Source organism: Triturus cristatus, chromosome 5_1 (genome assembly GCF_964204655.1).
Source record: "Triturus cristatus chromosome 5_1, aTriCri1.1, whole genome shotgun sequence".
Lineage (NCBI taxonomy): Eukaryota > Metazoa > Chordata > Amphibia > Caudata > Salamandridae > Triturus > Triturus cristatus.
The window spans coordinates 548,897,953-548,970,041 of NC_140587.1; the positions used below are offsets into that span (position 1 = coordinate 548,897,953).

At 43.8% G+C, this 72,089-nt stretch overlaps 1 protein-coding gene across 1 annotated transcript; it reads left to right on the forward strand.

The window, feature by feature from the left end:
- The first annotated feature begins 30,570 nt into the window (after positions 1-30,570).
- RPL7 (ribosomal protein L7) lies at positions 30,571-58,924 on the forward strand. The gene is made up of 7 exons (XM_085605428.1): positions 30,571-30,603; positions 32,874-32,976; positions 35,810-35,976; positions 37,020-37,157; positions 39,821-39,930; positions 40,175-40,385; positions 58,853-58,924. Exons 1-6 carry the CDS (start codon positions 30,590-30,592, stop codon positions 40,381-40,383), a joined length of 741 nt encoding a protein of 246 aa, XP_085461554.1. The 5' UTR covers positions 30,571-30,589; the 3' UTR covers positions 40,384-40,385; positions 58,853-58,924.
- The last annotated feature ends 13,165 nt before the right edge of the window (positions 58,925-72,089 follow it).

Sequence of the window (72,089 nt, forward strand, 5' to 3'; positions counted from 1 at the left end):
TAAGACTGGGGCATGTACATTCTTTGCTGGTTCCCATGTTCTATCTTCGGGAGAATACCCCACCCAATCTATTAGGTATTGTATCCTTCCTCGATGTCTTCGAGAATCAACAATGCGCCTGACTTCAAACTCTAGCTCACCATTTACAGTGATGGGAGGAGGTGGAGGTTCTGGACTAGAAGGAGGGATGAAGGGTTTAAGGAGAGAAATATGAAAAACAGGATGTATATGCATGTCTGTTGGGAGATCGAGTTTCATGGCTACCGGATTAATTATCTGGATTATAGGGAAAGGTCCTATATATCTGGGCCAGAATTTACGCGGTCTTGTTAATCTGAGATTTTTCGTGGATAACCATACTTGATCCCCCTCAGAGTACACAGGAGCTGGGCGCCTAGGTTTGGCCGCCTGTTCTTTCATGCGTTGTTTGGTTTCATGTAATTCTCTTGTGGCTTGTTCCCATATGGATTTACGGTTCTTGTGGTGTTCATGTACTGCAGGTATGTTTAGCATTTCAGGAGGAAGATGTAAAGGGAGAAACTTTGGGTGTTGCCCTGTCACAAAGAAAAAAGGGGAAATTTTGGAAGCGGTGTGTGTGGAATTATTGTAGGCGAATTCTGCTAAGGGAAGGGCTTTACTCCATTCACTGGTTATAGTACTCAATAAACATCTTAAAAACTGTTCAAGGGTATGGTTTGTCCTCTCTGTTTGTCCATCCGTTTGCGGATGGTAAGCGGAAGAGAGCCTGTGATCTATATGAAGTGTCTTACAGAGTCCTTGCCAGAATTTAGAGATAAATTGGGGTCCTCTGTCTGACACGATGACCGAGGGTAACCCATGTAACTTCACTACATTGTCTATGAAGATGTCAATCAGTTCAGTGGCTCGGGGAAGTCTTTTGAGAGGAATAAAATGGGCCATTTTGGATAGCATATCAACTACCACTAGGATAGTTGTACAACCTCTACTTGTAGGTAGATCAGTGATAAAATCCATACTGATAGTGGACCAGGGACACTCAGGGACAGGTAAAGGACGTAACAGGCCGGCTGGAGCACAATGCATGGATTTCTGTCGTGCACAGGTGGAACAGGCTTTGCAAAATTCAGAGATGTCATGGTACATTTCTTTCCACCAGAACCACCTTTGACAAGTTTGGCGAGTCTTGTCACTTCCAGGATGTGCAGCCAGGGGTAATGTATGACACCATTTCAATACTAGTGAACGGGTTTCAGGGGAGGGGATAAACAACCGTCCTTCATGGTAAAACAAGCCGTTTACTACAGTATTTAACGGATCTGCTAACCATTCTTCTTGTCCTAGCTTTTTATACTCCAGTTCTAATCGGGCAAGAAAAGAGTCAGAAGTCACATCCTCTTGTGTTTCCAAAGCAATGATCTTGTTTTCAGGAATGATGGGTACGGGTGTTTCTTCCGTGATACTGTGATCTTTTCCTAACCTGGACAAAGCATCTGCTTTTCCATGCCTTGCACCTGGCCGAAAGGTGATAATAAAGTCGTATTCACAGAAGAAAGACACCCATCTCATCTGTCTGGGGGTGAGGGCTCTGGCGGATCGAAAGAATTGTAGATTTCTGTGGTCAGAATAGATTGTAATAGTATAAGGTGACCCCAACAGATAATGCCTCCACTCCTGAACAGCCATCTTGATGGCTAACAGTTCTCGTTCCCCTGTCGTGTAATTCTGTTCTGCTTGTGAGAGAGTCTTTGAAAAATATGCTACAGGATGGAGAGTACGCGAATTCCTGTCGCGCTGCGACAATACTCCCCCCACTGCATATTGGGAAGCATCTGCTTCCACAAAATAAGGTAGGGTCTCATCTGCGTGTCTGATTATGGGGGCAGAGGTAAATCTGTCTTTTAAGGCCCTGAAAGCCTCTTCAGCGGTGTTATCCCAGTCAAACGGCACTCCTTTCTTTAGCAATCTAGTGATGGGCGACACTAATTCAGAGAAGTGATGAATGAATCTTCTATAGAAATTAGCAAATCCTAGAAAGGATTGTATTTCTTTCACGGTCTAAGGACTGTTCCAATTGGTGATAGCAGATACCTTAGCAGGATCCATATGAATCCCCTCAGGCGAGATAACGAAACCCAAGAAGTCAACCTTTCGTGTGTGAAACAAACATTTGTCCAATTTGGCAAACAGATGGTGTTCTTGCAAACGTTGCAGTATTAGTCTCCCATGATTTACATGGTCTTGCTCGTTTTGTGAATAGATTAGGATATCGTCAATATAGACGATAACAAAGAGATCTAAATAATCTCGTAGTATTTCATTCACAAAAAACTGGAATGCTGCTGGAGCATTACAGAGGTCAAACGGCATAACGCAATATTCATATAAACCGAATTTTGTACGCAATGCCGTTTTCCACTCATCTCCTTCTCTTACTCGGATCAAGTGGTACGCTCCTCTGAGATCAAGTTTGGTGAAAACTTTCGCCTTCCGTACTTGATCCAAGAGTGTGGCGATGAGTGGAAGAGGGTATTTGTTTTTTACCGTAGCTTTATTCAATGCGCGGTAATCCAGGCACGCTCTCAATCCTCCCTCTCGTTTGGGAATGAAGAAAAGAGGCGAGGAGACAGGGGAGGTAGAATGTCGAATAAAACCTTTCTTCAACATTTCCTGCAAGTAGTCATAAAGATATTTAGTCTAAGGTTCGGTTAATGCATACACTCGACTGATGGGCAACTCAGCTCCAGGGATTAAATCAATCCTGCAATCATATTATCGATGCGGTGGTAGAGCTGTCGCCTTCACTTCATCGAATACATTAGCAAAGTCTTGGTACTCAGCAGGCAGACTCGTGGAGTAGGAGGAAGAAGTTGCGCAACATAAAGGCGTTTGCCATAGCGCAGTTTCTTTATAACAATGTAGTGTACAAAAGGAGGACCTTAAGGTTACTGTTCTAGAGACCCAATCTATATGGGGATTATGTTGTTGTAACCACGGTACTACTAATATGGCCCCAAACGTGGGAGTATCGATGAGATCGAAAGAGATTACTTCTGAGTGTCCGTTGTCACACACCATGATAATGTCTGGAGTATGATGTTCGATCAACCCTGATGACAACTCTGACCCGTCCACCGCTCGAACCTTTTCGGGATGTTGTTTTCGGATAAATTGCAAACCAAGGACTTTAGCTACCGTGATATCTAAAAAACTTCCCGGTACCCCAGAATCTATTAATATAGCCATGGATTTTCTATGTTGAGAAGGCAAAATAAATACCACGGATATAATAAAATATTTGGGCACAGGAGACAAATGGTTAGGAACAGACTGAGAGATCTGAGACACTGAAGGACTTGGGAAATCGATCCCTAAACTTACCAAGTCTCCTAGTTTTCCGAAACCGAAACGGCCCCAGATTTATTTAGGATACTACTACCTGCCTTTTTAGGCTTCACGGGGCATTCTCGAGCAAAATGCCCTCCCTTACCACAGTAAAGGCACAAATTCAAACGTCTTCGTTTTTCTCTTTCTTCAGCAGTTAAAGGGCCTCTGACCCCCCGATCTGCATCGGCTCACTAGAATCCTTGGGATCTTTTTTGTCAGACCTTGAAAGAAGAAGACGAGGGTATTCCCCTTTTGTCTTCTCTCCCTTCCTTTCTGTCAGCCTATGGTCCAATTTGACTACTAAATCAATAAAGGACGCACAATCCTCTGGAGGATCTACAATCTGAGACAGAATGTCTTTTAATTCATCTCTTAACCCCCACTGTGTCTCTGTGACTAACCTGTTGAACGTGGTTATGTACGTAAGGAGGTCCTTCGAACCATGTTTTAGGTTCAGTAACTCATTGTCGCTTGCCTGCATATAGGAATGACGAGCAAATAAACTCCTCATTCTATCCTTGAAATGTGCTAAATTATACAGAACAGGATCGTCGTTGTCCACTAACTGCACTGCCCACAGTGCTGCATTCCCACTTAGATACGATATGATGAACGCTACTTTAGCGGCATCATCAGGGAACGCGGCAGCTCGACAAAGGAACTGGAGATGGCATTGGTTCATGAAGACTGCGTATTTAGTGCTATCCCCATTAAAACGTTCAGGCATGGCCAAGGGAGTATGGGGTGGAGTGACAACAGTTACATTAACTGGGGCAGACGTAGGAGCAGGGGGCACGGATGTGTCTGGGGATGTGAGGTGAAAATGACCTGGCTGAATATAACTACGCTTCTGTTTGGGCTGTGTTCCTGTTCCTACAGTCTCTAACGATGTGTGTGTCTTTAATATCCCTAATTCTGTTACCAAGCACTGATTTTCTCCCCTTAAGGCTCTGAGTTCTGACTGTAAGGTGACTACGGTATTTGCTAATTCAGACATGGTAATGTCAGGGTTATCTAGGCGCAAAGGGTCTACCAGAGACGCATCATATGAAGCGCCTTTTTCCATCTTCGCTCAGGGGATGTTAAATATACGAGGGCTTGGCCTTTCTGTCCGGTCCTTGTTCCAATGACAGAGAGTCCAATATCCACGGGAGCGAAGATATTATCTTTTCGCTCTCACAGGGTCCAATCCTCTATAGGTATAGAAACACACTACAGGAAGACGTAGACCCCTCAGAGAGCGAAGAGACCAGAAAGGACCACCAGGTCTTCTACCAAGGTGTCAGGCAAAGGGCGTCAGGGTTCTTACAGGGAGACAGAAAACAAAAAGGAAGTCATAAGTCCTATCCCCTTGTTAATAACCCCACTGCTTTCCTTACATTCTATGCCTTCTCATACTTACATAACCAAGACCTGTAGAAAGCGGACTGAAGGTCTCTTCACATGAAAGGAAATGAGGGATTAATCACAAATAAGGAATCTGCGCCTCTCTGTGAATCCAGTGCGAGGAGGACAGGCCAAAAACAAGATGAGAGTCTATGGAAGTATCCCTCCCACTTAATGAAGTAGGAATACAGCGTCTTACAATGCGCTGTCTTTAGTGTTCCCCAACAAGATATTTAGTTTCATTAGTCCTTTCTTCTTTTAGATGCTATGCTGTACACTGATAGTCTCTGATTTAAAAAAGAAATAGGACTGTCTGTAAGGACGATGCTTCGAGTCCTCAACTCCTGATATAAACGCTTATATGAAGATACGGGGGCAAAATAGTTGGTGCAATATCGTGTTACAGCACGAGTCTCTATACAATGAATTAATGCTTTCCAGCTTTTGCAGCAATACTGAGTTCAACAGCGCTTACCTGCGCTGGCAGCCAGAGGCAGATCGCTTAGCGCATTTCCAGCGCTGACGGGAATAGGCAGGTTACAATGTAGCAAGAGTCATTTTAAAAGCGCTTCCTCGCGCTGTCGGCAAGAGTAATACAGGAGCGTGTTTCCAGCGCGTGAGGCAAAGTACAGTTCCAGAGAAACTCCGGTCACACCAGACGATCAAACACACGTCGAAGTCTTCAAGTTCAATTGAATTGGTTCCGTGAAAACAGGTCAAGTAGGAGAATGACGAGTAGCCATTACGAGAAGCGTCCAAACACAAAAAAGGGGGCGTGGTCCTCATGCAGGAAGCAAGGCCAAGCACTCGTGATTGTGAGCAGGCAGCCTATATGCTGATAGCAGTCACCTGACCTATCGTAATGCAGCATGGGAAGGCATACAATGTACTCCCTCTTGCAAGGCATTCTGGGATCTGAAGTTTACTGTTGTTTGCAGACAAAAAGGGTACAGGAAGCGCGACTTCTGACACTGCATCCTTCACTAACTGCGACTTAAGCTGGAGGACATTTAGATCCTCGCGTGTTCCCACGAGATGTCCAACAGTCGGATGGAGGCAATGGAGCATGCACTGGCCCAGCAGCACTAAAAATAAAAGAGGAGAGAGTAGATGCGATGTGCAGTTGACAGCCACGACCCCAGGTGTAGAAGCCAGTGTCTGAGTCCTCGGCCAAATGTCACAATTGCGGCTACACCCAGCATGCTACCGACACGTGCCCGGCACACGGATGTTCATGTCTAAATGTGATAAGCCCAACCACTTTGCCAGGGTCTGACACTGCTGGAAAAGAGGAAAAAGGACGACAGCCTGCTCCTAGACTGCATCCGCCTTGAGACAAATGTCACTGGAGGACTAACCTACAGCACCCCATCTGCTCGAAGAGGAAGGAGCCAGCGAAGATGAAGAGGTGTTCATGATATCATATGCCGGATTTGCCCATAAATACACACACACCCCGCCTGTGTGTACAGTCCTCATAGCTGGGTACAAGGTCAATGCCCACTTAGCCACAGAGGCATCTGTGAATGTCATGAATTGCCACCAATATATGTCACTGACCCCGCTGCCTAGTTCGGTGAAAATGTAAACCATTGGGGGCAGAAACAGCAAGCACTGGCCGGCACAATCCAAGTGGAAATGGCCAACAGAGAGGTCCGGAAACTAATCAGGTTTTATGTGACGAAAGAAGACAGCAGTACCCTGCTCAGCTGCCAGACCACCAAAGACCTGCAGCTGGTACTCTTTACCAGAGCTATCCATGAGGCACAAGCACACGAGCTCCTGAAAGAGTTCCAGCAGTGCTTCCATGGACTGGGTGCCTCAAGGACACCCCAGTAAAGCTCCACATAGACCCAAAGGTGCAGCCAACTGCCCTGTGTCATCAAAGGTTGCTGTTTCACCTCTGCCATTTGGTGGAAGAGGAACTAAACAAGCTAGAAAAACAACGAGCCATCAAGAAAGTATTGGGCCTGACGCCATTAGTCTCTCCACTGGTGGTTGCATCGCCAAATCATCCAGGTGCCAACAGGCTGTGTGTGGACATGAGGCTGCCTAACAAGGCGATCCAGTCAGAGCACCACATAACGCCCACCATGGACAACATCACTGCTGATCTCAATGGCGCCCACTGGTTTTCCAAGTGTGAATTGAATGCAGGGTACCGCCAGCTGGAGCGGGACCCTGATAGCAGGTGCATAACGACTTTCCCCAAACACACTGGGCAGGGAGGTTTAGTCAACTCAACCTTGGTATCTCCTCAGCTGCGGATGTTTTCCAAAAAGCAAACCATAAGGCACTCTCTGGAATGAATGATTTACTCAACATAGGTGAAGACATTCTCATCTACTCCGTGAGCTTCATGAAACACTGCATTAGGCTCCAAGCAACACTCCAGTAACAGACAGAACAAGGACTGACCCTACACAAGAGCTCCTTACTTGAGTCCACCATCGATTTCTTTAGATACATCTTCTCATGAGAAAGACTGCAGGTGGATTTATGGAAGGCAGACACCATCCAGGGAGCACCCAGACCACAGATACCAACAGATGTAAGGACCTTTCTAGAGATGGTGATCTCCTTCACTCCAAGGGAAATTACTTTGGTTGTCCTTGATGCTCACAGGCCTTGGAAGGTTCCTGTATGATGCACAGGCACAGACGATGCAGCGGACCTGAAGGGAGACGAAGTTAGGCCCAAGCGAAGTCCAGAGTGCCCAGACGGTATACTTGCAGTGGTTTCAGTTCTGAATCTTATCCCACAACGAATCAAGGGACCTACACCCAGGTAAGCCCTTACATACTCTAAGGAAAGGGTTGGGAAGATTAAGGGGACCCTTCCTGGGGAGGGTCTGGACAGGGGGGAGGTTACTCTCATGTCGTTTGTCCAGTTTCGCACCAGAGCAGGAGCCAATGGCTCCCAGGACAGGTTTGAACTGGACTATGCAAAGGGACACCAAATATGCTCCTCGTGCAGACTTTAAGGCACTGGCAAGCGCACCCACCCAGCCCTAATAAACTAAATCCTGTCTGGGAGGTGATCACACCGCCCTGTGACAGGGGGCCTATTGTTCTGCCTTCCCCTGCTCTAGCCTGGCTTAGCAGCAGGAGAACAGAAAAGTTTCTCTGGTCGGCAGCAACCATTTTGTGCGGTCCGGGACTAGAAGGCTGGTACCGGGAACACTGAGAGCCTCACGAGGGCTCTTCCAGTGCTTAGAATCAGACCTCCCATACCATTTATGGTGTGGGGGTATAATTCCAACATGTTTGATACCAAACATGATAAGATTCATTGCAGCCGTTTTCGAAATGGTCATTGCATGATTACGCAATGCCCCTCTACATAGTATGTATCTGCTTCACTGACAACCGGGGAGAATGGACTCTGTAGGATGCAGGGGTGTCCTGCTCATGCAGGGGCACTCTCTCACTTAGAACCAAGCACCCTGCCCTCAGGATTGTAAAGGCCTGCTATAGGGGTGACTTATAGGTTTTAAGTGCAGTGACCCTTAAATATTCTAAACCTAAATCTTCAGTAAGTGATGCATGCACCAACAAACACAGGCTGGCTGCAATGGCAGGCCTCTAGTTCCATCCTGAATGGTCTATCTCGGGTGGCATAATACCTGCTGCAGCCCATGGGAGCTCTCTGGGGTATCTATGTCCTGGGTACATGAGTACCACATACTAGGGACTGACAAGGGTACGCCAGTATCCAATCTGGAATGTACCTAAGTACTGAACACAACAGTTTAGGGAGAAAACAGATAGACTGGGGTTCTGATTAGCGGGATCCCAGTTAGACTAATCAAAAACAGCATCACATCAAGCAAAAAGTGGGAGTAACCATAAGAAGCTGATCCTACATTCCAACACCCCCCCAACATAAAGAGATGAGACTGACCTTGCCCAGTTGAGTCTTCATTTTCTAAGTGGAAATATCTGGAGAGTCTATCTGCATTGGTATGGTTACTCCCAGGTCTATGTTCCACTGTATAGTCCACCCCCTGTAGGTAAATGGACGACCTCAAAAAATTGGGGTTTTCATCCTTCATCTGTTTTATCCATCCAAGGGGCTTATGGTCAGTCTGAACAATGAAGTGAGTCCCAAAAAGTATGGCCTCAATTTCTTCAGGGCCCAGACCACAGCAAAGGCTTCCCTCTCTATAGCTGACCAATGTTTCTCTCTGGGGATCAACCTTCTGCTAATAAAAGTTAATGGTTGATCCTGGTCCTCTACATTAAGTTGTGACAACACAGCCCCTACCCCCAACTCAGATGCATCTATTTAGACTATAAATTGCTTGGAGTAGTCAGGACTCTGCAGAACGGGGGCAGTGAACATGGCCTGCTTGAGATCATCAAATGCCTTCTGACAGCTAACTGTCCACTGAACTTTCTTGGGCATTTTCTTAGAGGTGAGATCATTCAAGGGAGTCACTATGGGTTCATATCCTTTTACAAATCTCCTTCAATACCCAGTCAGGCCCAAGAAAGTTCTGGCCTGAGTCTGGATAGTTGGAGCAAACCAGTCCATTATGGTCTGGAGTTTGCTCTGAAGTGGTAGAACCTGTCATCCACCCACAAGGTGCCCCAGGTATACAACCTTGTTCTGCCCTATCTGGCACTCAGTAGCCTTGATAGTGAGGCCTGCCTTCTGCAGAGCCTCCAAAACATTCTTCAGGTGGACCAGGTGATCATCCCAGGTGGAGCTAAAGACAGCTAAATCACCAAGATATGTTGCACTATAGGCTTCCAGACCTGTGAGAACTTTGTTCACCAGCCTTTGGAATGTGGCAGGTGCATTCTTCAAACCAAAGGTCAACACAATAAATTGATAATGCCCACTAGGGGTTGAGAATGCTGTTTTTGGTTTGGCAACCTCAGCTAGTCTGATCTGCCAATCACCAGCAGTTAGGTCAAATGTGCTAAAGAGCTTGGCTGAGGTCAAAGTGTCAATAAGCTCATCTGCCCTAGGAATTGGATGAGCATCAGTCCTAGTGACTGCATTGAGTCCCCTGTAGTCAACACAAAACCACCATCTCTCTTACCACCGTGGGTGTGAGGTTTTGGACCAAGACCACTGGGCAAGCCCAAGTGCTATCTGAGTGCTCAATTACTCCAGACTCTAACATCTTTTGGACCTCTGCCCTGATGCAATCTCTGACATGGTCAGGCTGCCTGTAGATTTTAATCTTCACAGGTAGGCTCTCATGGGTACACCAGGTGGTTTGAATGAGTGTCAAAGAAAACATGTGCCTGTATTGATTGAGGACCTTCCTACAGCCAATCTGTGTTGATCAGTGAGGCTGCCTGCCAAGGCTACACCATCAACTGACCCATCATCAGGGTTTTGTGAGAGGAGATTAAGGAGAGGGTCACTCTCTGCCACCTGTCCCTCATCAGTTGCTAAGAGCAAGCGCATGTCAGCCCTGTCTATAAACGGTTTGAGCCTGTTCACATGGAGCACCCTGTGGGGGCTACTGGGAGTGCCAATGTCCACCAGGTAGGTGACCTCACCTTTTTGCTCAATGATAGTGTGGGGTCCACTCCACTTATCTTGGAGAGCTGCTGGGGCCACAGGCACCAACACCCACACCTTCTGGCCGGGCTGGTAAATAGTCAGGACAACCTTTTGGCCAAGCCAAGCTTTTTTCAATTCTTGACTGGTCTCCAGGTTTTTGCTTGCCTTCTTCATGTACTCAGCCATCCTAGAGCGGAGACCAGGAACATAGTCCACTATTTTTTGTTTGTGAGGTTTGAGAGGTAACTCTCATCCCTCCTTTACCAAACATAAGGGACCCCTAACTGATGCCAAAACAGAAGTTCAAAAGGGCTGTAGAAAACCCCCTTCTGAGGGACCTCTCTGTAGGCAAAGAGAAGGCAGGGCAGAAGGACATCCCATTTTTTCCTAAGCTTTTCTGAGAGGCCCATGATCATGCCCTTTAGGGTTTTGTTGAATCTCTCAACTAACCCAGTGTATTTAGGATGATAGGGTGTGGTGAATTTGTAATTTACTCCACACTCCTTCCACATTGCAGTGATGTAACTTGACATGAAGTTGGTACCTCTGTCACTTAAAACCTCTTTAGGGAAGCCCACTCTGAAAAAAATCCTAAGAGGGCCCTGGCCACCACAAGAGCTGTGGTGGTTCTAAGGGGACTGGCATCTGGCAGCTTCGCGATATTATCAAGGAAGGGTAGCAATTTTTTAAATCGCGTTAAGTATGCCTTAACGCAGGAATTTAACGTCTGTTAAATTCCTGACTAAGGCATACTTAACATGAGGGGTGGATTGTGTGGCTAGGACCACAGGCCCCTATCATCAAGGGTATCGCCGTTTTCCATGGAACATCGCTGGAAAACCAGCGATGTTCCATGGAAAACATCGCTTTTGCTAGGATAATTTTTGCCATTGCGCTGAGCGTTGTTAATACAGCGCTAGCATGGCGATAATTATCTGCGATAGCCGGCGTTAAACATTTTAACGCTAAGAGCGGCCAGCGATAATTATCGCTGGCCGTTGATAATATGTCCCCTAGTTCCTTTGAGGGCTACAACCCCCTCTCTGAGAGGGAGGAGCACAGGGATATTTTTTAGGTATCTCTTTTTCTTTGCACCCTCGCTCACATTATTTTGCTCATCACATGTGGATTTAGAATATCCTATAATTAGATACCTAAAAAACATCCCTGACCTCCTCCCTCTCAGAGAGGGGGTTGTAGCCCTCGAAGGAACTAGGTCTTTCCTTTGAGAGGAGAATACCATACGATGAAGCATGTCACCTCTGGTGAGTGAGGGATTTCGTCCTAAAAAGGGAATTTCCCACAGTTAAGTCTGTGTGGGATAGTCTATGGCTTAACTATTACTTTCAATTTTCAAATATCTTGCACTTCATAGACCCACGAATTTCGCATTTGTCTTTGTCTGATATCAGTTGGGGATTGAATCCTTTGCAGGTCTTTAAACTTCCCTAAGACCCTCCTTTTTAAATTTGTTGTTGTATTCACCACATGTTTATTACAGATGCAGGGTGGACATTCACAATGCTAGACATTATAAACCACCAGTTAGAACACCAGAGCCTAAAGCCTCGGCACTACAGCGCTGTCTAACTGTCTGTGCCATCAGCAGAGTAGCCCTACAGTTCTAACAATCGTGAAGAACGGTTGCAGGAGATGTGCGAAGGGGTTGGTGAGCAATTGACCTGTTTTGTCTGGATATTTGGCTTGCAACAGAGAGAATGTGTTGTGTTGCGGTTCAAGACCCTTTCCCTTCGTGACAAGTTACGTGCCAAATGCACCACCAGTAAAAGTGTGGAGCACTTCAAAACAGTGGTGTATCAATAGCACCCACAGCCCCCTCGGTGCAGGGGGGCTCTGGGATCCTGGATGCCCCCTCTGACACTGTGCATCTGTTGACTGGGTGTGAGTGTTTGATTGGTTCTGATGCTCCGTCCATCACCACCCCTTTTGTACCGCTTTGTTCGCCACAAGTTGGCAGGGTATGCTCAGACGTGAGTCCCTTGCTCACTTTGCCACTGGATTCAAGCAAGCCTGGCTGAAGATGGCTGAAATGCCAGAAACCGGTCCTAGGAAGCTTGTTTCCGGTCCAGGGAAGGCATGGCTTGGCAGTTCGGGCTGGACTGTTCCCATGAGGCACAGGGTCAGACTGATATGCATATGGCCATGTCTGAACTGGGGTGGCAGAGTGGGCTAAAGAACGGTGATGGATCAAACCCAGATCTGTTGACTGGGTGTGAGTGTTTGATTGGTTCTGATGCTCCGTCCATCACCACCCCCTTTTCTACCACTTTGTTCGCCACAAGTTGGCAGGGTATGCTCAGGCGTGAGTCCCTTGCTCACTTTGCCACTGGATTCAAGCAAGCCTGGCTGAAGACGGCTGAAATGCCAGAAACCGCTCCTAGGAAGCTTGTTTCCGGTCCAGGGAAGGCATGGCTTGGCAGTTCGGGCTGGACTGTTCCCATGAGGCACAGGGTCAGACTGATTTGCATATGGCCATGTCTGAACTGGGGTGGCAGAGTGGGCTAAAGAACGGTGATGGATCAAACCCAGATCTGTTGACTGGGTGTGAGTGTTTGATTGGTTCTAATGCTCCGTCCATCACCACCCCCTTTTGTACCGCTTTGTTCGCCACAAGTTGGCAGGGTATGCTCAGACGTGAGTCCCTTGATCACTTTGCCACCGGATTCAAGCAAGCCTGGCTGAAGACGGCTGAAATGCCAGAAACCGGTCCTAGGAAGCTTGTTTCCGGTCCAGGGAAGGCATGGCTTGGCAGTTCGGGCTGGACTGTTCCCATGAGGCACAGGGTCAGACTGATTTGCATATGGCCATTTCTGAACTGGGGTGGCAGAGTGGGCTAAAGAACGGTGATGGATCAAACCCAGATCTGTTGACTGGGTGTGAGTGTTTGATTGGTTCTGATGCTCCGTCCATCACCACCCCCTTTTTTACCACTGTGCACTGGTCACCCAGAGAGTTCCTGACTGGGCCCGGTGAGTGAGGGCCCCTTCCATGCACTTTGCAGAGGGGCCCCCTCAAGTTTTGTTACGCCACTGCCTTCTCACCATGTGTGACATTTTACACAGTGTGATTGAGAGGTCAAACCGACTTCCAAATGAGTGAATCTCACTCACAATGACTTGATGCACTGACCAGGGGTATTTATCCTGCAGGTAGACCACAATTGGTAATATTGTAAAAGAAATATATATCGCAATTTAGCAACTGCAAACTATAATCTAACTATTTGGGAGGTTAACTTTCATATGAGTAGTAGTGCTGCTACTTTAGGAGACATCTTGGTTGTACACGGGGAGCGTATGTCTCGACTAATCATTATTCCTCATTCATGTGTACAGTCCTCTGAAAAAGTTCAAAAAGTGTGATGAGGTTTCCACCAGTGATCCCTTAGTGCAAGAAAAATGTTATTAGTAAGTGAAACAGTTTGAAGAACTAAAAGTGCAACCACTGAAAAAAACAAACTGTAAATAATTTATTCTACTTTCGGGAAAATGCAGGTGTTTGAAATGTTCTGAAAAACAAGAAAATAGAACTGGTCTGTTTCAGAGTTTAGGGTTTTTGAAATCAAGTTTCACACTGATCCTCGTGGGAACAGTTCAGCCCGAACTGTCTGGCCAGGTCCTCCCTGAACCGGAACACAAGCAACCTAGGAGGAGTCTCGGCCTAGTTAGGGCTCTTCAGCCAGGTATTGCGTGGTTGCAGTGGCACAGTGAGCCTAGGATGAGCATCACACCTTTTAGTTAGCAAATTTTGGAAGTCTTGTGATGTACTGTTAATTTATTGTTCCATACACATAAGTGGCAGGTTTATGTATGCCTATGTCTGGCACTGCTGTGCTTACAGTATGCCAAGGTGTGGTATTTTAATTTTTCATGTTTTTACGGTTTCTGTCCACTTGCAAGGGGCAATATGGTGGTAGACGATCTATTTGTTGTTTGCTCTTAGGCATAAAGTGTTTGTAATGTAATTTCAAGATCAAAATGGCAACTTAAAAATGCAGTACTAATAGAATATGCTCCCTGAATCACTCACACCAGCAGTTGGACAAACTGAACATATTAAGCTCTTTGATATTGTTCAATGTCAGTTAGCCCCCAGATTTTGGTGGAGATGCATAATTTTTTCTGGAACAGTGTCAAAATATGTTTTAAATGATTATCAGTTTCTTATTACATATCCAGAGTATGTATATGTATATGTTTTGGTAAACATACACTAGTGTCTCTAGGGGCAAATAAACTTCATAAATAATATTGTAAAGTGTAATAAATTGGGTTATTAGTTCAGAGCAGTAAAAGCCCCACTCAAATAATAAACACAATCCTTGTCAGGGTGAGCCACAAAAGGCAATAAATACATTTGTGAATATACCACTGGTAGATTTGCACAAAAGCCATCAGGCTTAACTTGGAAGCAATGTGTAAAATAATTATGCAGCACTCCAGCAGTAATAAAGTGAAACACAATTCCAATTCCAAATCAATTTAGAAAATGGAGCTAATTTGAATTAATAAAATGACAATCCAATTAGTAGAACCTAAAATGGGTCTTAGGTTCACATGACAAAGTCACAGTGAGGACTGGTCTTAAAAATGAGTAGCATTACGGCAGTTGCCCAGTTAACTCCCTCCCAGTATCAGGTATATTGAATAGAATGTATATTTTTCCTTAAAATTGCTTCTGAAGACTATTTCTGCATAAGTTGAGACTTGCTACTTTGGGCTGAAACTGGCCTGCTTTGGGCTTGATTTGAGCGTATAACTTGAGTGGCTTTGGGCTTGGGATGGGTCTCAAAATCTGGCAACACTGTCTGCCACACAGTCCGTGGTGCCCCAGTGCGGAGAAGGCAGACATGTGGAAAGCGCATATGGTGGAGCAATGCCCCTAGCAGGCCTGCCCCTGGGGGTGGAGTGGGGGGTACAGTGAGAGGGGCTTGAGTGGTCTGGTCCCCAGCGAACTAAAGTTACCATCTGGGGCCAAACCCCTGACCGTACTTTGGTCTTCGTGTTCAGTAAGAGCACACTTTCGCGAAGAGTACCCCTCCCCTACATAGGTTAGTTTCTGTTGTGATTGGTTACCTGTGACTAGCCTGGGGAGGGATGTTAATATACCACCCGGCCGCTATGGGCAGGGTGATGATATAGACACGCACCTCTCAGTCGGGCGCGGTGGACAGTATTGTTGGGTTCTGCCATCTGCTTGTGCGTGAGCTTGAGCAGAGTTGTGGGGTTCCACTGTTTGGTTCCACCTTGGAATGTGTAGTCCTTGGCTGGCAGTTGCTTCCGGGACCTGGAGGACGTCGGACCGAATAAACACAACTCTTACCACAAAGGATGTGTCTTCTTTCAAGTGGCGACGAGCTGGTCTAACGCCTTCAGTTCCCTCCTGCTGTGCCTCCCTAGTGAGCCTCATCGTTTCCTGGTATCCTGGATCTGCTGTTCTCTCCAAGCCAGCCTGCTTCTGTAATCCGCCTGCCTCCTGCTGTCCCCTGGTGATTAATTTGTATAATTTCGATTCTTAATTAAAGGTAGGGCAGTTATATACCTACAAATTTATTAATTATCACTTTTTCAATACTTAAATCAGCTTAGTTTTTCAGAATCAGGATTGAATAAGGTGTGAGTGAATCATCACATATTAACCTGAATACAATAAATTCAATAAACCAAAAGGAGGAGAAACAAGCGGGTGTATATATAAAAATTGAATTTATATTTCTAGTTCAAAAAAGGGTACTTCAAATTACAACAATTAAATACAGTGAAAGGAAATATTTCAATATTTGATGCCTTCAATTTCAAATTGATCCAACACTTTTTCACAACAATATATAGCCATTTCTCTGGAAAACAGTGTGATTGTCGACGTTTCTGTCTTTAGGTTTTCTTTACCAAGACCATCCTCAGGACAATTTTATTTACAAGGTTGACCCCTCAAATCACTGCGGGTTATTTTATCCACTGAAAATCAAGCGGGACGTCCTAAATTCGTAACTAATCAGTATATTGTAGTCAAAGAAATTCAGTTGATTGTCAAAAAGCTCCCGTCTTAATCTTAACCGAGTTGGTTCGACGTCCATTTCCTTTCACTGTATTTAATTGTTGTAATTTGAAGTACCCTTTTTTGAACTAGAAATATAAATTCAATTTTTATATATACACCCGCTTGTTTCTCCTCCTTTTGGTTTATTGAATTTATTGTATTCAGGTTAATATGTGATGATTCACTCACACCTTATTCAATCCTGATTCTGACAAACTAAGCTGATTTAAGTATTGAAAAAGTGATAATTAATAAATTTGTAGGTATATAACTGCCCTACCTTTAATTAAGAATCGAAATTATACAAATTATTTACCAAACAAATCCCTTGAAGGCACCTTTCTACCTGTTTATTCATATTTGCCCGAGCCCTCAAGGGTATATTGGGTTGTCCACTGCACTTACCGTCCCCTGGTGATAGCACCACTCTCTGGCACACCGTTCCTGGAATCCGACTTCAATCACCTTCTTCCTGGTCAAAATCCTGAAATTCAAGCAATTGGAGCAGCGCTGACGTCACCTCCAACCGTGAGTCAGTTACTTGGCATGCGCGCCCCTTTCAGCCTGCATCATCGCTACACGCACAAATGTTGCTACGCAACAGACTTCCCTAGTGACAGCGCGCCCTTGCATTGATGCCTTCTCGCCTCCTGCTGATTCCCCGCGCAATGTGATTACGTCATCAAGCAACACGGCGGCCATCTTGAATTTGTCGGATGCCAAAGCGTCTAGTTTCCATGGATATGCGCATCACCGATACGTGATGCGCACACCTTCTTAATTTTGGATCAGTATCTGCATATCGCCAAGGCGTCTGGTTCCCTCGGATACGCGCATTACCGATGCGGTGTTGCGCACACCTTCTTGACTAATTTTATCTTCACCACTGTCCCGGTCATTATTGTTGTGCTTGCCAAACGGTGACACGCTTGATTTTGTGCATCCGGTGATGCGCACACCCTACTGTCTCCTCACTTCATTCTACTCAGTGATGCGCACTCTTCCTATCCTTGTTGAGCATTTGTGCATCATTATTTTCCTTCACTATTTGTACATTTGGTGATGCGCACACCATTTCTCTATTCTCTACACTATTCATTGTACTTTTGCTCTTGTTTTATCTCCCTTTGCAGTACAATTCATATCAGCGTTGGGCAGCAACTTACCCACGCTCGGTTATGGATCGTGTTTCGGCACCTCCACCTTTTCTACAGTCTGCAGGTACACCACCTGTCCAATGGAAGCAGTGGAAAGATACTTTTGATGTGTATTTAGATGCCATCGATGGCGAAACTTTCACTTTCAAAAAGAAGAAAGCTCTGTTAATCTACAACCTTGGTTCCGAGGGTAGGAACATTTTAAAAACCTTACCTCAAGAAGTAGTAAGCACCCTTGTGAGTGGTGGCGACAACTGAGATTCTCTACTTGTTGATGAATAAGCCTCTATTGTTAAAACCTTAGACAAGAGATTTAGTCCTAAAAGGAATGTCGTTCTGGAACATCACAAGTTCATTCAACGCGCTCAAACTCCCGGAGAGTCTATTGACAAATTTTGTTGCTGCCATTAGGATCCTAGCAGTCACCTGCAATACCAGGGAATTCAGAGACGAGATCATACGCGATCAGTTAATCGAGAGGACCTCCAACAAAAAAATACAAGAAAAATGTAGTATCTGCTTGGGCTCCGAAAGAAGTGAAGGAGTTGTCTCTGAAGAGATGAAAGTCTTCTTTATTTTCGACAGCACACAGCACAGGTCAGGACCAGCAGTCAGCTCCGGAGGTCACAGCGCAACTGCCAAACCTCAGAACCTCACAGCTAGAACTTACAATACATTCCACACTAAGATTCTAGTGACCATTCCACAAGTAATGGAAATGGAGACACGACACATCTTCCCTCTTTAAACGGAAAGGGAAAACTGAAAACATTGAGACAGAGAAAGAAAGCAAGAGCACAGGGGAATAAAGAAAAGAAGACAAGAAGGGGAAGATGCAGAAAGTGCAAAAATAGAAAAATGAACTCAATGCAAAACGTAATCCTTAAGATAGCGAGGAGCCCGAATGATGCTTGTGCTTTCCCTAGATACACTAGCTGCACTACCGGAAGGAGAGGGAGAGATACTGGGCCCTCCCCATCTTTCCGAAAAGGAAAGATTAGTAAAATCATCCAGAGTAGAAGAATCATTATTGACAATGTCTTGTGAAGCAACAGCATCACCACAACCTGTATTATGAGGCACAAAAGATTGCTTAGGAAGAGGAGGATCAGGTAAATTGAGATTAGTGGAGAAATCTTCCCCATAAGGATCTTCAAAATTAGAATTGGCATACACACTATTCTTTGCCAAAACTACATTTCTCTTGCGCCACCATTTGCCATTTTCCACTAACACTGCATATTTGGAGACTTTGACAACGCGTGTCAAAGGAAAAAATTTGGACCTACCACTTTTTACTCCGGGTGGTCTCTTTATCTTAACCAAATCTCCAACAAGGAACTGAAAATCTTTAACCTTTTTATTTAGGTCATAAGTCAATTTCATTTTAGACTGAGCTTTTTCCACAGAGAAACGTACTTGCTTGAGATCAGGGATGTTATTGGCACAATTGGTATGTTCTAGAACCCAGATGGGGCTGAGTTTAGACGAGCCATAACGCCCTTTAAGCAGACGAAAAGGTGGAATACCTGTAACAGAGTGAGGAGTGTTGTGATAACTCCATAGTCTCTCCTGAACAGCTTCATGAATCACCTCCCCTTGTAAGGATGCTAATTTAATGGTTTCTTTAAGCATTCTGTTTAACCTTTCTACCATGCCATTACCCTGGGGACTATAAAGAGCAACAGTTAAATGCTTAACACCCATGGTCTCCAGAAAATTTTGCATAAAGTGGGATTTGATTTGAACCCCATTGTCCGAAACCAAGGTTTTGGGGACTCCTTCACGTCGGAACAGATCACGGAGCATATCAATCACGGCAGTAGTAGAGGGTTCGGACAAAAATTTACATTCCACTCATTTGGAAAAATAGTCAACAACAACTAAGGCATATCTCATGTTAGTATGGAGACTATACATCGGACCAATGAAATCAATGCCTAATTTTTCCCAAGGACTGTTAGGAAAGTTATCGGGGTGGAGGGGCGTATTACGCACCTTTAAAGATTTGTCAGACATGGTACAATGACACAATGACCAACAAAATTTTCCACCTCAACCTCCATGCCAGACCACAAATAAAAGTGTTGTAAGCATTTTTTTGTACCAGTCATGCCAAGGTGACCTTGGTGGGCAAAATTGATAAATCTTAATCTGAGCTGCCCAGGAGGAATCAATAAATTACCTCTCAAAATTATATCACCTTCAATGGTAAGATCTTCTTTGATCTTGTGAAAAGGCCGTAAACCTTCACATAAAATTCTTTCCTCAGGCCATCCATTGATAATAAAGCCTTTGATAGTATTTTGTAAATTGTCTGTTTTAGAACTTTGAACCCATTCAGAGTTAGTGATGGCTCCCTCTAACACCACCAAACCATCAACTAAACCAACGACACACTCTATATCGTCATCAGTGGAAGTAGAATTCACATCATGTAAAGGACATCTAGAGAGAAAATCAGCACGAGCATTTTTCCTTCCAGGAATGTGCTTAATGGTAAAATTAAATTCAAACATCCTGGAGAGTAGTCTTACAAATCTAGGGCTGACCTTGTCATGGTCACTCTTTGACAAAAGGAAAATATGTGATCGGCAATCAAAACAAACTTCCTTCCCCAAAGATAAGTTTCAAAATGTTTGGTAGCCCAAACGCAAGCCAAAGCTTCTCTTTTGATCGTACTATAGTTTCGTTCAGTTTGAGAAAGGGATCTGGAAGCGAAGCCTATGGTATGATCGGTATCCTCAACTAATTGGGTAAGGACGGCACCTAGCCCAACACCACTGGCATCAACAGTAACAATGGATTGAACATCATCCCTAAAAGAATGTAAAGCAGGAGCTTTTAAAATGAGTTCTTTTAAATTGGAGAAGGCTAAGGATTGAATTTCTTTCCAGGTGAATTGTTCAGCTTTCCTAAGAAGTTTCCTTAAAGGTTTGGTTTGCAAAGAAAAACTGTCAATAAACTGCGAATAATATTCGCACAGCCCCAGAAAGGACCGAAGTTGGTCTTTATTCTCAGGTGCAGGTCTGTCCAAGATTGCCTTGACAAGGTCAGACCTAGGCTTGATACCAGACTCTGAAATGTGGTGCCCTAAATAGTCAATATTGGTAAGAAGGAATTTACACTTTTCTTTTTTTACTGTAAAGCCATGAGTCTCAAGAACATTTAAAACATCACCTAAAATTTAAAGGTGTTCATCAGAAGTTTTTGAAAAAATAAGGATGTCATCTTGATACGCAAGAACATTTTTAGATTCACCAAATAATTTAAACATTAACTTCTGAAAGACCGAAGCGGCTGAAGCAAGGCCGAAAGGCATTCTCAAAAATAGAAAAGCACCAAAAGGGGTGTTAAAAGCTGTAAGGGAACAAGACTCTTCAGCGAGCTCTACTTGATGGTATGCTGATCTTAGGTCAAGACAGGAAAAGAACTTGGCACCACCTAAATGAGCTAACATTTCTTGGATTTTGGCAGGGCCGGACTGACTACCGGGCGTTTTGGGATGCTGCTGAGCTGGGGGTTGATTTAGTTGATGGGGACCTGCGTGTACTGAACGAAATTCGTTTTGCTGTATTTATTTCGAAGTACACGCAGGTCTCCATGAACGAAATCAGCCCCCACCGCAGTGAAATCAGCCCCTGCTCGGCAGAATTGTAAAACGCCCGGTAGTCAGTCCGGCCCTGATCTTTGGCAATGGAAAACAATCAATCAAAATATTCTTGTTTAGGGATCTTAAGTCAATGCAGAGCCTGATGTCATTTGTATCCTTTTTCTTGGCTATGACGATTGGAGAAATCCACTCTGAAGAGTCAATTGGTTCTATCACTTTGTCAGAACATAACTTCTCAAAATGTAGTTTCAATTGGTCTCTAATAGATAATGGAACGTTTCTTACTTTGTGAATGACCGGTATTGCATCTTTTTTTAAAATAATTTTGTGTTCAAAATTATGCACTAAACCAAGTCTTTCTTCAAAGAGGGTATGATGCTCAAGCAATAGCTGTTGTAATGTAGGGTTAGAAGTAGGAAGATCAACTAGAGAGATAGGGCAAGCAGTGCCTGGTCTTAGAATCATGCCGAATCTCCCTTGGTCTTTCCACCCCAAGATATTATATCCTTTCTTTGCCACGTATATTTTAGTGACGATCAATCTGTCTTTGAATCTGATGTTATCAGAGAAAAAACCCAACATGTCGATGTTGTGCCCACCAAAAGCAATGGTGCGGATATCTGGGGGATCAAGTTGAATATGATTCCAATGTTTATAAAATAATTCATCAGCAATAAAAGTAATGGGAGATCCAGAGTCTACAGTCACTTGTAGATCAATGTCACCAATTGTTATGTCGCACAATGGACCACCAGCAGTTGCATCAGAATCAATAGAAAGAACAATTTTGCTGGCACTTTTAATTGCACCAATGTTGGAGTCGAAAAGATTTTCTACATTATCAATATTTACAATTTTGCGAGGGATCCTACACATTCGAGAAAAATGGCCAACTTTCTTGCAATTTACACACAGTTTGCCCAAAGCTTGACAATTTTTCGCATTAGCTAAATGTGTAAAGGAACCACATCTGTAACAAACATTTTGTTTCTTAACATCTTGTGTTTTGTAAATTGTAGATTTAGGTTTAGTACCTATGGCAGCAACAGGTTCAGTTCCCGGTTCATTTTTAACTCTGTTTAACTCTTTTTGCGCAACAACTGACCTCTCAATGCCTCTGGCCAGTTCTAAAGTTTCATTTAAGGAAGGATTTCTGCAACAGAGAAGCCTTTCTTGTACTTTCTTGTTAAAACAATTGACAACTAATTGATCCCTTAACTAAGAATCAATGTTTCCATCAAATTCACAAGTGGCGATTAATACCCTTAAGTCAGTTAAAAGGGTATCAATTGATTCAAATTCAAATTGACGTCTGGTGTAAAATTTGTGTCTTTCAATCACAACACTTGTGTCATGTTTGAAGTGAATGGAAAGTCTGCAAACCGCTTCTTTGTAAACATCCCAATCAGTTTCATCAGGTTGGGTGATGACCAGTAAATGGTCAAAGATGCGTTGGCCCTCTGAACCCAGATTATTATAGAGGAGAGCCAACTTTCTGACCAGATCATACTTTGATCCATCTAAGGCTATAATATAACTGGCAAAACCCTTAAACCATTGTTTCCATTTGGTTTTAAGAACCCAAGGTTCAGGTAGAAAGTGAGGGGGGCGCGTAATATTTTTCATGGCAACAATTTGAAAGACAGAACTAAGCAAAAATAAAATGTACAAATAGTTGTTCAATGCCAACAGGGTGACAGAAAGTTGTAAACAAAATGATGTGCCTTTAAGGTGTGCACATCACCGTGTAAGATAAAATCAGCTGAAAGTAACAGGTACAATCATGAAAATACCTTCATGGTGTGCACATAACCGAGGGTAGCTGAAGCTGGAGTGTGCGTAAAAAACTGCTAATTGGTGTGCGCAGCACCGTAATTGAGGAGATTGCGCGTAGAATGAAGTTGTGGCCGAATAATAATAGTGTGCGCATCACCGCGCTGAAACTGTAAATAAAAATGGTGCCTAGTAAGATGGCGGCACGTAAGGTCACGTAACGTGACCCAGGCATGGATGCTTGCGAACGTAGTATGACGCAGCCTGGAAAGCAGAAAGCAGGAGAGAATGTCGTGGTGGACGGAGGATTCCAGAGAGCGTGCGAGGTAAGAGCGAGGGCTCCCGGCGTGACGGTTGAGGATTTAAATGAAGCACAGACTTGAAATATTTACATTTAGTAAATAATCCATACAACCTGCCGCGGACTGCTTCCAAGCACAAACGGCGAGTCTCCAGTCACAAACGAAATGCCTCTAGGATAAGCAGGATGTTTTCTTATGCTCTGCACGCAGTGCTGTAAAGGTGCTGAAGAAAAAAAAAATCCCGATCGTCGCCAGGGTGTAGTAACTGGTTGGGCTCTGAAAGAAGTGAAGGAGTTGTCTCTGAAGAGATGAAAGTCTTCTTTATTTTCAACAGCACACAGCACAGGTCAGGACCAGCAGTCAGCTCCGAAGGTCACAACGCAACTGCCGAACCTCAGTGCTAGAACTTACAATACATTCCACACTAAGATTCTAGTGACCATTCCACAAGTGATGGAAATGGAGACACGACAAAAAACTACTGTCCTCTGATGATCCAGATTTAGAAACGGCACTCACGATGGCTAGGAGTATAGAGCACTCCCAGTTCTGTGTAAAAGAAATGGGCAATACTTCCTCGACAGCCGAAGTAAAACGGCTAAACACCAAACCTGTTTTTAAATCTCCCAAGACTCCCACTGTCAGCGTTCCACGCCCCACTTCATCGAATCCTACCAAGGTCAAGTCAGAACAGAATGATACTATGTGTTTCCGCTGTGGGAGCAAGTTTTATTTAGGGAATGACAAATTTTGCCTTGCCCTGAATCAGACTTGTTACAAGTGTGGGAAAAAAGGCCACTACTCCAGAATGTGCAAAGCTGTTCCATCTAAGAAAAGTCCAACTCAAGTGGTGAGAGCCATTGCTGATGATTCGGATGAGGAGAACTATGACCTACTAATGTTGTCCCCTTCATCGTCTCACACTGAAGGGGTGGTAGAACTATCTTCCTTGGGTGGATCCCACAGAAGGAAATCTCCTTCTTGCAACATTACTGTAAATGGCACATGCCTTAGCTTTCTGGCTGATTCTGGTTCGCCTTTTACTCTTGTTAACGTCACGGATTTTGGTAAAATAGCCAATGCCCAATTAGAACAATCCAACATCAAAATTTTTGCATATGGAGGCAAGAGAGTTGAGGTCTTGGGAAAATTTGCTGCCAATCTGATTTTCAATACCGATCAAGCCACTGGGACTGTATTTATGGTCAAGGAAGGTGCGAACTTGTTAGGCTGGGATGAACAGGGAGCCCTGAACATCATCCTAGACCCGAACCATCCTGACATGGTGGTATCCCGAAATGTTCTCAGTCAATTTTACAAATCCTCTACTCTCTACGCATCCTCAGCTCACACCATTACCCAATTATCCAACGTCAAGTGGGGACAAATCTTTCCTGAAGTTTTCAATGGTGAACTCGGGAAGCTCATTGGCTTCCAGCATCAAATCATACTCAAAGATGGTGCGAAAGCAGTAGCTCATAGGTACGCAAAGTGCCTTTGAGTCTTCGCCCTGAACTCAAGAAAGAATTGGAACGACTATGTACAGCTGAGGTCATCAAACCCATTGAAGGTTCCGAATGGCTCGCCCCCATCATTTTAGCGCGAAAATCTGACAAATGTCTTAGGATGTGTGTTGACTTAAGAGATCTCAATGCTAACATCTGGGTTGATCGTCAACCACTTCCTGACATCAATGAGATGCTAGCCACTGTAGAAGGTGCCAGGTTTTTTACCTCCCTAGACATTTCTTCTGCATATCATCAAATCGAGTTGTGCAAGGAGTCTAGACATCTAATGTCTTTCATCACTCCGGAGGGCGCCTATCGTTACATCCGTATGCCCTTCGGCCTTGCCTCAGCCTCAGCTGTGTTTCAGAGGTTAATGAATAATCTATTCAGTGACATTCCTGGGGGGGGGGGGTTTCAAGATGATATCCTTATTTATGGAAAGACTGTATCTGAGCATGATGAAAGAGTCAAGCATGTACTTAGCATCAGTCGAGCTAGTGGTTTGACATTGAGGGGCGACAAATGCAAGTTCCTTCAAGAAGGTGTTGATTACCTAGGGCATCATATCTCTTACAAGGGAATAGAGCCTAAACTTAAGACCATTTCACACACTTGTCGAGGCACACATGAGATGTAATAAAACCAGTAAAGCCGGTTTCCACTATTTGTTTGTGTATATCAAATTGAAGTCCACGGAATACTTCAGGATTTCCTTTCCATATTTCTTTATTGTTTCTTCTTTTAACAACCACATGTGTGTATAAAACAGCCGACACGTGTTTCATCCAAAAGGACTTTTTCAAGGCTGTAAACAAATACATAAACAAACAATCACAATCCATAAAAATCACTAACAATATTTGATAATTACATAAAACACATTTGTCATTCTCATTATGATCATCCACTGAGGCTGGCATCAAAACATTTAGAATATTATTTACTTTGTTAAAAAACAAGACAAGGGGGCTCTTATCTGACATTTAAAAAAAAAAAACAATGTCACCACTTTGCTAACTAGTAGCAAACTAATTTGATATTTGTTCCATCACATTAGATTATAACCACCACCAAGAACCAAAGTGTCTGTCATGATGTATCAATCAGAAACCACCACCAGGGACCACATGGTTAAAGAGAGGAGAAACAGCGACTTCTAGTTATTATCTCTCACCTAATAAGTATTCAGAAGTCCACTGATAAGATCCATAATCAATCGAACATTTGAGGACAGCTAAGCCAACCGAGTAATATGTAACCCTTAATTTATATTGGTATTGGCGCTCCACGAATCATAGGCCTTCCGTTTCTGAGATTGCCTTGTTCAGGTCATGATAAACCTATACGTAATGAATATATATAATATTGGTCTTTGTCCTAATACTGTTATTGTGTAAAAACAAATACGTTTTGTTATTCTAAAGAAGGAGACCAACAAACTTATAGTGTCGCCCAATATTATTCGCACTTATTTTGTATGGAACAACAAATGTTAGACAAGACAACAAGCGCAGGACTCCAAGATTCCTATTTTTAAAAATTAAACAGCTTGTTTCATATAGTTTATTTACACCTCTAGTAGAGTTCCGTCATTTTATATCAGAACCCCAAATACGAGCAAAATAAAAATACCAATTTAGTTAGCAAGTTTTCGTACCACGATGAAGATTAAAAGGAAAAGGTGATTTATATTGAAAATGAATCACCATCTATAGTTTACGGAAAGCGGAGAAAACAACACATGTAAAAAGCTGTTGTCACCCGCCCTCCTTCGTTCAAGTTTCACGAAAAACGAAAAAACCACAGTTCCCTCTTTCAAAAGAAAAATAGTGGCTCACTCTTCCCGCATACCTGTTACAGAGTTGGCATCTTGACTCTTGGAAAAGCAGATGGCGTATGACTCCCTTTCCTCGGCTCTCATTATACCCATAAGCCCGCGTACACAAAATAGAAAGCGGACTGGAAAAGAAAGCCGAAAACTTAAGACCATAGATGCTATCCAAAATTACCCACACCTTTGAACAAAGACCAGCTTCGTTCCTATTTAGGGTTGGTGGAATATTACGCCAAGTTCGTTAGGAATTTTTCCACCCAAACCGCTTCCATGCGAAATTTGCTTAAGAAAAATGTTACATTTGTATGGGATGATGATTGTCGTAACAACTTTGAATCTATCAAACAGGAAATTGTACATGCCTGTAGCCTTAAACCTTTTAACATCAACGATTTATGCATCATATCTACTGATGCCAGTAATGTTGGTTTAGGTGCCGTCCTTCTCCAAAGGAGGAGTGATGTTCGAGAAGAAACTATAGCCTTTGCTTCAAGAACTTTGAAGGGTGCCGAAGGCATTTACTCAACCAATGAAAAAGAAGCCTAGGTTTGTGGTGGGGTGTTCAACACTTCAGGAATTTCTTGTGGGGGAATGATTTTATTTTAAGGACTGATCATAAACCTTTGGTCGACTTATTCACTACCAAAGGCGGCGGGAGGGCCACCCCACTTATTTCGAAATGGCAATTCAGGCTGCAGGAATTTCGCTATCGACTTGAGTATGTAGCTGGGGCGAAAAACCACGTGACCGATTGTCTGTCCAGATTACCCCTCTCAGGTGAAGACAATGCCCTAGAGCGTGATGATTTGGAAATTGTTTGTGCGGTATGCTCGTTGGAAAGTACTGTGGGTTGTGCCCTTACTGAACGTGAGTGGTTGGAGGGTGTGTCTATGGATGCTGATGTCATGAAGGTCATTGACCTCTTGGCCGATGTATGGCCGAGCGACAAAGATTGCCCTTCCGAGTTGGTGCCCTATAAAAGAGTCAAGGATGAGTTGTCTGTGGTGGAGGGTGTACTAAAAAAGAGGTGGCTTATTAGTAGTTTCCTCCCCCATTCGTAGTAGAATTTTAAATTTGGCTCACGAAGGCCATCCTGGAATTTGAGCCATGAAGCGCGGTGAGAGGTAAGATTTTTGGTGGCCAGCCCTGGATAGGGACATCGAGCATTTTGTACGGGACTGCTGTGCATGTGTCACAAGCGACAAATCTCAAGTGACCCATCCCTCTCCTGTTGAACCTGTGGTTGTGAAGAATACTCCTTGGACCAAATTAGCTTTTGATATTGCCGGTCCGTTTGGGCTCATTGGTAGTACCCCCAAATATGCTCTTGTGCTAGTCGACTATATGTCCAAATGGCCTGAAGTTAGATTTGTAGATAATGTTAACTTCTCTTCTATCATCAATTTTTTTCAAGACATTTTTCTCAGGCATGGTTTTCCAGAAAAGTTGGTGTCGGACAACGGTACCCAGCTAACTTCCTCTGAAATGCAGAATTTTCTCAAGGATACTGGGATTAAACACATCCTTACATCCCTGATTGCTTGCCGAGTTACTTGTGGACGCTCAACACGTTACACACGCCATCATTTTCAGCCTTATCGGGGTTGTCACTTGTCCTGCCTTATTGGTGTGTTTGCTTATAAAAATTGCAATTGGACGTCCGCGTCTTAAATAATTATATGAGACAAGATTATTTGTATTTGTTATTGATTGTACTTGATAGGGAAGCATTTCCCACTGGAGATTCATCGTTACATAATAATTCACATTGGAGATCGTTTGATTCCATTGACATTAATTGCCCTGAAGAAGTCCCGCAAGGGGACGAAATGCGTCGGCTGTTCTGCGTGTTAAACGCCGTGTGTCATCAACGCGAAACGAAAATGAAATAATAAATGAGAAAAAGAAAATGAATAACCAACATCAGGAGTTTTCTTTGATGAACTTGGATGTATACAATTTGCCTGTTACTGTTTGATAAAAATTGCTCACAAGTGGTGCACCTTTGCTTTGTTTTCAACTATTTAAGTTCCTCCGGGAATAAGTACTGTGACGGTGGGTACTATTCAGTGTGCACACTAATCCCACAGGTATCAGATGGGTTTTTACTAGGGGAGAGTTAAAATAAGTTAGGTGCTTTAAACAGAAGGTTCCACTGTTATGTTCTTCTTCATACATCCTTACATCCCTTTATAACCCCCGCAGCAACGGCTTGGTTGAGCGTTTCAACTGAGTCGTCAAGGAACACCTGCAACTCGCATTAGTGAATGAGTTGCATTGGCGGCGGGACGTCAGCGACATGCTGTAGGCCGTGAGGACCACTCCGCATGTCAGTACTGGAATTGCCCTGTTTACCTTACTTCGGGGAGGGTGGCTGGCTCCAAACTAAACAAGGAATGGATGTCCAGGAGAGTGGTGGATGCAAAGAAATTGTCTGTTGTAACTGATGTCAGAGCTGCTGTTCAGTCTAGATATGACACCAGGCCTGCTGTTCGTCATTCGCTGGACGTTAAGGTGGGTGATTGGGTGAGAATCAAGAAACCGGGATTTCTTTGCAAGGGGGAGTCTCGGTTCTCGTCTCCCAAGAGAGTGTTTGCTGTAAAGGACCATGTGGTGGTGTTGGAGGGCAGGAAAGTTTGGAACAAGTGTACCATCTCCATAATACCTAAACCCATGTTAGACCGTGTCAACAAAAAGTTTGGCATTCATTCCCCCACCCTGTTGTTGTGCCCACCATTGTTCACGGGAGGGGGAGTGTTGTACATTCCGACCAGGTTCCTTTGAGGAGTGCATCCTCCAGATTGAAGTTTGTTCCTGCTAAATTTCGAGATTACAAAATGCTGGAATTTGTTTCTTCTCTTGTTATATTGTTTCTGTAATTTGTTCCTTCTCTGTTATTTTGCTCCTGCCAGTTTTGTGTTTTTTCTTCTTCATATCTTTGCACTTCTGTTTATTATTGTGAAGGAATGTGTGTAGGCCTTGGCTGGCAGTTGCTGACGGAACCTGGAGGACGTCGGACCGAATAAACAAAACTCTTACCACAAAGGATGTGTCTTCTTTTCAAATATACAGCCTCGAAATTTCTCGGAACTTACGCAACACTTCTAAAGTGTGGTTATTGTGTACAATATGCGGGGTGTCGAGGCAAGGCCTGTTACACACCCCTCTCTTCGGGTTGATAGCACACCAACGTACCTGAGAGGCTCTGGAGGTCACGACGAGAAAACGCATCATTTAAGTTGTTATAAAACTAAGGGGCATATTAGCAAGAACCTCGTTAAAACTATCGCCGTTTCCGCGGCAGGAAAACGGCGCTAATTTTAACGAGGTTCTTGCTAATATGCCCCTGAGTTTATAAGTCTAAGAATTCGAAGAAATGTCCAAAGTTGAACGAGTTTCTCTGCTGCGCGCTACCATAAACACAACATTCTCAAGCATCGAATGGAAAATGTGAGAGCTCTGCTGCTGTTTGAAACGCATATTTCTTACGCCCCAAGCTCCCAACAATCTCTATCTACCCTCGTTTTTCAGCTGCCAATCTCCGGATAGTAACAGAAAACTGAAAAATAAAAAAAAGCAAAAGATAACAACGTAAATTAAGAAGTTTCAGCAAGCGAAATATTAAACAGTCAAACGACGGTTAGTTTGAACATTCCCTTCAGCTGCCAAATGCCGCCTATCTTTCTTAGAAAACAGTTTTGTTTTTATGTTACTTTTTCAGGACTTGACTTCTATCCATAATGTCTTTAACTGATTATTTTTACATCCCGAACACATCCGAGATTACTGAACATTTTATTGCGTGTGTCTCTTACGAACTCCGTGACTCTTTTCAATCATCTTAGTGGCGGATATACGATGACGGTTTCCTGTTTAAGACTTGGGCATCCTTATCCTCACTTACATGGCGGCCACCATTTTGCAACGCGCGGGCTAGACTATTTCTCTTTCCACAGTTCGGGACGACCAATACATAGCGTGGATAGACTTGGCACATGTGAGCTACGTCACCAGCGCTGTTAAGGGCGTCGTGCGCATGCGCGGAGCCCTCTTTTCCGGTGGTGAACATGGCGGGCACAGAGTGAGTTAATTCTGTCCTCCTTTCAATCTGTTGCCATCGGCTTGTACAACATTCCCTAATCAAATGATAACTTTCACCTGGGCTCTGTATATGTTCGCATTCGCTGGGGGATTGTTATTGCTGTAAAGGGAGTTGAAGGGAGGCTAATTGTACGGCGCTGTACTTCGGCTCTGGGAGGACGAATCATGGTGGTTGTGGCCTTTTAGCCGGGACACTTGCGGGATCCTCCCGGTGGCTGTGCGTGCTGGTGCTTTTCCGGGGGCAGCCGGCAAGCCAGCTATCGCGTATACCTTCCTTTATTTTTGTTGAGGAATCTGCTTAGTCCTTGTGTTTCGCCTGCTGCAGAACTATAGATTGGTTTTTAGGTCCAGCACCAGACTGGAGTGTATAGATGTTAATGCATTTATTTATAGTGTCTACTGATTTGGACAGTACACAGGGTTGCAAAAGATGATATAATAGAGGGTTATGTAAAGTTAAAATGGGCCACGGCTAGGCTTTCTAGCCAAAAGTGTGCATTTACATTGGCGGTACGGTGGGAGACATGACATGTGCAGAGAACACCTACTTCCCGAACCTGGCTTGCACATGGTTTTGAAAACTTGTTGTCTGTCCCATGCGAGACCACGCACCATTATTGTTTTTTATACGAAGAAAAAACCTAATAGAAGGTACTCTGTGTATTTTAGCTGAACAATACCTACACTTAGATTTTGAATGGGAATAAAGCCATTCACACCCAGTTTTACAAAAATTGGCACCGCAATAATTTCTGTTCATATCCCTAATTTTCTCGCACAAGTATGTTATTTTTAATTGGTACGTCTTTAGTATTTAGTATGACAGTCTCGTTTTGAAGTTGTGGTTTATTGAACTTGTTTGGTGTGCTTATTGTTTGTAGCTTTATAAGTAATAACCAGATCTAGTTTCCTAATGAAATGGCCTTTTTGTTTTCATTTGATTTTTGTACCGTTTGGTCAGTGTGCATCAGACTTCATAGAATATTTTAATTTGTTCGGATCATCGACGTTTTGTGCAGGTTGTTTAGCAGGTTCAAGCGCATGGTTACTGAAAAGGATGGCGTACAATATCCTTATGTCAATCATTTGCGTTAAATAAATTAAACAAATCAAATAAGCTTCGCACAGGTCACCTTCTTACATTTTTAAATCACATGTTCTGCTCATTACACCAATCTCCTCTCCCAAATTATGGCATGAAGGACGCTCACGTGAGGCTTGACCACTAGAACTCAAACGTCTCCACATGTATGACAATAGCGCTAATGGTGTGATTCGTCCCTTTAAATTTAATACAAAATTACTGTCTCACGTTGGACTTGCACGTTGTTACAATAGTATACTTGAGCGTTGCATATGGCGTGGAGTGCTACCGTCATAATAAATGCGACCTTTGGACACCCACTTAGTATTGTGCTATGTATTTTGAAAAGCCCCTCCGTGCATTGTCACAAGCTGAATACCATACTATATGCTGTAATTTTTTTTTTCTTTCACATTTAAACGTGCCTCTTATAGTTTGAAAACCAGGAATCCTAACCGCTAGACCATATGGGAACCTCTTATAGTTTGGTAGATAGGAACAACAAAATGCAGATTTCATAACGTGTTGAGTTTGTCAGAATACTTTTGACGCTGTCCTGCTAAAGATTGTTTTAGACAATATATGTGTGACCTACTGATACTTATCACAAAGCTTATAATTGTGATGTATGCTGTAACAAGTTCCTGCTTATATTGCAGGGAACCAGGCGTCTCTTACTGGGGGCCTATGTAGATGCTCTGCTTGTTGCATGGCATTGTGCGGTTTAAGAAATGCACGTAGTTAAGAAAATAACACATTTTTCCCACACACATTTTATCCAGAATACGTAATACGTGTTGAGTTAGGAATGACTTGTTTACTAGTTGTGACATTAAACTGTTGGCGCTTGAAGGCGAGTTCTGAATTTTAACTGAGTATGAAACATTCCATTTGGTAGAGTATTCATTTATTGGTTTTACAAGCCTCTTTCAGCTAAGTGCATTATTTGGTTTTTGGAGGCTTATCAAATTTTGTTCGCCTAACGAGGAGTATCTGGGAAAATATACATACACTGTTATGCTTGGAACAAAACATTTTTTTGTGTGTACACCACGACGGACTTGCTTAAAAATATATAAAGATAATGCACTGTACTGTTTCACTTTAGACATTGTACCAACACACGTGAAGAAAGTGAAATTTCATAACTTGTCTTTGTGTTTTAGAGAGAAGAAGTTGCCGTCCGTTCCTGAAAGCCTTTTAAAAAAGCGAAAGGATTATGCAGCCATGAAGGCCAGACAAATTAAGAAGACGGTGGCTCTAAAGAAGGTGGTTATACTTTGTACTCTGACCTGTTTTTTAACAAAATATTTGACATGATTGGTGTAGGTGTAGACCTGTGTAATTGCAACTGTTGATGTTGCATCTTGTTGAACTGATTATCTCAGTCTTGGTTTGATATTGGCATAAAGTTAGAAGATGAAAACGTAATCCATGTGAGTGGATTAATTTCAGTGACCTGTTACTGCTGGTCTTTTAGGAGCTCGGAATAGCAGGAGGACTGGGATATAGGTGTCTTCTTGGGAATCTTTAATTACAGTAATGGTTTTCTGCTACAAGTAATCTGCATTAAATAGATCAATTCGTGAAGCGTTTATGTTGGTGAATTTTCAATAGAAGTAAGCCCTTTTGCAGTTGAGAATTGTAAGGGGCCTTGTTGGCTTCTGGTGTATCATTCCCCCCTTTCCGTTGGAATGCACGATGGAGTATTTCACATTCTGTTTCACGTACATCCTACACAGGTATATTTTTGCTAAAATTTTACTGTATTGGCAAAGCCAAATATTCTGGCATTGAGGAGTTAAATCACATTTATGTGGACACACATGCTAACAGCATTTGTGCATGCCTGTATTTGAATGAGATAAGCACATTAAGCAAGTCCCATTGGTTTTTCTAATGCTTGCATCTGCTGGGTTTATTGGAAGACTGGGTAACTGATGCCAGAATTTTACCCAAGGCCCTAATGGGCTTCCGTAAAGGGTACTAGACAACGAACAGTTTTCATCTCTACTTTGGCTGAAAAATATGCTCTTAAAGGGAGACTGTCCCTTTGTGTTATACGTCGATTGGTCAACAGCGTTTGACACTATAAACGAGGCTGTACTCTGTGAAAAGATGTTTAGATGGAGTTGTCCACTGGGCTTAATAAAGGTGATCATTCAATTACATCAGGGCTTGTAGACTATAGTGGAAGTCGGGTGCAATGTCCAAAAAGATGGGCACTCCCAATGATCTCAGACAGGGGTGCATCCTGGCCTCTCTTGTTCTCCATATATATTACGTTTAAGTGGTGGATAAGCGGTGTCGAAGTGGAGATGGTAAAAGAATATAGATATTTAGGCCTCCTTTATAGTTAAACTTCATATAGACCATCAGGAAGTTCGCTCCAAAGCTATTGCTGGTGCGTTATATATAATCAAACTAGTATTGGGGCATATGTCCATTCAAGTACCATGACAATTAAGGCAAAAATTGTAATTTGCTATTGTATGGTTGTGAGATTATGCCAGCAAAGAACTTAGTGTCTGCAAATTATTGAAACTAATACCTTGAAAACATGGCTGGGGCTGCCCATAGGCTCGAGCTGGGTGGTATGGTCTTTTATTAGGTCTCGCCTGACCCAGTGCATGCGCTGGTCTGGCAAGACTTATTGAGAGGGCTCCAAAAAGTGCTACCAGGCCAGCCTACAGCTACAGTGCGGGTGCGCGCGCTGCACTTTACCGCGAGTTACTTTTACTTTCGCGGCCGCACAGCCGCATTGATGTTTGATCGCGATCACTTTCGCGGCCGCTTGGCATAGCCAATAGGTCTCGCTTTTGGGACCTTATAAGTATTTAGTTATGCAACTGTTGCATGGCTAAACACTTATAAGGTCCCAAAGGCGAGACCTATTGGCTATGCCAATGCTTGTTAGATTATACTTCTTGGATTACATCTGACTCCTACCACCTGAAATTGAAGAACGAGAATTATTTTGTGCCATATTTGTACAAAAATAAGTGCTTTCTTCTTTGCACATATAATGGTACAATTGTATTGTGCACAAACAAATCTGTATTTTGCACAATTTTTAACTATTGTGTCATATACCATATGGTAATTTTTGTATGTTTTTTAGAATAGTTGTCGCTTATGATCTATGTATTGCTCACTTCATAACTGTGCTGTATGTGCCCCCTGATTTTTATGTAGCTAATCCCTTTAAAAAGGCGGGGTCTCTGCTTTATAATTGTATCCAGCACTTCATTGTATTTTTGCACAGCGGTCAAGGAATAGTGTCACAGATGGTTAATCCTGGCTGTATATGGACATAGGAAATCAGTGTATGTTTGGGAATGGTAATTAAGAATTGGTGTTTTTGAATCTTGCGGAAATGCTTAAATATGAATTGTTAGTATTGCTTTATTGGCATGGTATCAAATTATAATTAAAGTAAAGCTAGTGCTTTGTGTTAGATGTCACTTGCTACATTGTTTACATGATTAGAATAAAAAACGCGAGTGCTACATCAGTATCAGATACACCTCTAAACTAACTCCAGACCATGTTACACTAGTCAGAGCTATATTACAAGCATTGGAAAAGGTTAGGGTTTAATGTGAAGCAACATTCGCATGTTGGAGTGAGACTGATGGGAGGGAGTGATAGAGGTGGCTATAATTGTAACTTAGTCCCTTGTGTAGTTGAATATAAGCTTTCATTTGGGTGCAAAAGGTTACACTCAAAACAGCCAGTATTTGGTGAGGAAGAAATAGAACACTGGGCTGAGCCACGATGTGATTGGCGGTTTCAAGTCAATGGCTAAGAGAAATTGGTCGAAGACCAGTGGTTGAGACAGGCAAACCATCATACAAACCTAAAAATTACACCCAGGTTTTTTTTAGTGGTACTGTGACTTGAATGGTAGAGGTACACTGTACAGATACTGGTAATATAACTCACGCGAGCTGAGGATAATTGCAATTGTACCCTATGCCAAATATTAGCTATGTGCTTGGTTACAAGGACAGCTTTTATGACTAATGAGCTTTTATGGGTTTGTGAAGTACTTCAACCTGAGTTGGTATTTTAGACTGTTGCTTCATAATTCTTATTTCAGCTTCGGAAATCACAAAGGAAACTTATTTACAAGAGAGCAGAGGCCTATCACAAGGAGTACAGACAGATGTACAGACGTGAAATTCGAATGAACAGAATGGCTCGCAAGGCCGGCAATTACTATGTTCCTGCCCAACCAAGATTGGCCTTTGTAATCAGGATCAGAGGGTAAGATATCATAGAAAGTGGTCAACACTTCTATGTTTTTTTTTTTCTTGCAAAAATATAGTTGGTACTGAAAGTAATCACCAACTAGCCACATCATTACCGCTATGCATACTGTTCTAATGTTTCATAACTGGTGCTGTCTATATGTGGCTTGGTGCCTGTAAGTGCTAGATTACTCAACACTGTCGGACTAGACACACTGGTCATACTCCATTTTAGGTCTCTCCTTCAGACAGAGCAAGAGTCTGATTATGAAAAATGTATTGTGGACTTAGTGGGCTTACCACCCACCGTCTGCTTACCATTGTTGGCTTCAGTATCATTCATATATGCTTGCTTCCTATTCAGTTGTTTGCCATCCCTTTCTTGTTTGCTCTCTTACCCAGCCCCTCCCCCCCCCCCAGCAGAACAAAACCACCTTCATCTGATTAGATGACTTTTTATACCTTGCACTGCTGACTTTTGGCAAACTTATATATATATTTTCCGTACTTCTTGAGAATTCATGTGTTGTCGAGTTGTCTTTCTCGCCAATGGAGAACAAGTGGAGAGACCAAACACATGGCCGAGAACTCCAGGAGAGCGGGCTTAAGGGGGGCAGAAAATCACATGGATGAGAGCAACATGAGCAAAAAAAAGGGGGCGCTTAAAAAGAAACCTGCATTGGTGAAGCCAGTAGGACTAGCCTATGAAAGCTAATGGCTTTGTAAATGTTTTCAGCAGTGTTGTACAGCAGCATGGCTAAAAGCGATATGACATGACCAGTGCTGGCTGCATCAAACGGCTTTATTTTGCTGGTGTAGTGGAAAGGAGGGCAGTGTAGGAGGCAACACTGAGGAAAGGCAAGTGGGGGGGATAAACACGCACAAAGGAAGGTCTGTGGAAATAAAGCCATATTGTGTGGCCATTGCTGGCCCTGACAGCACTTTTTTTGTATTGCAGGACATGTGCCAACGGGGTGGGGCAATATGTTGGGGAGTGGGGGGAGGAGAAGTTGCATACAGGTACCATGTCTTATGTAAGTTTTTGTTTTCTCTCAACAGTATCAATGGTGTCAGTCCCAAAGTGCGTAAAGTTTTGCAGCTTCTTCGTCTAAGGCAGATTTTCAATGGAACTTTTGTAAAGCTGAATAAGGCTTCAATTAACATGCTGAAGATTGTGGAACCGTACGTTGCCTGGGGGTATGTAGTTTTTATAATACACCATCTCTTCAAACATTATCACTAATCAACATGTACTGTGTAAAACCTCTGACAGTTCTCAACACGACTTCAGATTGATAAACCAAGTAATGGCTGTAGCAGAGGGGCATTGTTGAAGACCATTTAACCTAGTTCAGTTCTAAGGCCTTTCAACGGCTTCTTTGCTGAAAGTTATTTCTGTTGCCCTGTGGCTCTTGAGACTGAAAAGCAGAATGATTCAATTGTCATAATCTTTCACATGAATTTACTTAATTGATCATTTCCTTTCCCTAAAGCCTGTCTATATAATCTCTTGGCCATACATATTTCAAAATGCTAAGAGGCGTTGTCCCACCTCTGTGTCCTTTTAAGGTCTCACCTACGCAGCGCGCATGCGCTGCATAGGGAAGAGACCTTTAGCCGTTGATTCCCTTTTTGAGGCAAAAACGTGCACTCGTTGCATTGCTTTGAATGGCAACGTGTGCACGTTTGGCGATTTCCTTGCGGGGACGAGCGGTGCCATCTGGTAGCAATTATCGCGCTCGCTCCCGCAAGGGAAACGCGGCCTGCTTTCGGCCCGCACTCAGAAACATGCACCCACATACCTGAAGTCTCCTCAGTGAACCTAGACGCTGGATGTGCAGATTTCACAGTGACATGTATGCACAATACCTCATTTTCTGTGATCAATGTCCGCGTCTGATGTGCAGCTTTTAAAGTTGCATGTATCCACAAACTTGCATTTTCTATGTTAAATGTCTAGCTGGGTGTGCAGGTTCCACAGGGACATGTATGCACAAACCATCATTTTCTGTTGAATGTCAGAGCTAAATGTGCAGGTTCCATAATGCTCTACCATAACATGGATCCATAGACCTACATTTTCTACATTGGAAGTTATGAATAGCCGTGCAGTTCCTACATTGGCATGTGCCAATAGACAAGCATTTGCCAATAATGTAATGTCTGCCCTGGAAGGGGATGACTCGCAGGCTCGCTTTTTCCTCGGTGGTGGGCAGCACTGACCCTACAGTCTTTTCAGATACATAGCTCAGTAAACCTGACTTTTCTAAAGTGGGTGGTAGCCCTGCCCTTTAAGTTATTGCATGGCTAGTCATCTAAAGCCCGTAAATGGTATAGTGGTTCTTAGTAATTGTAATGAAGTCTCTACCCCAACCTGAAGTTTCCTAAGTGAAGGTTAGCCCTGATCTTGCAGTCTTATGGATGGGTTTCTTCGTTTTCCTCGGTGGAGGTCTGCCACGGCCTGCAGTCTCTACAGTGCCATGTTTCTATAGACCTGCATGTTCTATAGTGGAGGTTATCCTTTATCTTGCTATCTCTACGTTAATGGGTTTCTACAGACCTGCATTTTTACAGTGGATGTTACCCCATATTGTACAGTTATCTGTAGTATGGGTTTCTTCAGATATGCATTTTCCACAGTGGAGGTTAGCGATGGCATAAACAGGATTAATACTATTTGGGCAGTAGGACAGTGATATCTGCATCACAACTGCCCTTTTCAGTGGCAATGTGAACAAAGAATAGATATCTGGTTAATCTTCAGGACTGCGGTTGACGTAACTACAAATAACTTAAACAAGCAATGTACTGTACCTCAAATAAGGCAGTTATGTGAATATTATTTAGCGTAATTCACATTCTGTTAGTCCTCTTTTTATTTCCATTAAGATCCTCTGCCTGCTCAAACCCCGGTTACAGCAGTTACATAGGTGTAAATGCGCGCATGCATGATCTTTCTGCACCAAATTTGCTCTTTCTAGCGTTCGGTGTAGCTCGGGGCTTGCATACATTGAACAGAATGTTAGTCCTGCCTTTTAACAAAATTAAAACCACTATAGGGACAATAGTTGGACAGAAAACGAATTACTCTATTTTCACATAGTCTGTAGTAATTGAATAGCTTTGCCATCACTGGCAGCACAGCAACCAGGATAACGTGGTGCATGGTTAAACACTTGAAAGGTCCAAAATGTGAGACCTATTGGCTATGCCAATGCTTGTTTTCCATTTCTATGCCTTTCTCCATAGCATCCTTTCTAGATATCTGGCTAAAACATTTAGCATCTTGAATTTGAAAAATTAGATTAATATCTAAGCCTATATTGATATACTTCTCCTTCCTGTTCAAATTCATCATCCCTAGCAGAGATATTATGCTTGTACTCCAGTCTTAGCTGAATTACCAAAATGCAGTGGGTTGATGGCAATAAACATCTAGGCTAATATAAGACTGTACCATCCACTAATTCTTGCGTCTGGTTTGGCTAAGATGGTGATAGCTGTACCTTACCTTTTGAAGCTGTTAATTGTAAAAAGTGAGAGTTGCTTAATAACTATGCCTCAAGAAGTCAACTCTTACCGTTTTAAATGCTTACAGAATTGATTTTTTTAGGAGAAATAAAAGCATTTTGGCAAAAACTACAGGTTCGATTAATTAAAGTGATAAATGTGAGTAGCCATTTCATTCTCATGCGCCTTGATCAGATTTAGTGGCCAAGCCCATTGTACCTGAATGAACGTAGATCTTTGTGTTTACCGATTTCTGCAAAATTGTTACCTCATTTATTTAGGCTGGAGGTTGACATATGTGAGCTTTACATCAGTCTTCTTGGGTTTATATAGGTCTATTTTTGTTTCAGGTATCCCAACCTGAAGTCTGTACGTGAGCTGATCTACAAACGCGGTTACCTCAAGATTAAAAAGCAGCGTATTCCCCTGACTGATAACTCTCTTATTGAGAATCAACTTGGTAAGCACACACCTGGATTGGGAGGCGTGTGATGTAATCTTAATGGGCTAACATGTTAGCTTTTTTCAGATCCTGAATATTGAGATTCACTCCCTGGGTTATTTTTTTTTTAGAGCTAAGCCTACTGGTGCGTGATTTAAAGTTCAGTCACATAGGTCCTTCCTTAGTGCTTATATCTAATTTATTCACATAGTTATTTTATCTACTGTGCCAGTTTTTACATGATGCTTCCTTCTACTATTAGGGACTTGTGGTATCATCTGTGTTGAAGATCTTATTCATGAAATTTACACCGTTGGCAAGAACTTCAAGATGGCCAACAACTTCCTGTGGCCCTTCAAGTTGTCCTCCCCAAGAGGTGGAATGAAAAAGAAGACTACTCACTTTGTGGAAGGTGGAGATGCTGGTAACAGGGAAGACCAGATTAACAGGCTCATAAGAAGGATGAACTAATGGTGAGTCCTGGTCTTTGTGTAGTGTTGAATTTCTTACATTTTTGTTCTATTGAGTACATATAGTGTTTGATTAAATGTAATTAGGGTGGCATTTTGTACAAATCATTGCTTGTGATAAAATGTGTTTAGTGGCGTGGGCCACATTTGTTTTGGCATTTACAATTGGAAACGAGGATGGTAAACTGTACCTGGGTAGTTTGTATTGTCAATCAGTTCATGTAAACAACAATGGCTTCATTAAGCAAAGCTTATATTTGCATCATTTCATGTAGCATTTTCTTGCGTATGGAGCTGTGTATAGAATGCTACACTTCACACCACTTGGTTTTGTGTTATCATAGGCAGGCATATTGCTTTTGGTAGAGTAACACAAAATATAGATGTCAGTTTGTCTAAAAGTGCTGTAAACTGTAGTTCATGGACTAAGAGGAAGGCGAGATCTAGCATTGGTGGTTACTTATTTTTTCTTATAATGAGAAACATTGGCTTACCTGGACACGCTGTATGATATGTTATAGATGTGAAGACTTGAACCTTGCCAAACCGTTACTGTTGAAACGCGCTATCTTTTTAAAAATCCTTCTGGGCTCTAGACATGGCTGGTTTACAACTATTGCACAAGACGCTTTTTAAGGAGAAAAGCAAATGACCGATCTTACGATCGTTTTTTAGCAGTATCGTTAGGAAAGGCCCTACTCACTTGAGGAAATACTTAAGCAACTATTTTTCCTACACACATTCCGATTGATCGTAAATATCGCAAACAAGCTAATGTGCCACGAAATCTGTGGTCCTTGTCCTGCAGCAAGCATATCAAACGAAGTCGGTTTGTGAAGGGGTTAGGAGTTTGGGGTTGGTGGGAGTTGTTGCATAATTCATTGAGTTTTAATTTAGTGTCTGGTGTTTTCTACCGCATAGTTGCCTCTAGAGCGGGATCCAACTCTTAGTGCATAGGTCATTGTAAAACGTAGTAAAAATGTAATATGCCTTTGATTGAGATGTCTACCTATGATTGTATTTAAGCCTGTTGGGTACCAAAGCACTTTCAGAAACATTAGCATCCTGCACGTGTTTAGGTTTTTATGTTGGCCAGAGTTCAAGCGGTTGCTTGTATTTTGTTGAGTTTCTAATATTTTATTTTTTCAAGAATGGTCATATTGGTTAAGCAGGTGGCAGGGTTGGCATGTGCTCAATAAAATCACAAAGTTTGGAGTACAGTTCTGAATTATTTGGGACGGAGAATAGTCTGTTCCTACTCTAACATTATGCTCCTATGTGACTTACCTGCTGCGAAGAGCAGGGCTTGGGGTAACGTTCCTGGGAGACATGGGGCAAAGAGTGCCTGTAAAACATGTTTGTTGCAGGAGCTACTGGTGAGTGCCGACAGCTTCCTTTCTGGAATTCATGGCTTAAGTTTGATAATTTGACCTACCTAACAAGTGAGAGGCAAACTCTTGGTATAGGGACATATACTCTGAATTGCCTCACCGCGACCAACCAACTCTTGCATGGCTAGATAAAACCTTAAACCTGTTTTATTCATGCAGAAGAGGGCATGTGTTTATCTTGTCTTTTTTGGATGTCTAGCTTGGGGCAGCGGCTTTTATAGTGCACATAAGTGAAAAGAGACTAATCGGAATATCCAACTTATTTGACCAGCAATTCTTAAGGTGCATCCACATTACTGCATATTAAAGATGCAATTGTTTCATCTTGTGGAATGAAACTTCCAGATTTTCCTTTGTTATTGGTGTAGTCCTCCTCAGTCTGCTCAGTCACATTTCCAATGAAGCTTGAGCAAATGGGTGGGTTTTTGGGTCTTTCTGTAGAATAAACCTAGCCCGAGTTACTTGCACCACAGTTATTGACCCTCATGTGTCTGGTACGGAAGCACATTGCCACTTAAAACGCAGAATGATTTTGAGGAAGGAAGAGGGTTGGGTGTACAGTTCAGCGCAGGAAGCAGTTGGGATATGTTTTTCTATAAGCATCAATGCGCCTGGGAGTTTTCCCGTGAAAAAACAAACCAGGAATACAGGTTAGAATGTCTTTACCAATGTGTACAAATACACCATTGGCTTATGCAAGTACAAGTTTGGTTGCAAGTGTGAAGGATTCCAAAAATGACAAGAAATGCAAATGTTTAGATGACTAAATTGGAATTGGCACCTTGTTCAGTAGATTCAAATCGTACCAAAAAAACTCATCAACTCTGAGCGGAGGAAGTCGTTTGGTGTGGACTGGTGTTAGTTTTTTTTTTTAAGGGGGTGGTGGTGTAAATGAGAGATTTCAAGTTAGATTTGAATGTTTTCAACAAGGTGCTGGCTTTAGACCAGAGGTGAAGGTTATTCTAGAGTCTGGACGAAGAGGATCTTCTGGGCAGACAAGTAATGTGGCTTATCTATCAAACAGAGGTGTAAATGTCCTGGAGGTGATTAGTAGCAGGGATTCTCAACTGTATTATAAGACACTCAAAACATCATTTTTATGGGAGAAAATAATTAGATATTTTTAAATCTGGTCCAAAAATGACTGGCAGCTCGTTTGTACCATGGTTTCTAGTATGTTTTCTGTGCCAAAAGATTAATACCTCAAACATATCTTTATAACCATTGCTATCCAAGAAATAATGCCCATGAAGAACAGCTGAACAAGCGCAAACCAGCACACTTTGCAGCAAATTGAAAGAATCAAGACAAAATGTTGTGATGGTAAATAACCAGTCAGAAAACAGTTTCCCACTATTACCCATTTTCAAAGAAGTCTTCTGCTTGCTTTCTTGTTAATGCAGGACTGTTCGGACATACACCCAGGAACCACTTGCCAGTCCTCGGATAAGAATGCTAGACGGCTATGGAAGCCAATGCGTAGCATATGAAAGTGTTGTAATCTTAATTGGTCATGGAATAGGAGTCCGCATGTGATGTAATGAATGAAATTAGCCTCACCAAAAGGAGATGGGAGACTGGTGTGTTTGAAAATCTTAAACTTACTGCTCTGTCAATATGGCCATAACATTTGCCAGAGTGTGGGGGAGCAGACTGAATAAGTATAGCGGCCAAGTTATGATTTTATTTTTCCATAATTATGCGAGCTATTCATCGGCACACCCTACAATAGTTCAAGCTACTATTCATTGGTAATTAACTTTAATGCTATACCAAACCAGGTCTGCCTTCTTTTTAGGTCGAGCCTAGACAGCGATTGCGCTGTCTCATTGAGACCGGTTTTATATACTTTGTGGGCTTGCAGCCTGCCCATTGCTTTTCATTCGTTTTTCAGTGTCCTTTAAAAACCCTTGCTTCCAAGTGATCTTTCCTATTTGTACCTCCTTTTCGTCAGTTTTTCACTCCAGTGGATCAACACCAGAGTGCTTGTAGCCTTCCACTTGTCCCAATTTAGAAACTGTAAAAGGGAATTTTCCTTTGTCCACGAGCACTGCCCATGAACACTTCATCATTTCAGCAACTCCAAGTTTCTGTAACCACTGCTGTAATTCTGATCTCCTCACATTTCTTGTGCATTCAAAGACTGGGCTCAAATGTCACTCTGTTTTCTAGGGCAGTCTCTTTAATTTCCTTTCTCTGACTTCAAAGTGAGAGGATTTCCCCAATGCCCCACCTGCTTCGCTGCTTGTGAAAGGATCTTTTTCTCTTTCATATGCCACCCAATCTAAGGAGCTGAGACTTGGTCTTAGTTTCCTGCTTGTCTTTAGAAGCGTTTGTGGTTTGCCAAGCTCCGCTGTAAATCTGGCTGTAAATCTTGTTATCTTGTCAAATTTGCTGGTTTCGGCCTTGTGCCCTGCGTGCAAGAAAAACAAATGGTTATAAAAACAAATGGTCTGCGCACATGGTATCAAAAGGGGGAAAAACATCTATATTTGTAGGAATCTGTATATAGACAGGATGTATTGGTTCTCCTTTCCTGTCGCCTGTCTACAGGAAGCACAATGGTGGGGACTTACTATACGCATCTACCTCCCTGGGCTGCCTGAATTTCAGCTGAGTTTTTCCTTTCCGGGCTCAAATTTTAGTACAAGGAAGTGGAAGATTTTGACAAAATAGGGGGAATGTATTATGCCTGTTGGGCTTATTGAAGCAGAGCCAGTTTTAGGTGGGAAACAGCTCAAACAACGGTAGTCTCCTGCCTGGATCTGCTCTATTGCCATGTATGTTTTGTAGTATTTTTGAGTCTGGCCCTGTAGGCCATGCTTGTAGTGCAAGAAACTTTGAATGCATTCCTCACATCTACTGGGAGCCAGTGCCAGTGTTTAAGCCAGAGCTTCTTCAGGAACAAGGGTTCATAGTTTTGCATCTGCAATCACCAACCTGCTTGTCACCTGTGCCCGGTGGTTTGATCGAAGGGCGGGGCAATTTCCTCTCTCATATAAAGGCTGGTTGGTTTGCTCACCTCTTTGACCTGATCGGGGGGGGGGGGGGGTGTTCCTTATTGAGACGAGAGCTGGCTGGTCACTTGACTGGGGTTAAATGTTTTTCTTCCACCAGTCCCAGGCCATGATCTCCCCATTTAGGGTACCTCTGAGCAGTGAGGCTTCATAGTTAAACGGAAAGGGTATACAGTTCCTCTATTTGTATAGAAGAGTGTAGAGTACACTCTCCTTGGAATTCAGACTAAGTGGGGGGTAATGTCTAGTAAGCCTGAAGGGAATTTGACTGTGTGGGGTGGGGGAACCCACATTGGTGGAACTAAAACCCTCACACACCCAGCAAGCTAGGTGTCATGCTTCATCATCTGGGTTTTGCTCCTCGTCGGGTCGGCGCTGCAATTCCCGACGGGCACCCAGGGATGGGGCTCTTTGGCGGAGATCTTTTGTTCCTTGCCGAGGGTGAGTGCAAGTGAGGGCCAGGTAAGTGTAGATGTTTGTGAGTGTGGTTAAAAAGGGGTTGGTTAGTCTGAATGTATGATTTTATTCGGTCAGTAAACCACCCTGTTAAAAATGAAATGAGAGGCGGTAGTCTTGACTAAATGGGTCAGGGACTACTCTACTCTGCTCAGGTGGTCAACATGTTTCATGCCTACAAGGTCAGGGGGATCCAGCGGCAATTCATCAGGACCGGTGATTTTAACTATCTACAAGTTTGTGAGGGTGTGTTGCTAATTATTTACAGTGATGTCTGGATAAAACTACCCTAGGTAAGTGTCGGAAAAACTAGACTCTTACGTGCTGGACTGGCCTATAGAAAAAGGAAAGAAAAAACAAAACAGGCCAACAGAGTACATTAAGACGCACACTTAGTCAAAACTATACATTACAAAAACAGGAGCCAGAGACTCCTCATATGCATGTTCACTGAGAAAACAATTTGCGCTACATAATGGTGATCATGCACAGGTGGATGCATGGTGCAGGTACGTGTCAGGTGATCAAATCTAAAATATAAAACACTCAGATTATTACGTTAAATGCGGTTATGCTCACCCAACGTATTAGAAAGTGCCACTCCAGTCGGTACTTGGCGAGCCTCTTGGGGATGCGTGATAGCCTACTGTAAGTAATGGTACAAAGTAAAGAGGCGAGAGGCTCATGCTTGTAGGAGAGGCATACTCCCTATTCGCTATGTCCAATCAGGGCAAAGGTGGCAAAATACCCCTCGGGGCCCGCGACAGGAGAACCAACGACCGTAGAACGCCGCGACCCCCGGCCCCAAGTGTCTCACGGGAGAGACAGGAAGGAGTCTAGGGATCGGGCCGTTGCCACAGCCGCGGTTCGCCGATCACCGAGACCGAGTAAGTCTCTGCGCGTGAAGTGGAGTCTTAAGAACGGAATGCAACTACTCAGTTTTGTCGCCCAAGGGTGGTTTGTAGACCTACCCCGCTCCGCCGAAACCGGGAAGTGAAGTCTGCTTCCCGCTGATCAGTTAAGAGTAAATCCTATGAGGCTAGGCGGGTACTGATTGGTCACTGGAAACTGGCGAGGAAGTTAGACAGGCAGCCTTGTTTCCTGGGTGACCATGGGTGCCATCTTGGAGAGGGGTATATCACTATGTAATAGATCGTGTATTGGACATAAGGAGGTCAGAGGGTCCTTGAGAGATAACAATGAGCTGACAAGATTAGTCATCTGATGTGACCATATCAACAACCTTGAATAGTCACGCTTCGTATGTATGATCGTATGGATGGAACTCAGATACATACATGGGAATGCGTCTTATAACTAAGTGTTACAGGAGATGTGGCGGGTCTAGTTCCCGCTTATCAGTTAGAGGCCAATACCGTCAGGTCTGAGAGAATAATAAGTGTATTTAGACACTGACTTAATGATTCAGACGGCAGTCTCATCATAGAGGTTGATTACGGGCGCCATCTTGAGATGGGATAATGCGTTATGTGACAGTCGTGGAAAGTCCTGAAAAGTAACAAGGGGCTGCAGGACGTCGTCATCCGATATCCCTGTCAACCAGCAAAGCAAGGTCACGACTAGTGTAATAATGTCGTGGGAGGAGAGCGCTTTGAAAAACATGTGAGGTGACTCCGACATGTCGGTGTATGCCAGAGAAATCTAGTAAGGGTTGCTGGATATGCCCAGTCACTATCACTATTTAGGAGATGGTGCCCCTCCCTTGCTTGGGTTTTACTTGCTGATAGGGACTATAGTGAAGTGTAGGTATCATCTAGGTCTAGGGATATGCCCAGTCACTATCACTATTATGGGATGGTGCCCCTCCCTTGCTTGGGTTTTACTTGCTGATAGGGACTATAGTGAAGTGTAGGTATCATCTAGGTCTCAGTGAGTCAAGGAAACCCATGGTATGTCATCATTTAGACCCCGTGTATCAGAAGCCAATTTGTGGACCCATCTTTGTTCTAATCTGAACAATGTTTGTGGTGTCATGCCTGGATGTGATTCAAGAACAACCCATCTTAAGGAGTCTGCTGTGTGGTGGAGATTTTTGAAATGGCAATACAATTTTGTGGTCTCCTTAGAGCATCTGATGTTACTTTTGTGCTCTGTGATGCGTGTCTTGATTGATCGTGTCGTCATCCCTATGTAATACAAAGCGCAAGGGCATTGTAACAGATAGATGCAATTCTTTGAATTACAATTTGTGTGACGTCCCAATTTCCAGGTCAAGTTATCAGACCAAACCAATTCCTTTACGGTCATCGTCTGATAGCAAGATGTGCAATTGCCACAAGGGAAATGTCCTGTGACTGGTGGAAGTCCCCAAAGGGTGGCCTGGGTGTTCTGCGCTGTTTTTTTGGGTCTAGTGTGGATCAGAATGTCTTTAAGGTTTTGCGTTCTCTTAAAGGCAAACCTTGGTTGTGGTAGAGTTAGATCCCCAGCCGCCAAAATCCCCCAATGTTTCTTAATGACTTTTTTCATGTTGTTGGAGGATGGGGTAAAAGAAGTCACACATGTCAAGGTTTCGGTTTGTTCACGGGTCTTAGTCTCTAGTAAAACCTCTCTAGGGTTATTCCTTGCACGTTTCATTGCGTTATTGATAGTAGCGGGGGGGTACCCTCTCTCTTTTAAATTATTAGCCAGAGTATCTGCCTCTTTCTTGTAGTCCGACACAGAACTGCAATTTCTCCTCACTCGGAGAAACTGGCCAAACGGTAGGTTATCCCTCAGTGCTTTGGGGTGGTGACTACTATACAACAACAGGCTGTTCCTGTCCGTTGGTTTTTTGTAGAGACTAGTGGTTAAAACTCCGGACTCCAGTCTGATGTCTAGGTCCAGGAAGGCAATGTAGGAGGGGGAGATGTGGTTGGTAAATCTCAGATAGGGATTCTGGATATTGATCCATTGGCAGAACTCTTCACATCTGCTCATAGATCCCTTCCAAAGGATGAGGATGTCGTCAATGAATCGCCTCCACATAATCAGACTCTCATTAAAGGGGTTAGTTGGGCTCTGAATGATCTCCTCCTCGAAGGCTGCCATGTAAAGGCAGGCTAAGCTAGGGGCAAATGTACTGCCCATAGAAGTCCCTTGGCATTGATGGAACAGTTCATTCCTGAATTCGAAAAAGTTCTCTGTTAATGCTAAGGATGCTAGGTCCATAATGAAAGACACCGGGGTGGGTGATGTCCATTCTTCCTTACGTAGGACCTCTTCGATCACAGTTAGGGTGGCTTGTTGTGGGATATTTGTGTAGAGTGCCTCCACGTCTAAAGTGACGAGGAGGCTGATATCCCCATTAGGTGCCAACCCTTCAATTGTTCTTAAGATGTCACTAGTATCTTTGATATAAGATGGTGGTATCCTTTGGACCAGGGGTTGTAGGTAGTGATCCACAAATCTGGATAGAGGCTCCAGAACCGAGCCTATTCCGGACACAATGGGCCTACCTGGGGTGGGAAAGGTTCCCTTGTGGACTTTTGGCAAAGTGTAAAAATATGGTGTTACGGGATTCAGTGTGTTGAGGAAGTCAGTGAGGCTTCATACCCACTCCATCGTTCAGTAGGACGGTTCATCTCATGGTGCCCCTCCTCTCAATGAACACTCTTCTCTGGCTTGGCCTGCTTATGCATTTTGTATATGTAATACTTTAAAGGCTTCCCACTCTGAGCAGTGATGCCTTATAGCAGTAGGTGTCTTAAAAAAATTCTCGGCTATATAATGCATGCGTTGTCTTGAAGAGACATGTTCAATGTATTGTGTTTAGCCCACCTATAGGCTTCCCATTTACCTGCCCCATTTACTTCATCGTCCCTCTCATATCCTTTATCCATGGCATGCATGCATCGTACCTCTTGTTTAGCATTCCTCCCAAGCATGCGAGTGTGACAATTCAAATGTATGAAAGAGTTCAAGAGATATAGTAAGAATGTATTCTGCTTAGTGTGCTGCTGGACTGGTATTTTGGAGGTTATTCTTGCCTTATGGACAAGAGCACTAATGGAATATGAATTGGAGGTGTTGCCTATGGCAAACTGCAGGCTCTGACATGCTGATATTACGATCTTCATTGCCTGTGGGGACTCGGTGTCTATTGAGAGAGCCACTAGCCCGGCCATACTCCGTGGCAGGGACACAGAACATGTGCCACCGCACCTGGCCGTAGGTCCTGACATGATGCGTGTAATTCTTAGCCTAAAAGGCTGTATCTGCAAAATGCTAGAATTGACATTTAATTAATTCTGGTCAGAAGAGCTCCTGTACTCATTTTATAGGTGGTTAATGGCAAAATGCTGACCCTTGTACACCGGATTGAATTTTTAGAGGTTCCAGTGACTATGGCTGACGTAGCCATAAACGTCTGGCACTCATACTGAATGTACTCCTTGGCATACTCCACTGTATATCACTCTGCGCCACTCCAACATTTTGCTCCATGACACACTACTCCACTCACTTTTAGCCATGCTGTACAGCAGCCACGCTGGTGTACAACATAGCTAAAACACCTTGGCAAAGCCAATAGTAGCAGCTCTTGCGTAGGTGAGATCTATTGGCTTTGCCAATGCCTGTTAAGACTAGCCTACCAGACAGTGCAGCTGGCTGATTGAAACATACCTTGTTTGTTTACCAAGAACTTGGTGAACTTAAAGCCAACTTATTGCCTTTCAGTTGGTGGCTTCATGGTTCTTCATTTACTTACTTAGTTACTTGTCTTGACGTTCTAATTTGTGTATCACCCCTGGAGCATAGGCGCTTTACTTCCGTCCTTCCACAGTTCATTAATTTTTTTGTGTATTTTTGCTTATGCACTCCACGAGTACATGTTTTTCCAGTTACCTGATCGTGTGATTCTCTCTCCCTGTTCGCCCCAGCATATATATCTATATCATATATGTCGTCCATGCGCTTCCATCCCTCGCACAGTGTTAAGTTTTCTCGCCATTATGCTTCTCTCCCACTTCTGTTTTATCTAACATTTGTAACTGTTTTTTTGTGCCTCTTCTCCCACCCTCCACGACTCCTGTTGCTTCCCATCCGCTCGTATTCAGCCCCTGCAGTTATAGATAAAAAATTTTTTACTTGGTAACTTTTTCCCCCTGCCTTTCTGATTTCTAAATTGAAGCGCTTTCACTCTTCATTTTGATCCACCTCTGTTTACACTTTTTAAATATTAATTTGTTCATGCTGTACATCTGCTTTGCAACATGAACAAAAGTCGTTGGCAGAGAAAATAAATCTCAAAGATGTGGATTATTGGATCTGTCAATTCTTGGTTAGTCTGCTTCTCTTTCTAGGGCTTCTTTGAGTTCCGCATGAAGTTCCTGCAAATTGTTTCCAACCATTTTATCCTTTCTTAAATATCGACCTGAAGAACTCTGGACTAGGAGGTGGGGACGGCTTACTTTTACTTACATTCCCTTACTTACATTTGGTAGTTAGAGCCTCACCAGTGACAAAAATTGGTTCATCTGAACATCAGTTATTTCCACACTGTTCTGCTCCATGAGAGACGGGGTCGCTGAATGAGAGGAGTACGATAGGTCTGTGGGCCTCTTTGACACATTTGCTTTTGAGATGGGTGATTTTGCTCTGTTGCCTCCAATTCACCAGATCTTTAGGAGCATAGAACCTGCAATTGGACAAGGTTAATTTTTTGTGTTTCTTCATCCCTACTTCACTTAAGGTGTCTGTGTTTGGTAAAGGTGGAATGTGTAATTGCAGCAGATAATGGCCAGCTAGAAATAATCCGAATCAAGGGACTTGTAGGCGTGCTGCTAAAGTAAAGCATTAGAATTGGTACGATGCCCATGCCTCCCACTCTTTGGAGTGCTTCTGGACCCACAGCAACACTAACTATTCATAACTTCCAGCTTTAATGCAAGAAGTGAAAATTTCTGGATCACATGAGGAACTGTGCTACATATTTACTGTTGAATGAGCTATGGTCCCCTTGTCCCCCTCACTCCATCCCATGCCACAGTAGAAAACCGGCACTAATGTCAACCGTTCGACTCATTTAGCTGCTTCCACTGTGCTGCTGAGAGCTCAAAGGCTAGAAAACATGAACCTTTTTTCTTTTGGAGGGCATTTCTTCAACTTTCCCTCATGGAGTCAGTTAACATTCAAGAAAAGGATGGGCACAAACTGTAAATAGTACTAATGGTTCAACCTTTATGCAAAGAGGCTATGAATAAAATCCAGCCCAAGGAACAAAGGCCAGCACTTAAGGAGCAAACTAAATGCAACCTATGAGGTCTTGAATATTTTAATTGGACTGCGTTGTAACTTGTGGGCCCCCTTCCTTTGACGGTCTACAACACAACAAAGAAGATTAGGAGGCATCTGTTACACGTTTTCATGGATTTGTCTGTTGCAAGACTATCCTCCCAATCATTTATATTAATTCGTGCTTGTTAAAACAGTGGCAGAGTAGGCTTGTTAGTAACCTCTTAAACCAAGGCATTTAAGCACTACAGCCTCCTCTTGGGCAGTTTTGTTGGATCGTATGATTTCCATCTCGAAACTGCAGCAACCCGTGTGAAAGCCTGCATGAATATCCATGGCGCTCTCGCTAAAAGTAGCTGACTGACTCCCAAAATTAAATATAAAGGTAGTCTACAATGCATGCGTAAGAGTTCAAAATATATGCAGAGCAGGAGACCCACTACATTGAGAAAACAAGCATTGGCAAAGCCAGATGGTTACACCATTTGGGGCTGCTAATGCAGACCAATTGTGCTTTTTGCCAATGCTGTATAGCACATCTGTGAAAAAGAATGGTTTTGCAGATACTGTGGAGCAACAGCACAAAATAAAGGGGAGAAAAGACACTAATGCATGTGCGTCGTGCTCCTGCTGTAATAGTTTCCTATTTAGGGTGGTGACCAACTATCTTGGAGCGATTAAATACAAAAAATTGGTTAAATATGCATGATGGGTTGTTTCTGAAAGGATAGGTACAGCAGATTGCAGCTGCTCAGTCCCACTATTTCCCAGGGCACACACTACCAGGAAGATGGGTACAATCCTAGCACTCCTAGCAAACCTATCCATTGGCGCCCGTGGCCTAGTCATCCCCACTCCCCTTCATGAAACTCTACTACATGGACACCCGGATAAGCAAGAAAGTATAAGTGGGACAGAGTGCTGTAGCACCTGTTTGCCATTGCATTCACATTTCAACCCAAGGGTCCCAACACCGCTACGTATTCATATGCACAGCGTGTGAATCCAGAAAGATTCATGCTACAAAACGAAATGGTTACCAGTAGGAGTAGTTTTGCAGACCAAGGAGTTTTCTGGATTCACATGCAACTCACCCGCATCCCCATTAGTGGGGTAAGAGCAAACTGGCGAGACCAACACTTCAAAGCAAGGAAAGTTTCTAACGGGCCAGACAGGATTTAACAAAGTAATCTTAAGGTGGCGACCATTTACAGTAACTTCCGGGGCACCATCTGACATCCTAATGGTGTTGGACTTACCACCTAATGGCGGTCGGCGGCCCAAAAAAGATAAAATCCCAAAAATTAACAATACACTATACTACACTATATAAAGTACCGCAATACTTCCTAGGTAGTACCACAGTATTCTGTAATAATTTTTGATGTATGTGTGTGTGTATATATATATATATATCCAGAATAAGCAGTTGCGGTATACTGGCGTGCTGCCAAATCGCTGGTGGTGCACAATGCATAGCGCTAGCGCTAGAAATGTAAGAAAATTATCTCCCAACCTATTATGATTAAGGAGCAGGCACTCATCGTCGTGGGGATTCTCCACTTTATTGCCTTAATTACATCAGACACATAAACATCAGAGGGACGCGTTTCGGCAGTCTTGCTGCCTTTTTCGACCTGAACATGCGCCATAACTAAACATAACTGAAAATACTAACCTGTACTACCAAAATGGATAATCTACGCATCGTAGTATACAATCTGACAAATTTCATGGAAATCAACAAGAAACTGTGCATAATCTGCCAATGAAAAAAAAGCCATAGGTCTGCAAAGTTTTGTGGAGATTTGCCAAAGGGAGACAAAGCTATTGACTGTCAAATCAGAGGAATTACTCCCTGGAAATCCTGACAATAACTACAGAGTGGCTACTGCCGCTTCATGTGTTTGTGTGTACTGGGAAAGCAAACTGGGGAGGTGGCAGGAATGTAAATAAAAATGCAGTTCCTTTTAACCCTTTCGGTGCTCATGACGGAACCATTCTGTCATGAGGACCGGGGCTCGAAATTCCCCTGCTGCAGACAGCAGAGGATTTCCCTTTTTACTTTTTTTATTTTTTTTATTATTATTGGCCTCGGGAGGTTGGAGAAGAGCTTCCCCAACCTCCTGAGGCCAATTTACATTTTCATTGCAATGCTGATGGCGCGCTGACGTCATTGCAATGAAACTGAAATGAACCAAGAGGCTCATTTCAGTTTCACTTTCTACGGGCTTAGGGGGCTATCTCAGCCCCCTGAACACGTAGAAAGTCAGGAGAGGCATCGTTGGAAAGGGAAGAATCTCCCCTTTCCAATGGTAACAAACAGGGATCCGCCCCACTAGGCACCAGGGAGGTGGGAGTGGCCCCTCGTGTAAGGCCCTTTGCTCTCCCTCCCTCCCCCATATTTTGGGCAACTTTAGTCTTTCTGACCCCTGCCCCCCAGGGCAGACAGCCCACTAGATGCCAGGGATTTTTCTTTTCATTTTATTTAGGGGTGGGGGCTGCCCAATATGGGTATGCTAGTGCCCCCCACCCCCCGATACCAGGAATTTCTTTGAAAATTATAATTCGGGATGGGGGATGCCCAATATGGGCATGCCAATACCCCCACCCCTCCGACTACAAAATTCCAGTCTTTGGCCCCCCTCCCCCCGGGGGGACAGATGGGGGCACCAGGTATTTAGGTCTCGCCTGAGCCAGCGCATGCGCTGGTCTGGCAAGACTTTTAGTAAGTGAGCTTCAGAAAACGCTACTACGCGCTTTTGCTTGTGACCTAGAGCTTGCAGTTGCTGGCGCGCTTACGAGCACAGGCGCCATCTTGCGGGCACCTTTACAGCCTGCGATCACTTTCGCGGCCGCGTCACTTTCTCAGCCGCGCGGCCAGTGCTTTTTTTTCTCCCCCCACCCCCACCCCCCCCTTTTTTTTTTTTTTTGCGCCTAACTTCTCGGCAGATCATTTCCCTGATTTTTAAAACCGGCACATCCTATTTCTCTAACTAAATAAATATCACTAGTGCATATTTAAAGATGAGTAGTACAACAATAAGCCGTTGACATTTTCCATCTCTTTTACGTGTGCCTCTGCTTTTTAATACTGTCACATGCTACTATGTAAACATAAAGTCAAAATCCAACAGTGCATTGAAATCTGGGTTTAGAGAATATCGTACAAACCTTAATTTCCGGTGTTCCTCGACTTTCGTTAAATAGGTTTTAGCTGCTGTATATATGAATAGCATTTAATTATTAGTAAATTGGTCCCCTGGCATGTCTCTACGCACCTGCAGTTTGCACACGCTTAGTTTGGCATTGGGTTTAGAAGGTTCGGGTTGCAGCCAGGAGTAAACCGCCAAGTCACTGCAGAGCTTCTGCAAGCTGTCAATGCCCCGTGTGTTTTCTACCGAATGTCCTCATGCGACTCTGTTTTTGTTTTACTTCTGAGTGAACTGGCCAGCTCAGCTGCAGCTGTACCACGAGTGTCCACCAGGTCTGATTTCTGTCTCCGGGTTCAGTGGAAAGCTTTACTCCCACTCTGCTAGTATGCGGACCACCATGGGAGCCAGGTTCAGACAATTATTGGTCGGATACAGTTAGCATAACCCCATTTCAAATAGATCTTGTGTAGAACTACAGATACTACTGGGATGCAGTGGCTAAACCACTTGTGAACTGTTTGCACTTCCATTTATTTTAAGAATAATCAATGCCTTTAAATGCCAAATCTTTGCTCTCCCCTCTCTCCTTCTCTCTCTATCTTCTTTGTTACGTCTTTTCGGACTTTCTGTCTTACTCGTTCTCCTTTTTATCTTCCCTTCTGTCTTGACCATTCAAATTACCTCGCTTCCTTCTTAGTTGTACCTGCTTCTGCAGGTCGTTGGCGCCCATAATTTCCAACTCCTCTAATCTACGTGCCCCCATTAGCTCATGTCCTCTCACCTGTCTCGTCTTCTCCACGCTTCCTTTTCATAGCGCATCGATTTACTCTACAGTCTCCATTTGCTGGCATGCTCAGCCTTGTCCCTCTCACCTGTGGTTTTGCTCTTGTCCCTTTCCTCCCTCTCTCTTTCCTTCCTCCCTCCCTCTTTCCTCCCTCCCTCCCTCTTTCCTTCCTCCTTTCCTCCCTCCCTCCCTCTTTCCTCCCGCTTTGCTTCCTCCCTCCCGCTTTGCTTCCTCCCTCTTTCAGCTTTGCTTCCTCCCTCTTTCAGCCCTCCCTCCCCCCAGCCCCTTCCGCTACCTCACAATACTCTTGCTATAAATTACGATTGTGCCCTATACTTCCACTGCATTCTGCTCCTGAAGCAGTTTTGAGTACTATTAATTGTAACACCCATTATTTACAGCACTTAAAAACAACTGCAGTATAGTCCGAGACACTGTCTCTCTGCCCCGCCCTCTCTCTTCTCTTAATCTCTTGCCCTCTCCTCCTTTACCCTTCTTTCGGTACTATCATCTGGCGAAACCCAGTTTGACTAATTTCAAATGGTTTACAAACGGTGAACAACATTCTGCTGTTTGATCTTTTCTGTACCTATTTGATACCTTGATCTTATTTATCATTTATTAAAGTCCATATTTCCTAATCCTATCCAAAATGCCAAACCATTGAGGACAAACGAGAGAACTCTCTCTACCTTGTTCAAGTTGCATTTTAGGCAGTCCTAACGCCCTGCTTTGTTCAAACACACCTTCTCCTGTTGTGATCCTGATATATTCAAACACTGCAGCACTTATGAATGACTAATTCTCCAACTATAAGATGGCAACATTTGAGTCATTCAAAACATGTTCTTTGATGTATTCAACAAATGTTAGCATATACAAATTAATTGAAAGTAATGTGATTTACAATATGTATTATACCAAATTCTACAATTCTCATTTTGCACATCCACGATACTTCACCTTGCCTTAGGCATAATCTTATTGCTTCCACTTTCATGGGTTCAATATGTTCAACTAAATGAAACCAAAATGTGCATCCTTTTGGAGGTTTTTCTTGAAAATGTGTTGCCAGCAGATAGCTTGAAGTTACCATTCTTAATCACTCTGAGATGTTACTGGATGTATTGTTTGAGTGGGCTCAATCTATTTCCAATATATACCAATTAATGCAGCTTAACCCCAGTGTTCAATACGGTTTCACCAGCATATAAAACAAGCATTGGCATTGCCAATAGGTCTCGCCTTTGGGACTTTATAAGTATTTAATTCTGCAGCTTATGCCAATGCTTGGATTTTTTACGTTGGGGTGAGGGCTGCCCATAAAGGGCTTGGCAATGCCCCCTCTCCACATAAATATCAGTCTTTCTTCCCCAACCAGGGGAGGGCAGAAGACCCACTGGAAACCATGGATTTTTTTTATGTTGCGGTGGGGGCTGCCCAAAAAGGGCATGCCAATGCCCCCACCCTCCCGCAGAGAAAAGTCAGTCTTGCTGCCTCCCCTGGGGGGTGCAGAAAGCCCACTAGACACCAGGGATTTTTCTTTTGACGGGGTGGGGGCTGCCCAAAAAGGGCATGGCAATGCCCCCACCCAGAAATGTCTTTCTACCCCCCCCCCCCCCCCCCCCCCAAATCTGCTCCCCGCTGGGTGGGGGGGCGAGGGGGCAGAAAGCCCACTAGAGACCAGGGTATTTTTTTTTTTATGTAGTCGGTGCTGCCCAGAATGGGCATGATAATACCCCCACCCCAAAAACAATTCCCCCCTCCAGAGGCATATTGGGGCAATAGCCCCTTACCTGCCCCCGGGGGGGGGGAGGGAGGGGGCAGAAATCCCACTAGGCTTCAAGATTATTTTTCCTTTTAATTCAGGGGTGAGGTCAGCCCACAATGGTCATGCCAAAGCCCACATCATATCTCCCCCCCCCCCCCCCCCCCCCCCCCCCCCCCAAAAAGGCGGATTGGGGCAGTGGCCCGTGATCTGGGGGGCAGAAAGCCCAATAGGCTGGCTTTTTTTTTTATGCATGGGGGCTGCCCAGAATGGGCATGCCAATGCCCCGCCACCCAAAAAAATAGCGACAGTCCTTCTGCCCACCCTTGGGGGCATATCGGGGCAATCTCAAGCCCCCTCCCCCTGATTTCCCCCCCCCCCCCCCCCCCCCCCCCCCCCCCGGGCGGCATAAATACCACTAGGCACAGACTTTTTTTTTAGCAATGTACCTACCTGTAGATTTTGGGCCCTAGCGCAGCCGGCACATAGGGAAACCTAGCAAACCTGTACATTTTAACTGTAAACACTAGTCCACTAAGTCTCCATTTTTAGTTATTTGCACTGCTTAAATTATTTTACCTATCAAAAGAAACATGCATATTCAAGAAGCATGCCATTTTGGCAGAAGAGTTTCAGAGCTAGACTTGGTGCATCGAGACTATTGAATGCTTGTGCTAGCATTTCTGTATAAAAGATGGAGGAAGTAGGTCGATTAAAAATTACCGGAGGAAGAAATTAGTATGGCTTGTAAGGTCCAACTTGGAACTTTGAGTGTCTATGGTGAGTGTTGGCCAATAATTCTGTTAACCATATTGGCTTGGACTTCAATCTCAGGTCCCCTACACAGTGTATGGGCTATGAAATAAATAAAATGCTGGAATTAGCCAGAAAAGGACGGAGTGATGAACCACTCATACTAAATTGGCCCTTAGCTTTCTGTATTTGACGTGGTAAATTAAACTCGAGTGCTCATGTATTTAATTAAAAAGCATTGGTCGGGTTTGTGATCACTTTGCTATTTGCCACCTGACTTAAAACATGAATGAGGGCACTGAGCAAATGCACTTTTTATTTTTATTTTAACTGGACATAAAATGGCTATTCCTGTTGATTAGGCTATGCGCTGCACACTGCAGAAAAGTTGTATTTAGACACTTTACTAGTCTCTTCAAAGCTTTTCAACTGACAGACCTTAGTGCTACATTCTCAACATAAGTGACTTAAACAATCTCAATAGTGTGCTCTTGCTGTCCGTTCTTTACGCCTTCTTGGCTGCAACACTATGAAAATAGTACTGACATACATCAGGTTCCTTGGGCTACTACAAAGTGATTGATCTTTGCTGCTTGAAAGTTGGATATTAGTATCCTTTTGGGGTGCCGATTAATCTGTGACAATAAATAGGGTCTGGAGACGTTTGGGCACAACTGATAACCGCTGGAAAGCTTTATACACTGGTTTGCCAAGGCTTTCATTTCTTTCATTTCATTACTACATTTGTGTACAAATAGATACTTTAGTGTTTGTTTGGCTTGCTCAGTCCTAAACCAAAAAAGTGGGGACGTTTTAATTTAACTGTCACAAAGCATATGTTGAAGATTAGATTAAACGGTCTTGTTTTCCGCAAAACACATGATTTAATAACTTGTTTCTGTTCTCTCCTAGGTGCCCCATTGATGCTTCTACACTTGCTCATTCATCACGTTCCTCTGTTGAATAAACTTTGGTTACACAAAAGTGTATTTGTTGGTGGCTTTTTTGATCATTTTAATGCTTTTCGAAGTCCAAACTAAATGGTGTTTATGATAGTTTTAATGAATACAGCAGCATGTCTGAGCTGCAAAAATGCTTTGGCATCGTCAGGCTTTCTGGTCGCAGAAGAAAGATCAGATGTTAAAAATCCTTTCCGATGTCTGGTCATGACTGTATACAAACTCGGGGCATCGCATTAATACACTCTGGATCATCTGCATCAAGTGAGTGTGTTATACAAATGCAATCCAACGTGGCATTTCGTTGGCGTTCAGTTGCCTGAAACGAGCAATGGAAGAGAAACACATGGTGTTAAAACTCCACAGATTCCCCAGTCAAATGATACAACCGAAGATGTTCACACTGTATGGTAGCCAATCAGACTTTCAGCGTTTACAACTGAGCTTAACTTTGTCATGAACCATCACATTTTCCACACCACAGTTAAACTTTGCTCCCTTTTTTTGTATAGGGCTAAACGGTTTATAACCGGAGATGCATTTTGTGAGCAGCTTTTGCACTATTGACTCACTAAAATAAGTAATCTGTACCAAAGTAGTTCTGCAAGTCAGTTTTTGCGTCTCAAGTTTATCGCGTGGTGCATGTCTCATTTGCAGAAAAATATAAACCAGGGCTGATAAAAAGATGGGTTGTACACAGATTGTGTAGAATGAATTGTTCATATGCATTGTGACAAAATCAAATTCGGAATCCAAAGCGAACTTTTTGAGTAGAAAAGTACCCCTGATAAGCTCAAATTAATTGCCTGCTTCATATATCTAGGAGAGGGGGTGCTTAGTATTATGAAGATACATGAAGCGCACCACTCCCTCTGTGCACTAACTACATATTGGCAGTGTCAATAGAAGCTCTCACCAACTACTAGAAGGAAAAGCTACTGTTTGGTTTGGGTGTGAATGGAAGTTTCACTAGGGCAAAGAAGATTCAGCAAGAACAATCTGGGCTGGAAAGGGATACAAGAGCCAAAATTATCTTCCCTAGTGTGTTTTTTGTTTTTTCTCTCCCCAGTTTTGGAAGGTGAAGCATTTCCAGTGATGTACATTCAGTTGCTTTAAAAAGCTCCGTTAGAATTAAAAAATTCTTCTTACCCTCCGCTTTCACACTTGGTAATAGTTTGCTGATTGTAGTCCTATGCATGCTAATTTAAGTAGCAGGACATTTCCCCGTATTTGATATTGCATATCTTTGTGTGTATATATGGTATTTATATATCTGTTGAGGAAACCTAGCCAAGTTGTACACCTCTGTCCTTCGATCGCTTACTGCAGCATGGGGCGACGTCCGTGCCAAACCCGAAATACACCTATCATCGCAGTACCTGCATGTCATGGGAAATTGGTCCCATATTCACTGGCTGGCGGAAGCAATGCTACTGCACACCCAACTTCAGGAGAAGTGGGAGGCGGACAGCGAATGGGCTCGCATATTAGCCAACCCCACAAACATACCACGAAATGCCAGATTCAGGCTTATACAAACATGCATAGTACACAGGGCATACCTTTCCCCCGACAAAATAAACACATACTTTCACATAACTGTCAGCATGCCCCCGCTGGTTACGAGAACATGCGGACCTGCTACATATGCTGTGGCTCTGCGCTTCCTTGCAGGAGTATTGGAGGGAGATCATTCAGGCTCTCAGGACGAGTACCGAGGCCGCTACCGCAGACGTGGGAGACATGTATACTGGGCCTGTATCCCAGACCCTCACTTCTAGATTTATTGATCTGGGTCTAATAGTTGCTAAGAGACTAATCACCAAGCGTTGCAAGCGAGCCGACCCACCTGCGGTGACTGGGTGGAGGAACTCTCTTACAGTATGGGCCCAAGCGGAGAGTACAACACTACACAGGGAGGAGGTAGCGGGGCTCCGCAAGTACCCCATAGCTCAGCGCTGGGACACTGTTTTGTTGAGTGTCCCGGTTGGGGATAGGGGTTGCGACTCCTCGCAGGAGGCTGCACTACCCGCGGGTAAGGACCAGGAAATGGTTGCTGCCCCTTAGTGATTTCCTGGGTGCATGAAGCCCAGACGTGCATATTGACACTCCCAACGATCAATCTAGCGGGAGGATCCTCAGTCCCGGGTGGGCACATGGCAGGAATAATCACTGTTAATATTTCAACAGGGGCGTGGCAATGTGGTGGCGAATTTTTCTTTCTCCCCCTTTTTATTTTTAAATTTTCCTTTGAATGTTTCGTTTCGTTTTGTTTCACGGTTAAAGGTATGTGTTAAAATATATCTGATTTTGCTGAAACTCCATGCCTGGCTGCAAAGCCATACGTGGTCATGGCCAGGTGTGGCCGAGACAAGGTGCTCCAATTCTCCTGTTTAGTGTCGGCACCATTAGACACGATAGAGACAATGACTGAGTCAGACACAGTAATTAATGTACCCTAATGTTGACATTGCATGCCTATCATATACATCATATGTATATATGCAACGATTCATTTCCTAACCCTCTCTCCCCCTTCTTTCCTTTGTCTCTTAACGTCGTTAGTAAATAGTCTATCCTATAAAAGCAAATAAAGAAATTTTTAAAAATAAATGAGGAAACCTAGCCAAGTCAGCGGAGCGATGCACATGGTCAAACACAAGCGTAAAATAGACGAGCGAGGGGAAGCTGGGTTGTAAATTGGTAATGCATTATGTAGTGTTTTTAAAGAGAATTCTTTACCTGTCCTATATTGAAGCAGTTTTGGAGGGATCCTGATGGATTGGGGGCTGTTGTTCAAGATCCTCCATCCAGAGATGGGTTAGTTCTTCTTATTTTTTTATTTTTTGTACACTGCAGTATGATGATTTTGCTGCAGTTCCACTGACATCCACCCCACCAGAGGTGAGCTTATCTGCAATGTAAGTGGAGTTGGTGGTTGTGATAGCTTTGTAAATCATGCTGCTGGTTTTGAAGATGGTAAGGGGAGGTAAATGAGCTCTATTTGGATGGGGCTGATGTGATCATGTGTTTTCAAACCCTGGATGAGCTGTCCTGCAGCATGTAGGATGCCCCCATGTGGTGCTGTTGTGGACTCTGAGAGGCCATGGATTAGGACACCACCATCTAGATGCGAGAGTACAAGGGCTTGAAAAGCACTTCTAAAGTCACTTTCTATAATAGATTTCACTTAGTCAAAGAGAGCTGGTGCAAGGCTGTCTGTTTTGGCAATGTGTTCTTTAAGGCAAAGTTTGTGTCCATGATGAACCCAGGTAACTTGGTTTTCGGCGTAAGTTATGGTTCGAAGCAGTGGTTCATGTCATTGATCCAGGTTTGTACTCTAGGTTGTTTATTATACTTTGTAAATAACAGGAATTCTGTCTTGGTTGATTTGAACTGCAGGTAGGTACTGAGCATTCAGGTCTGGATGATGTGCAAGTAGTGTTTTCGGAGTTTGTTGTCTCCAGCCTGATGCTGTTCTCTGAGTAGCGCATCAAACAGCTCCAGGTATGGGGGGGGGGAGGACTCCGAAGGTAATAGGGATCTTTTGTGACCCGGATGGATGTGCCCATGTGAAAAACTGGTGGCTATTGGAAAAGTAGCAGGAGAACCAATAAAATGCATTGGCAATCAATCCCATTCAAGCCTGGCAAGTAAGATGGTGGGATGGTTGACTAGGTCGAATAAAGCTTAAGAGGTCGAGCAGCATCAGAAGACAGTTGTCCTTTTCATCTACAGTTGAGGGCATTGACAATGTTTACGGTAGCTGTTCTGTGCATCAGAGGCCAGACTGTTAGTTGTGCAGAAAATGATTAAAAGTTGTGTTTTTGGAGTTGAACATAGACTACTTTTTCATCTTGCCAATGAATGGTATGCAAGTTATGGGCCAGTAGTTAGTGAGGTCATTAGAGTCTAGTCTAGATTTTGTTAGCATTTGGAGGACCTGGCTTATCTTAAAAGCGTCTGGGAGGATGCCTTGAGTAAGGGGGCGTTCGCAATGGTAAGTAGTGGTAAGAGCATTTCCAGAGATCTTTGAAGTATAATGGTAAGAACTTGTCTTCATACGTGCCTTTTGAAGGAGTTCAGTATGACAACGAGATATGGGAGAGAGGGCCTTTGAAGGCTGGCTATTGCGGGATCCTACAGGAAAGGGTGGGTGTAGAAAATAAAGCAGTCTTCTACAATTTGTATTCTTGGTTCTCTCAGGATACATCTACTGTTTAAGATTATAGACTTTTTAAATATATTGTTTAGTGATTGTAATATTTAGATGTGCCATAGGGCTATGTCTTTTATGCAGATCTGTTGTGTGTGAGACATCAAATCAGATGTTTGTTTTGACTTGTGCAACATCTTATGAGGGTCCCTTATGGTGAGGTTGTATGAAGAGTACATTGTTTTGTTGCGTCCCTTACACTTACCCCTTAGGTGCCATGCCATTTGGACATGGTTTTAATGTGGTCTTTAAGATTAGAGTAAATGATGTCTTGGTATAGTGGCACTTTTCCCACCTCTAATTTTAAATTGCTTGGGTACAGATGAGAAGCCGCGTGGGGGGGGGTTCTATCGAACTCCCTATCATGGGCATCGAGGTCATTTGGCTCGAAGGTTCTGGGGGTTCCGCCCTGCTATAACTCTGCAAGCTGGGATAAGTATAACCGTTGCACAATTATATTGCCAGCCCACTGCTTGTTCTGTGAAAGCTTGATTATCTCATCAAAAGGTCATGAAACAGAATTTAATAGGATCAACTATAGCGGGTATGGGCCCTGAATTAGTAAGGCTAGGACAATATTGTAAAGCTCACAACACAAATGCCAGTACTGATGCCTAACCATACATAATTTCATGAGATCACACGTGACACTCAATGTGACCAAAGATTTCTTTATTTCATAAGTTTAAGCTTCAAATTGAAACTCGATATTGAGGATTGCAGCGTTTTACACACCTATTTTGACACATACATTACATGTATTACATATATTATGCAACAAACGTATTGGACAACACAAAAATGACCTAGCCAACAAATCCTAAGGATTTCAAAGGTGGACAAGCTCAAGTTCCAAATTTTTCAAGAACATGACAAAGGAGCAAATTGAAAAGTGAAACCAAAAAGGATGCCCAAATTGTTTTTAGTTGTATTGTATGACAAACCTGTAGACCACAACTTGAATATTGAAGATCAAATTAGTCTTTGTAGTATCCACCCTTGCTTTTTTAACCTTGTCCTGAAACCTCAAGACTAAAGCTGTTCTCCAGTATTAGGGTGTCTTTCATAGATTCACATGCTTGAATATTCCCCGTCGTCGGAGTGGGAGTCCCACGGTAAATAAAATAGCAATATATACATATATATATGTAGTAAAATATATACATAAGTAATCATATAATTAGTGCATATAGGTGTAAAACACACATAGTGTACCTATAAGAGAAAAACTCCATAGGAATACAATGGAGAGAGACAAAAGACCTTTGTAGTCTATCTCTGTCATTATGTAAGTCCGAACTCCAGCCAATCAGGCGTCAGCCCCTCTCTAGAACCTTCTCCTCAGAGCCTCTCACCTCAGATTTTCTACCGCACGTCGTGTGACAGGGAGTCTCCCTGAGCTCTGCTCAGTTTTGTCAGTGAGGATGTCTTCTAGTAAGAAATCTTTGTTTAGACCATGCTCTTCATGTGGAAAACTGCGTTTGTTCTCTGAGGACCCACACAGTAAGTGTATTTACTGTTTATATCCTGACCATGAGGTGGCAAAATGTAAGTTTTGTAGAACTTTTTCTACAAAAACTCTAAAGGACAGAGAAGGCCGCCTGCTTTTATGGCTACAGAGACTGAAGGACAAGGATAACTCTCCCTCTGATGTGGAAAGTCTCTTTTCTGGTCGTTCTCAACCAGCCTCTAAGCGCAGTAGTGTGCAGGAGTTACCATCTCCTTTCCTGAAGAAAAAGAAGCTGGCTTTGCCTCTGACAACTGCCACCTTTGTGGTTTCACCTACTGCTTTGTCGCCTATGGGACACTGTTCTCAGGCTGCTGAGGCGTCTACTTCCTATTCCTCGGGGAAAACTTTGTCAGCCTCGTCGACGATGCTCCCGACGACGAGATCTGCTGTTTCTACCTCGTCGACGGTGACCCCGACGACGACGTCAGCTGCTTCGTCGTCGACGAGCGTTATGTCGACGTTATCCTCGTCGACGATTAACATCACTTCTTCAAGGGCAGTGACTTCTGTTGTGCCCATTACTTCGACGTCGACGAAGAAGGTAAAGGTTCCGTCGACGAAGACTGTGTCGTCGACGAAGACGCCGTCGAGCTCGTCGACGCCCATTCCGTCGGCGAAGAAAAAGAAGATCCCGACGACGACACTGTCGACGGTGGTTCCGTCGACGAAAGCCTTGTCTACGAAGACCTCGACGACGGCTCCGTCGGCAGCAGCTCCGTCGACGGTGGCTCCGTCGACGGCGGCTCCGTCGACGGCGACCTCGTCGACGGCGACCCCGTCGACGGCGAATCCGACGACGGCAATCTTGTTGCCACAGACGTCGTCGACGATAATTCCGTCGACCATCATTCCTTCGACGACGGCTCCGTCGACGAGTACATCCCCACAGACATTCGTAAGGGTACGAATACGCGGTGTGGCGACTACCCAGAAAACAAGAAGGGAAGGAGTTTCTTGGACACCATTACCTCCTACTGTGGGCTTGGAGAGCCAGGAACATAATATTCCTTTGGGAGTTGCACAGCCTCCCTCACCATTATTTGCTACAGATTCGGATCAGGAATCCGAGGGGTTACCGGAGTCTTTCGGAACGGCACAAAGTCCATCCGACTTGGTTATTAAGTGCCAGGATGTCAGTAGTGAGGATGAGGATCCGGTATTTATACACCAGGCCCCTCCGAAGCATAAAACGGCGACTCTTCCTCTGTCGCTCATTACTAATCTCCAACGCATGTTGGACGACTACAACCAACGGTTCCCTCTATCCCCTCAACGTTCAGAGGTTCCGTCAACCCCGGTGATTCCAGCAATTATTCCACCGGTACCTATTGTAAATCCTGCTCCACAGATGCCGCCTGTACCTCCACGACAGGTTCCGGAAAGGGTGTTGCCTCATTATGAGCCTGTAGAGGAAGGCCCTCAGGACCCAGAAGAGGGTGAAATCCCAGATGATGATGGGGATGTAGATGACAATGATGATGATATGGCGGAGTGGGATAATTACCAGGCACAAACACCATCCCCCTCACAAATAGTAACAGGGGATTCACCTCCAGTGGACATAGCCAATTTTCACCAACTGATGGAAAGGGCATCACACCGTTTTAAGTTAACAACGGAGCGCAGGGAGGAAGATTGCTTCCTTTATGATTTCAAGAATCAACCCTACAAACAGACTCATGCTATTCCCATAGTTGAGTTTATTTGGGAAGAAGGCAAGAAATTAATGCAAACACCGAATACCTTGCCAGCTCAGGTGCCTCGATTGGAAAAGAAATATAAGGCACCGATAGGAACCCCAGCATGCCTCACGGGTCAGGCTAAACCTGAGTCGGTCGTTACGCAGGCAGCGCAACGTAAGGCGAAAAATCCGGCATCTTCTATCACCTCGCCTCCGGATCGTGACGGACGTCGGATGGATGCCATAGGGCGTAAATTCTCTTCTATGGCCTCTACGGTGGTTAGAGCAGCTAATGCCTTGGCCATCCTGGGACGATATGACAGACAAGTTTGGGCTGATATCTCGGATGTGGTTCAGGAGTTACCAGAGCCATCTAAACTGGAGGCAATGAAGTTGCTCCAAGAGGGAGAAGCGGCATCGGCGGAAATAATCGATTGTGCAGTGGACATCGCCTGCATGGGTTTCCGTCAGCTTGCCGGAGCGGCTGTTCTGCGTAGGCAAGGATGGTTAAAATCTACATCCTTTCGTCAGGAGGTTCAGTCTATGATCTTAAACATGGCATATGACGGCGAGTCTTTATTTGGGAGCCACGTCGATGAAGCTCTACAGTCCATAAAGAAAGACACTGAAACAGCTAGATCACTAGGAAACCTTCAATTTCAGCGGAGTAATTTTCGTGGTGCACGCGGACGCGGCACCTCCTCAAGTTTTCGAAAAGACAATAAACAATACAAACCTTACAATCAAGGGTCCAACCGTTACTCTTATGGACAGCAACAGCAAACATCACGGCAGCAAACCTCCAAGTCATATAGAGGAAAATCCTCATACAGAGGATCCGCATCAAAGAGACAGTGACTCTTCCCGGACAGACAAGGTTGGAGGTCGAATCTCTCTGTTCTTTTCCCAATGGTCCTCCATCTCAAAGGACCGTTGGGTTTTGGACATTGTGAAGAAGGGACACGCCTTAGAATTCACCAAATTCCCTCCTCCCACTCCACCCTCCGGACCGCCACCAGCTCACATGAAAGAACTGTTGCATCAAGTCCGACTTATAAGGCAAAAAGGAGCTATAGAACTGGTACCAGTGTCTCAGAAGGGAAAAGGTTTTTATTCCCGGTTCTTTTTGATCACAAAGAAAAACGGAGAGTGGAGGCCCATCCTCGATCTAAGAGCACTAAACAAATATATAAAGAGCCAATCCTTCCGTATGATGACGCTGGTAGACATCTTGCGCTTACTCTTGCAGGAAGATTTTCTGGCGACTATAGATCTCCAGGATGCCTATTTTCATATCCCTATTTTACAGCGGCATCGAAAGTTCCTGCGTTTTCGAGTGGGTCAACACGATTACCAATTCAAGGTGTTACCATTTGGCCTGCGCTCAGCCCCTCGAGTGTTCACGAAGGTACTGGCTCCAGTAATAGCGTATTTGCGCCTCCAGGGAGTGCAAATATTTCCATACCTGGACGATTTTCTCCTGAAATCTCAGTCAAGCACTCACCTGCGACAACACACTCTTCTGTGCCAGAACGTGTTTCGCTCTTTAGGCCTATCCGTAAATGTGGAAAAATCCCAACTTCATCCGTACCAACAAAGAGATTTCCTGGGCGCAACTCTGGAGACTGTGTCGGCGAAGGCATTCCTCTCCCAGGAGCGTCTCAAAAAGATGCTGCGACTGGTGGCTCTGATCAGATCAAGAGAGTCAGTTTCTGTGAGACTATTAAAATCATTTCTGGGGATGGCGTCATCATCCATTGCCTTGATCCCTCATTGCCGGCTGAGGACACGTCCTATCCAGGAAGCTCTGGATGCTCAGTGGCGTCAGGTAACGGGATCTTTCCACGACATGATATGTGTCACAGATCAGATAAAGTCAGCACTCGCATGGTGGGCAATTCCAGCCAACTTGACGGAAGGCATGTCCTTTCTGTCGCTGCCACCGGACAGAACACTCACAACAGACGCCTCATTGGAAGGATGGGGCGCTCATTTGGAGGATCTCTCTGTGAAGGGAAGATGGTCCACACATCAAAGATCTTGGCACATCAACAGGTTGGAGCTCATGGCGATTTTTCTGGCTCTAAAATCGTTTCTGCCTTTGCTCCAAGGAGAGTCAGTGCTAATACAGACAGACAACACAACCTGTATGCACTATGTCAACAAACAGGGCGGAACAAGATCCCCAAGTCTCTCCAGGCTAGCTCAAAGAATTTGGGACTGGTCTCTCAGTCATCAGATCTTGCTTACGGCAGTCCACCTGCCAGGAGTATCCAATGTCCTAGCGGATTCCCTGAGCAGGTCCTCCTCGTCGACCCACGAGTGGGAGTTACACCAACCCACTCTAGAGAGGATATTCCAACTATGGGGCCGTCCGCAACTCGATCTCTTTGCCACGCCGGAGAACCGGAAATGCCGAAATTACGCAAGCTGGCATCCCCACAAGCAATCACAAGGGAATGCCCTTTTGATAAACTGGTGCAATCTATTTGCGTACGCCTTTCCTCCAATACCCCTCATACCTCGGGTTCTTTGGAAGATGAGGAGACAGCCTTGCCACCTGATCCTAATAGCCCCGCGCTGGCCACGGCAAGCGTGGTTCTCAGAACTGCTCCTCCTGTCCCAATGCCAGCCAATCCTCCTGCAACATCGGACGGATCTGCTTACCATGAGCGAAGGGAGAATTTGTCATCCAAATCCCTCCTCACTGAGCTTATCAGCATGGAACCTGAACACCATGAGTTCGCCCACCTAGACATCCCCCAGGATTGTAGGGATATTTTGGCCCAGGCAAGAGCACCTTCTACAATCAGGACGTACAAGTTTAAATGGAAACGATTCTGCCATTGGTGTGCTGCTAACGGAGTTCATCCGATACATTCCACGGCAGAGCAATTGCTACCATTCTTCTTGCACCTAGCCAGTTCTGGACTGTCGCATGCAACCCTAAGGGTTTTTCTAGCAGCCATTTCCCGTTTCCGGCAAGATGGATCAAGTTCCCTGTGTTCCTCAAGAATAATCCGCCAATTCTTTAAGGGCCTATTCCGGAAATTTCCGCCAGTTCGGCGTCCTCCTCCGTTGTGGCACCTCAACGTTGTGTTGGCACAATTGATGAGACCTCCGTTTGAGCCCATTCACAAGGCCGACCTAAAATATCTCACTTGGAAAGTAGCTCTACTTCTGGCACTAACGTCTTCTCGTCGTGTCAGTGACATCCATGCTTTTACCATCAAACCTCCGTTCCTGCAGTTCAAACCGGATGCTGCAGTGTTACGCACCAATCCATCATTTCTACCCAAGGTGCCTACTGACTTTCACATTAATGAGCCAGTAATATTAAAGACCTTTTTTGCCAATCCTCAGACACCTGCAGAACAAAGATTACATTCTTTGGACGTCAAGCGGTGTCTTAAGTTCTACATCAGTAAGACAGCTTCTTTCAGGAAATCCGATCAACTTTTTATAGCTTATGGACGCTGTCATAAAGGACGTCAGGTTACTAAACCAACGATTGCACGCTGGATCTCGGCAGCTATTGTCTTCTGCCACCAAAGGGCAAATAAACCTCTGCAGTCTCCAGTGAGGGCACACTCCACTAGGGCAGTGTCATCATCTACTGCCTTATTTGCTGGAGTCTCTTTGCAACACATCTGCAGAGCAGCTACGTGGTCGACCAGACACACGTTTACTAAGCACTACTGCTTGGCAACTTTAAGCGAGGAGGATGCTGCAGTGGGACAGGCAGTGCTGCGCAATCTTTTTAAGTAAGGTGAGCCTCTTCCTCCCGCCTCCATATTGTTTCCATATATATTATGCATTTACAATGTTACAGTTGTTCAATACTGTTTTTATGCATAGAAGATTGATTATCTATATATGTTGAATCTATTTGGCATGGAAACAATGGTGATTGTTACTGCTAGCTATTCTATATTCAAGCATGTGAATCTATGAAAGACACCCTAATACTGGAGAAGAACAATTGTTACTTACCTGTAAACAGGTGGTTCTCCAGTATTGGTGTCTTTCATAGATTCACATGCGACCCTCCCTCCTCCCTTCAGAGGCTCTCTTCTCCTCATGCACTTTACAGTCACTCTTGTGCACGAAAATCTGAGGTGAGAGGCTCTGAGGAGAAGGTTCTAGAGAGGGGCTGACGCCTGATTGGCTGGAGTTCGGACTTACATAATGACAGAGATAGACTACAAAGGTCTTTTGTCTCTCTCCATTGTATTCCTATGGAGTTTTTCTCTTATAGGTACACTATGTGTGTTTTACACCTATATGCACTAATTATATGATTACTTATGTATATATTTTACTACATATATATATGTATATATTGCTATTTTATTTACCGTGGGACTCCCACTCCGACGACGGGGAATATTCAAGCATGTGAATCTATGAAAGACACCAATACTGGAGAACCACCTGTTTACAGGTAAGTAACAATTGTTCTTCTACCTTGATGGAGGCATTTTTATTCGCACTTTATCTCACCCCCTTCACAAAAAAACACCAACTCTGTTGTAATCGGGCGTAGAAGCACACCTGCGTTGCATTTTGTAGCCCAGGTGGGAACCTTATGATGAAGCATGCCACCAACTAGATTGGTGGGTGAGGGTTCTTTTTAAAACCCTAATATTTTTCCCCCCTTTTTCCTGGATCAGTGTTGATGTTTTTGGGGATTCTCCTGTAGGGTTCATTCCTTTTGTTTGGTTACTTATCTGGGGAAAAGGACAGTCCTCTTTATTTCCTCGCTCTCCCTTTGTTTCGTCCTGTGCCACTCTACCACCATCTTGGCCTGCCTGTGGGTTAGCATTCCTCTTCTCTTGTATTGTGCCATCCTCTTCAATAGGCCAATCAACCGGGTCTACTGCATCCTTCTGAAGTTCCTTCCCACCCATCTCTGAATAATGTGCAGGGGGCACATGCATCAACCTAAATACCGATCGCAAACGGGCCGATTCACAGAATCTGCCCCGTTGTGACCGGTATTTAGGCAATTGGGATGCATCAACCCAAAACCCATTCGCAATATAGGTAATCTCCTCTAGGCCCATTGGAAAGAATGGGAAGGCATTCCTTAATGGCGATTTGCAATTAAGGAATGTGTAGGTGTCACAAATATTTTTGCAAAACCTACATGCATAGGCAATTGCGATTCCTTAATCTCTATTAAGGAATCTCAATTGCCTAGCTCGATGCATGTGCCCCTAGGTGCACAAATAGACATTCACAGAGACTAACCCCATCTTCTTTCTGTGAAATTTCTTTGTCTACGGACAAGACATGGCATGAGAATCTCAATTCCTTAGGATCTCTGGCAGAATTTCCATCATTTTCTTAAGATTTTGGTTAAATCTTTTGGCCAAACTATTGGCTTACAGGTGATCTACCATAGTGAAGTGGTACGGTCATACTAGCTTGCTCCCACATCTCATGTAAGAGAAAGTGTGCATCAGTCTGAAATCACTCCTAGAAAATCCTCAAAGATCCCAAGGAGTCACCTGTGACAAACCCATACAACCCTCTCCCAAATTATGTCTCCTCAATATCTGGGAGGCATCCGACCTCACCCAAGCTGAACAATCGTGGGCCACCACTGGGTGGAGTAGAACTAAACAAAACATTGTCCAGAAGTGGTGGGGTGGGCACTGTACCACATCTAAGGGACTGGGGAAAAGACATGGACCACGCTATGGTAGCTGAGAAAACTATCAAGGAAGAGGATTCCCACAGAAATAGGGACGCTTAAATAAATACAGGGGTGAAATCTG

Coding starts and splice junctions, on each gene's coding strand:
- RPL7 (XM_085605428.1), top strand. Junction 35,977..37,019: donor TTTGTAATCAGGATCAGAGG/GTAAGATATCAT, acceptor TTCTCTCAACAG/TATCAATGGTGTCAGTCCCA. Junction 37,158..39,820: donor GAACCGTACGTTGCCTGGGG/GTATGTAGTTTT, acceptor TTTTTGTTTCAG/GTATCCCAACCTGAAGTCTG.